Source organism: Glycine max, chromosome 16, assembly GCF_000004515.6.
Source record: "Glycine max cultivar Williams 82 chromosome 16, Glycine_max_v4.0, whole genome shotgun sequence".
In the NCBI taxonomy this organism is placed as follows: Eukaryota; Viridiplantae; Streptophyta; class Magnoliopsida; order Fabales; family Fabaceae; genus Glycine; species Glycine max.
Genome location: NC_038252.2, coordinates 5,743,941 through 5,814,959, shown reverse-complemented (window position 1 = coordinate 5,814,959; position 71,019 = coordinate 5,743,941). Strand labels below are relative to the sequence as shown.

The 71,019-nt window shown below is 31.4% G+C and overlaps 7 protein-coding genes, 2 non-coding genes and 1 pseudogene across 14 annotated transcripts; 6 read left to right on the top strand and 4 right to left on the bottom strand.

Annotated features, from left to right (window-relative positions):
* The first annotated feature begins 3,393 nt into the window (after positions 1-3,393).
* LOC100784640 (probable inactive leucine-rich repeat receptor-like protein kinase At3g03770) lies at positions 3,394-8,815 on the top strand. 5 transcript variants are annotated; one of them, XM_006598981.3, is made up of 8 exons: positions 3,394-3,551; positions 4,192-5,620; positions 5,748-5,881; positions 6,297-6,540; positions 7,095-7,306; positions 7,400-7,425; positions 7,757-7,868; positions 8,248-8,815. In XM_006598981.3, exons 2-8 carry the CDS (start codon positions 4,261-4,263, stop codon positions 8,470-8,472), a joined length of 2,313 nt encoding a protein of 770 aa, XP_006599044.1. In that variant the 5' UTR covers positions 3,394-3,551; positions 4,192-4,260; the 3' UTR covers positions 8,473-8,815. The 5 variants fall into 5 exon arrangements, with proteins under 5 accessions (XP_006599044.1, XP_006599043.1, XP_006599042.1 ...); XM_006598980.4 differs by lacking the exon at positions 3,394-3,551 and adding an exon at positions 3,575-3,763; XM_006598979.4 differs by lacking the exon at positions 3,394-3,551 and adding an exon at positions 3,575-3,817.
* An 8,412-nt stretch (positions 8,816-17,227) lies between these two features.
* LOC100775183 (uncharacterized) lies at positions 17,228-23,953 on the top strand. Of its 2 annotated transcripts, none has more exons than XM_006598976.3 (9): positions 17,228-17,409; positions 17,977-18,789; positions 19,624-20,717; positions 21,177-21,471; positions 21,593-21,805; positions 22,244-22,417; positions 22,759-22,956; positions 23,046-23,159; positions 23,415-23,953. In XM_006598976.3, the coding sequence occupies exons 2-9, from the start codon at positions 18,079-18,081 to the stop codon at positions 23,745-23,747; spliced, it is 3,132 nt and encodes a 1,043-aa protein (XP_006599039.1). In that variant the 5' UTR covers positions 17,228-17,409; positions 17,977-18,078; the 3' UTR covers positions 23,748-23,953. The 2 variants fall into 2 exon arrangements, with proteins under 2 accessions (XP_006599039.1, XP_006599040.1); XM_006598977.4 differs by having other exon boundaries at positions 17,253-17,409; positions 17,992-18,789.
* A 193-nt stretch (positions 23,954-24,146) lies between these two features.
* On the bottom strand, positions 24,147-26,181 carry LOC100784111 (probable adenylate kinase 7, mitochondrial). The gene is made up of 4 exons (XM_003547613.5): positions 25,670-26,181; positions 25,191-25,331; positions 24,913-25,095; positions 24,147-24,698 (listed from the first exon to the last, which is right to left on the bottom strand). The coding sequence occupies exons 1-4, from the start codon at positions 25,997-25,999 to the stop codon at positions 24,546-24,548; spliced, it is 807 nt and encodes a 268-aa protein (XP_003547661.1). The 5' UTR covers positions 26,000-26,181; the 3' UTR covers positions 24,147-24,545.
* A 12,751-nt stretch (positions 26,182-38,932) lies between these two features.
* LOC100783575 (putative calcium-binding protein CML23) lies at positions 38,933-39,728 on the top strand. The gene is made up of 2 exons (XM_006598975.4): positions 38,933-39,015; positions 39,229-39,728. Exon 2 carries the CDS (start codon positions 39,239-39,241, stop codon positions 39,659-39,661), a length of 423 nt encoding a protein of 140 aa, XP_006599038.1. The 5' UTR covers positions 38,933-39,015; positions 39,229-39,238; the 3' UTR covers positions 39,662-39,728.
* A 2,324-nt stretch (positions 39,729-42,052) lies between these two features.
* On the bottom strand, positions 42,053-44,061 carry LOC100820102 (protein LYK2-like; annotated as a pseudogene).
* Positions 44,062-52,812: 8,751 nt separating this feature from the next.
* On the bottom strand, positions 52,813-58,482 carry LOC100527490 (putative ribulose phosphate 3-epimerase). Its single transcript, NM_001249851.2, has 8 exons — positions 58,211-58,482; positions 58,014-58,018; positions 56,413-56,475; positions 56,206-56,312; positions 54,441-54,538; positions 54,181-54,273; positions 54,028-54,069; positions 52,813-53,118 (listed from the first exon to the last, which is right to left on the bottom strand). The coding sequence occupies exons 1-8, from the start codon at positions 58,325-58,327 to the stop codon at positions 52,957-52,959; spliced, it is 687 nt and encodes a 228-aa protein (NP_001236780.1). The 5' UTR covers positions 58,328-58,482; the 3' UTR covers positions 52,813-52,956.
* A 1,125-nt stretch (positions 58,483-59,607) lies between these two features.
* On the top strand, positions 59,608-61,299 carry LOC121173775 (uncharacterized). The gene is made up of 2 exons (XM_041010810.1): positions 59,608-59,752; positions 59,830-61,299. Exons 1-2 carry the CDS (start codon positions 59,637-59,639, stop codon positions 60,044-60,046), a joined length of 333 nt encoding a protein of 110 aa, XP_040866744.1. The 5' UTR covers positions 59,608-59,636; the 3' UTR covers positions 60,047-61,299.
* MIR5372 (microRNA MIR5372) lies at positions 60,074-60,138 on the top strand. Its single transcript, NR_048844.1, has one exon. It is a non-coding gene; the product is annotated as a microRNA MIR5372 (primary transcript).
* On the top strand, positions 60,207-60,267 carry MIR4409 (microRNA MIR4409). The gene has a single exon (NR_048748.1). It is a non-coding gene; the product is annotated as a microRNA MIR4409 (primary transcript).
* Positions 61,300-63,005: 1,706 nt separating the features above from the next.
* Positions 63,006-67,590, bottom strand: LOC100781618 (anthranilate synthase beta subunit 2, chloroplastic). Its single transcript, XM_003547608.5, has 8 exons — positions 67,254-67,590; positions 67,006-67,166; positions 65,724-65,794; positions 65,543-65,580; positions 65,279-65,389; positions 64,938-65,037; positions 64,622-64,757; positions 63,006-63,298 (listed from the first exon to the last, which is right to left on the bottom strand). The coding sequence occupies exons 1-8, from the start codon at positions 67,369-67,371 to the stop codon at positions 63,197-63,199; spliced, it is 837 nt and encodes a 278-aa protein (XP_003547656.1). The 5' UTR covers positions 67,372-67,590; the 3' UTR covers positions 63,006-63,196.
* Between the last annotated feature and the right edge of the window lie 3,429 nt (positions 67,591-71,019).

Genomic DNA, 71,019 nt, shown 5'->3' with positions numbered 1-71,019 from the left:
TCGAATAAGGTTATCTTTCATGAAGAATACATATTATTTATACCATAGCACGTGATATAACATCTTTAAATATGAGATGTCATTAGCTATATAAACTATTTTAAGTATTTATAAATACTAAATAAAAAATTAACAGGTTATTTTTTTAGAATTCAAAAACATATTTTAAAAAGGTTTAAATATGTTTTAGATTTTTAATAAATGATCAATTTTTATTGAGTCCTTAATAAAAAAAATTTGTTACATTAGATTCATGTATTATCAAAACTTTTATTTGAGTCATCAATTAACTAATGATATGATAACTTGTAAATAAATCTTTCATATATATATATATATATATATATATATATATATATATATATATATATATATATATATATATATATATATATCAATGTTTCATTTTCAAGGATTAAAATGAGTATTAACTATTATTTAAAGACTTAAAAATGTTTTAGGTCCCTAATAAATAATCGAGTTTTGTTTTGGGTCCCTAATAAGAGCAAAAATACATTTGCTTAAAATTTAAAAATATTACAAACTCAAAATTGAAAATAACAAATCAACATTTTTCATCTTTTTCTGAAGAAGTGAAAACAAGGTGACACCTTAGAACATTTTCATCTTTTTTTTTCTTTCTGAAAATGGGTATTAACTCTATTGTTTAAAGACTTAAATATGTTTTAGGTTCTTAATAAATAATCGAGTTTTGTTTTAGGTCCTTAATAAAAGCAAAAATATCTTTGCTTAAAATTTAGAAAATATTAAAGACTCTAAACTAAAAACAACAAATCAACATTTTCATCTTCTCAACACATGTTTTATAAATTTTGAAAATGAAAATTATTTTTTAGAAAATGAACACTTAAACCAAGTGACATCTTAGGAATCCAATGCAACGGAAAATTTTATTAAAGACCCAAAACAAAACTTGATCATAATTGGGGAACTAAAACATATTTAAGCCTTTAAATAATAGAGTCAATACATATTTTAGTCCTTGAAAGTGTGAGACGCCTACAAATTAGTCACCGAAGAAAAAAAAGAATTTATTCCCATATGTTCAAAAAGTGTGACTGCTTGGTCCTATCATTAACGTTCTTTTGTTATCCTTAGATACTTAGCCTGATGCCTTTGGTGATAACATAGGAGTTGATGGTTGTCACATGTCACCCACATAATTGTCATGTGTCTATCATGTGTTTAAAAGTTGGTTTTTTAATTTAGTTTATGAACTTAATAATTTGTTATTATTTTAGTTTCTAAATTTAATTATATACTATCATTTTGATCTCTGAAAACACTTATAAATTTTCAATAAGTATCATGTTGTATGTAAATTATTAACATAGACATTACTATATTTCCTTACTTTTATTCTTTATCCATCATATTTGTTTCTTTTCTCTCACCATTTTTGACATTTAAATTAGATTTAAATATGTTTAAGATCCACAATAAATAATCAAATTTTGTTTTGGGTCCCTAATAATTTTTTTTACTGTTTTGAGTCTATGATATATTAAAACGTTTGTTTTGAGTCTTGGTCGTTAGTTAAGTGATGACGTGATACCATGACAATCGTTGATAATTTTGGAAAGATTAGTTTGTCAGATGACACATAATCACTTAACTGTTGGTAGGAACTTAAAATAAAAGTTTCAATATATCAAGGACTCAAAACAATAAAAAAATTATGAGGAACTCATAACAAAATTTAGTCATTTATGAACTTTAAAAATATTTAAGACTTTCAATTATACTACAAATATGAAACTAATTTATGAGTTATTACATAGAAGTAGTTAGCAGCCAAGTTTAAGATATTGCTAACAAAATTCTATAAGGTTCTAAATCATATCTTCTACCCAAATCTAGTTATTATCTTATATGTTATTAATATGTGTAGAATGTTAAGTTAAATAACTAATTAATTAATCTATTTTATGGAATAACCCATTAACCATGAAAAGACATTTAAAAAAACTTGAGAACCAGGAAAGGAAGAAAAATGAAAGTGTCATAACCATTTCCTTACATACTCTTTAGATGGGACAAGTGTAGTACCCTGAATTTTTTTTTCCGGTCATTTCAATTTTCACATTATTGTTCAAGGGTTGATATTAGAGGACATGACCCTCTAGTAGCACACAAAATATGTTTCATTTTTCATTCTTTTGATCACATTTGGGGTGTAAGAATGAAAAATTTTAAAAATGAAGAATGTGCAAGTGAGAGAGGTGATATACAAGACGGATCCAACCACCATTTGTGTATATATGAAAAAATGTATATTATTAAAGAAAAATATGTTTTTGAGTTGATATTTGCTTAAAAGTTTACTAGTAGTAGACCATTTCTCTAATTTTATCAATAAAATTAATAATAAGTATTTTTTAGAACTTATTATTCATAAGAACTTAAATATTTAAATAATTATGTAAAATAAAAAATAATCCCTCCTTTAATATATTCTTGGATCCATTCCTAGTGGTATATGATCCCTCCATTGGAACATGATCGATGTTCAAAGTAAAAAGATCAAGCATATCAAAAAATGTAAATAATGAAAGTTGTTTTCATGAACTACTACTACAATGTATATATGGACATCAAAGAATTTTAAAATGTAATGGTTATTTGAGAGTGTTGAAGAAGCTATTTGAAAATTTTAATTGAATAAAAAATAACTTCTTACACAAGCTAGACAATGTTCATTAAGAAAAAATTAAATAATTTTTAAAGATATTTTTGTTATTTTTCTATTAGAATTAATGTTTAATATGAATAAATGACAAACTTTACATGCAAGTGATGAATGTGAAAGCCAAGGTAAATTACAAATTTTGGCAGAGGAAGGTGAAAAATATAAGAAATATGGAATGAAAGCAAAGATATATGGTAATAACTATGTTAATAATTTACATGTAGTATGAGATTTAATTAAAAATTTAAAAGTATTTTCAAGAACTAAAATTATATTATATAATTAAGTTCATGAACCAAAATATTAATAAATGATTAAGTTCATAAACTAAAATAACAATAAATTATTCAATTCAAAAATTAAATTAAAAAATCAACTTATGAAATATTTGTCAATAATTAACTCTCACATCATTATCATATTACCTAATTAAGCACTTTAAGAACAAAATAATAGAACTAACAATGTATTCAATATCTCACACTTTTTTATATTTTTGAAAACTAAATTAAATTTTTTATTTTTTAAAGATTATTTTGTCATCATCTCATAATTTTAGGATCAAGGATAAGTATTTACCCTACAAATTATATAAAAAAAAAAAAAACTGAACCATATCCTAACAAAGGACGATAATATATTAGGGCTGATGATAAGAAACACGCATACCCTTTTGTCAACAACACAAATTCCAGGCTGTTCTTGTTCCCATCTTCCCTTGTTCTTACTCTTCTTCATTCCCACAACACAAACAAAACCTTTCTGTGAGTTTTCCAAAGTCTCCTCAACCATGCCACTGGTCCCCATCATTCTCTCCATTGATGGCAAGTAGTTAGTGACAGTGAGTGAAGCCTCTTCTCAGCATGCATTAATTGCTCTATGCAGTTACTGTGCCTTGTTATGTTACTTACTACTGTTTAGTGTCCATCATACTATGCCATTTTCAACTACCTCTCTTCCATTTACCACTCCTCGTTCAACGCGTGTCCTTCATTGAAGATGCAATTTACACTTTAATGCCCCTCCTTATTGATTTTTTATTCACTTCCCAAAGTATTGTCCCTCACTCTATCCTATGCTACTGCTTCTTATCTTTGCCTCCTTGTGGTGTGTGTCATTCTTAATTTGTTTTCCTTCTTTTATGATCTTTGCTTCATGAGTTACACTGAATGGTCCGTGTTCTCTTTTCTTCTATAAGGCCTTTTTTTAATAAAAAAAAATGGCTAGCTTGAATAATAATGTTGAAATAAGAACAAGCTTTCTCTCATTTTTTCATGAATGAAAAACCATAGCAGCTATTGTATAGGTCTATGGAGTAGAGGATGCATTTTTTTTTTTAAATTTGTAGTTCAATAAAATTTTCTTTTGGAGAGTGGTGTTTTCAGGGTAATTTGATAAATTTGCTTTCTTGTTTCTAAAATTTCTATTGCTCTTTAAAAATATTTGCAGTTTTTTGAGTGTTATGACATGTTTCTTTTCAGGTGTCCTTTCTCCCTTTGAAATTGGTAGCTAAGTTTGATGTTCACATTCACAAAGTTTGGTGCCTAATAATGCTCAGAGTTGGTTCGATGAGATACTTTTACCTCTATCTTGTGGTTCTTACTTGGTTTTTGTCCATCCCCAGTACTCATGAACTACAACTTGCTCAGACCCAAGTTCTGTTACAGTTAAGAAAGTATCTGGAGTACCCTACCTCTCTGCAAATGTGGGAAAATTACAATGTAGACCTTTGTAGCCTTCCTCCATCTGCACATGTGAGCCTCAAGTGTGAGGGTAATTCAGTAACTGAGCTTAAAATTATGGGAGATAGAGCTGTGAAGGTTGACAAGTTCAATGGACATGCAGTTCCCAATCAGACACTGTCACTGAGCTTCTCTATTGATTCTTTTGTCACCACATTGACAAGGCTAACAAACTTAAGGGTCCTTAGATTGGTGTCCTTGGGGATTTGGGGGCCACTTCCTGATAAAATTCATAGGCTTTCTTTGCTTGAAGTTTTGGATATGAGCTTAAACTTCTTATATGGTTCAGTGCCACCAAAAATGTCTGCAATGGTCAAGCTTCATACTCTGACACTAGATGGCAATTATTTCAACAGCACAATGCCTGATTGGTTTGATTCTTTGTCTAATCTAAGTGTCTTGAGTTTGAAGAGTAACCACTTAAAGGGTTCATTCCCTTCTACACTATGCAAAATTAGGAGTCTTGTTGATATTTCCTTGTCCCACAATGAGTTGTCTGGTGGATTGCCTGATCTCGCTGCTCTCTCTGGCCTACATGTACTTGATTTAAGGGAAAATCATTTAGATTCTGAACTGCCACTCATGCCTAAAGCAGTGGTCACAATTCTGCTTAGCAAAAATTCTTTTTCGGGTGAGATACCAAATCACTTTAGTGAATTGAGTCATCTTCAGCATCTAGATCTTTCATCAAATCATCTCAGTAAGATGCCCCCATCTTCCTTGTTCTCTTTGCCAAACATTAGCTATTTGAATTTAGCCAGTAATGAGCTAAGTGGATCCCTTCCACAGAAACTAAACTGTGGCAGCAAACTTGGGTTTGTGGATATCTCTAGTAACAAGTTAAATGGTGGACTTCCTTCTTGCTTGGCCAATACATCGGGTAAAAGAGTTGTTAAATATGGTGGAAACTGTTTAGCTGTTGATTCTCAACCTCAGCGGCGAGGGACTTATTGTAAAGTATCAAGCTCGGGAAGGAAAAACTTCTGGAAATGGAAAATAGCTGCAGCAGTTGCCATGATTATTGTAATTGTTCTTGTACTTTCTGCTTTTGGAGTTTTCTTTTATAGAAAATATCGTTCAAGGAAGATCTATAGGCATCAGATGTTGTCTAAGGCTGTTCAAGATAACTCAATAACAGGAGTTTCTTCTGAAGTCCTTGCCAGTGCTAGTAAGTACTCAACAGGCTATGCAATAATATTCTGCTGTCTTGAATCAACAATTGGCTTTAGATTGCTGAACTGAAATAATAATTGGACACCTAAAATAGTAATGTCTTATTTTATATGTTTTTTCAGGATTCATTTCTCAAGCAGCGAAGCTAGGGACACAAGCTACTCCAATACGTAGACAATTTTCAATTGAAGAGTTGAAAGAAGTCACAAGAAACTTTGATTTGTCAACTTATATTGGTGAAGGCTCCTTAGGAAAGGTATCCTTCAATCACAAAATAGTCTCTGAAAGATATTGGATAGTTTCTAGTGTTTTAAATATTCTTTATAATTCACCATAGATGGTTTTCTTTTTTGTTTATTTCGTTGTTTGAATGCTTTTATGTTACTGGATGTGGATAGCATGCATAACTAGTAAATCTACTCATAAGAAGGGGTCTTTCCTAAGAAATATTCAGAACACCTTCATACTACTTTAGTTTTCTGATAGATTGCAATTTCTGAAGTCCCTCTCAAGAGTGTAATTACTATTTTGGGTCTATAAACCTATGTGAATTGTGAAAGGGTCAAGTGATTTTCTATCCATATTGGTATCAAGTAATAGTATACACAAGGCAATTTTGTCGCTCATTTTGGGTCTATAAGTGGCCTCTTATGTCTTCTGCTTAATTTCAGCTGTACAAAGGTAAACTAGAGAATGGAACCTATGTGGTGATAAGACGTGTGGCTCTGTCAAAGAAATGCTCAATACAAAATCTTAAAGCTGGGTTGGATTTACTCTCAAAGCTTCACCATCCAAATTTGGTTAGCCTTTTTGGTCATTGTATTGATGGTGATGGACAAGATGATTCCAGTGGCCTCAAACTTCATCTTGTATATGAGTATGTGCCGAATGGGAAATATGGTACCCATTTGTCAGGTTCGTATGAGATTGTATTATTATTTTGTATATTAATGAAAGCATCAATTTCACCAAATTCCGTTCTTGTCTCTCTGATACCATAATTGTTTTCCATGATTTCCTCTTTCGAGAATTGGAAATTGTATAGAGAAGACCCTGCTTAGAATGAGACTTTGTATAAATTATTTTAGGTAGAATTTATAGAATCAGTTGCTACCGAAAAAGTAGTGTTATCTCCTAGTGCAATGTGGAGGAATTTTTCTGTTGATTTACCATTTACATTATTGCCAAAGCCAAATTGATTGCATTCAAGTATGCTTTTGAGAAATAATCATGCATCATTAGGATGTAATGAAATCAGATGATTTAACTCTTCTTTTATGCTGTTAGGCTTGACTTGGATATTACCATGTAGAAATGTCTGCCTTGGGGACGTTTAATGGATAACTTTTCTTATTATTACCATTATCATTTTATAACATGTTATATCATGTTTCATAACCTCTAATTTATTACCAATTTGTGACATAGAATGCTTCAACCAACTAATCTTTCTTTATTCAAACATGCAGAATTTTCATCAGACAAGGCACTGAAGTGGTCTGATAGATTAGCAATTTTAATCGGAGTTGCCAAAGCTGTGCACTTTTTACATACCGGAGTTATACCGGGTTGTTTTAGAAACCAATTAAAGACAAACAATATTTTACTTGATGAGCATCACATTCCCAAACTAAGTGACTATGGTATGTCCATCATTGCTGAGGAGATCGAATACCTTGAGGTATGTGTAGTTTGCTATTCAGTCCAGCTACTAAAACATGGTCTATTATGCTTGATCCTAGAATGACTCCATTGCTTTGAATGTGTTGTGCAGGCAAAGGGAGAAAATCTAAAATCATGGTATGTATACTGGTGGTAGCTTATTTTCCTTAAGTGTAACAACTTGCAAGTGGATTCTTTAGTATCTTGTTGCGGTCTTAGACTCTCATGTTATAAGATTCAATAGGACTACCATTAATAGTACTTAATCATACTCTCTCTCTCTCTCTCTCACACACACACACACACACACTACCTCTATGCTAACAAGTTTTGTTCAGTCACCACTTTTTTTCTTCCACATTTACTCTCCTTTTTTGAGTTTATAAAAATGAAATGCCTAATATGCTATACATGGTTATTTTTGTATGGATGAATACCAACATTTGTTATTCTTTTCTTTCACTTGCAGCCAAAGAGCAAAATTAGAAGATGATGTCTATAATTTCGGGTTGATACTGTTTGAATCTCTTGTTGGACCCATAGCAAGCGAGAAAGGAGAGAAATATTTTCTTGATGAAAAGGTAAAACTTTTGAAAACTCCTGCCTTGTTTTTTCTTTGGAGGAGTAACAACTCAAATGTGAGATTAACTAACTCTCAAACCATTATAAATGTTTACTTATAGCTGGTTAAACCACTTTTAAGTGCATCAACAAGTACCTGCTAAAGTGACAGTAGTAGCTGATTAACCATTTGACAAACATATTTAACCGATAATATATACTTGCATATAACCAATGAATTTTTAATATAGATTAGCAGCAAATTCATGATTTAAATTTGGAGTATTCATAGGGGATCCCTGATTGTCTATCCTCAATATTTATTGTTTCAATGAAATATTTATTTTATTTTATTCATTATTGAGTTTTGTTAATGAGACCTGGTCTTGTGAACTACAGACATCCTTTGACAGTCAAGATGGCAGAATTAAAATAGTGGATCCTGTAGTGTTGACCACTTGCTGTCCAGAGTCATTATCAATTGCAATATCCATCACAACCAAATGCATATCCCGTGAATCCTCACCTCCTCCTTCTTTTGAGGATGTCTTATGGAACTTACAGTATGCAGCTCAAGTCCAAGCCACAGCAGATGCAGAACAAAAACCAGATTCTACATCCTAAGTACAAGTTTGTAGAAGGCACAATACTAAATCTTTAAGTTGTTCATTCCTTCTCCAACGATGCAGCAGATAGATAAAGCAGGAATTGTTCAATAGGATCTTCTATAAACTAAAATCACAATCTCTTATGTCAATCTTCATGGCAAATGTATATTTGTTAACATACATTTTTTCCTCATCTATTTTCTTTTTCTAGAATTTTTTATAGGTAGAACAGGGTAGGATTCATGTACCTTGAAAAAGTGGCAATTATGTTAACAATTCTGGTCAATGAAGTAAATCATTAACATGACTAACTTCTGCTACAAAGAACCTACTCTTAAGCTATCGCGTGAGGTTGTCAATTTTGCTTTCAGTTTTGGAGCTTCTAAATTACTGGTTGAATGCCTACGACTAAATGGACACGAAGAACATATTAATTAATTAATATTTTAGTATTGCATTGCATTGCATTAAATAAATATTTATTTTACACAACTAAAATTTATAATAAATAAATTCTTCTAAATAATTATATTTTATTTAAAATCTATAACAAATAAATATTTTTAAACGTACAATTATACTTTAGATTTATATTAAAAATTGACTTAAATATATTTTTATCCTTAATAAATTTTTATTTTGCGTTTAATTTCTAATAAAATAATGCTTTTATTTTTTATTTTTGATATTTTATTTTAGTTAGTCTTTGGTAAATTAAAATATTTGGTGTTTGTTTTTTAATAAATTAGTAAATTTTGTTTTAGTCTGAATTAATAACAAGTGAGAAATATTTATCATGAAATAAATATAAAATTTGCTAATTTATTAGAGGCTAAAAATAAAATTGTTATTTTATTATAAACTCATCGCAAAACAAAAATTTATTAGAGAATAAATTTAAAATCAGATATTCATTAGAAATAAAAAAATATATTTAAACCTTAAAAAATTATATTGTGATATATTATTATTTTTAATTATTGATATTTTCTTGTAAAAAATATTGAATTTCAAGTTAAGACTAAACATATTAAAAATAATATATTAAAAGAGATAACAAGTTAAATCACTCAATTTATATTAATAGTATAAGAAAATATGTCAAATGTATGTGGTGAGTGTATTTGAATTTTGAAGATGGTTATATTAAAAACATAACCAAATGGATTATAATTCTCTAAAGTGTGTTGATCACTTAAAAAAAATGGAAGAAATTATTAGATGATCCTAGATCACCCATTAATCTATAATCTCAATCAATCTCTATATAGTAAGTAATCAAGATTTGTTCTTCATAAATAAAATCTTAAATATATGTCACATAAAAATTAGTCAATAGCATGAATGAACTGGTGGTGGTCCAACTCTCTCAACACCACTTGACTAGTATAAAGTAGTATTTCCTTTGTACTTATATATAATACTATTTCCATTTTATTGTTTATTTTTTTAGAAGACTTCTAATTATTTGGTGCATTAATTATTTTTTTATATGATATTCTTAATTAATTATAATATATTGTCTCCAAATACTAATTACTCGAACGCGAGAAGCAATGAAGTGAAAAGAATAATAAAGGATAATTTATAGGGGTAGATATAGGAATCAAGTTCCCAGGTCGATCCATTGAACTTGCAAACCAGATGGATAACAGATCCTTTTTAAAAATCCACATGGCCATAGGCAATTTGGTGTTGTTCGTACTTGTTGTAAGCCATTTTCGTGAGTCATGTTGTTGTCGTTCCTTGTTTACAGTTAATATTTGCCCTTTGCTTCTGACTGATAATCTTTGTTCCTGTTATTGTTGATGTTGTACCTTTTTTTTTACACAAATGTTGTGCCTTGTTTACAGCTATTTTTTTAATTATTATTTAGGTCCGTGAACCAAGTTTTTATGTGAAGGTTTTGCGGACCAGATCTAAAAAGAAAGATCTTTTGTCTCGTGAACTAAATTTATAAGGTAGAATTTTAAACGGATTAGATCAATCTATATGCTCACCTCTGATAACTTAGGAAGAGTAATATAAATAATTGATAAATTTAACCTAATTAATTAAATTAATTATTTTTTAAAAGAATATGAATTAGTTGAATAAAAAAGAAACAAAGGAAATAATAGTTTGCAAAAGTGGATCTATAACATCAGAGAATGGTTGTTAAGCCTTTTTTTTATCACCAAGATGAATAATTTTTCAAAACTATTTATCAAGTATGAGTATTTTAGAAAATTATTTATCTGCAGGCACGAATAATTTTTACCAATTAGGATTTAGGAAGCGGAAACATGAGTGACTTGTGTTCTTTTCAGGTGTTTTGTGAGTTCTGGGGACATCTATTTGTTTTTTTTTTTGGTGAATTCTTGTAGACATCCATTGCTGTCAAATCTTACCAGAACTTCAGGCCAATGTATAATATTATCAAAAGATAAACCAAATATCCAACGTGGAAGAAAAGGAAAAATATCTTACGTTGATTACTTACTTCAGTCTGCCATGAATCAAGGTCTGGAAATGGACATCTCAACCCACGCCATTATCCTCTTAATTTGGTGAAAATTAAACTAACTTATTAAGTGAACTTACCAGAAAAGAAAACTATAATGAACTTATAATATATACATGCACTCAAAGGGTTTCTAGGGGGTAAGCTCCATAGTCCATGTGGATACCATCTTTATATATAGAGATAGAGAAACAGTTATATATTTAAGGTATAATTTTTTTTATATCATTACCCAATCATAATGTATTGTAATTAATTAATTTCCATAACTCATCATGTGTTGTAATTAATTAATTTCTTAATTTGCATGATAATTATTTAAAAATTTACATTAATGATAATTGTAATTAGACGACATTGTAAACATGTATTTTATATTTTTCGTCTATGATCATTAAATTCTGGTATATATTCAACTAAACTTATATATAATTTTATATGTATTATTTGTGTTATTTTCTAATCAAAATTAGAATTTTATTTTATTAATTTGCAAAATATAAATTTATGGGATTGATACAATTGTGTAAGGTTCTACTACATTTACATGTGGAGAAACCATCTATCTAATGAGAGAATATCTGTTTGATTTTTTTGTATATAAAATTTTCTTAAACTAATAATAATCATGCATTAATAACAAAATTAGCCTTTAATTTAATAGATTGAGACATGTATTCTATGACATAATAAAAAAATATCTGAAATACCAATTACATTAAAAAAAATTATATAGATTCTTTTGATACATCAAAAGATTATATACATTATCGAAGTAAAATTTTAATATTGATTAGAGAACAGTACAAATAATATCTAAAACTCTGTATAAAGTTTTATTCCTGTGTGCATGCTATAATTGTGAAGCAGCTAACTGCACCTTGCATAGGCCCTTGTGCTATTATACTATGGAAGTTATACCAAAACTTGTAGGCCGAGGAGTGTTGAGTGTTTGGTGGTGATTGGTGAAGAACTGATATAGTTTTAAACTTTAGTCATTCGAGCTTCACTTGGTGTGCACACTCATTAGCTTGGAAACTAATTCTCTAATTTCTAGCTTCAACAGTCCTAGTGAATTTTTTGTTAATGAATCAACAAACTTAACCTAAAAACCATGTGATTTATTAAAGTTGCTTGGAAACTAATTCTCTAATTTCTTGCTTCAACAGTCCTAGTGAATTTTTTGTTTATGAATCAACAAACTTAACCTAAAAACCATGGGTTTATTAAAGTTGCTTGGAAACTAATTCACTCTAATTTCTAACTTCAACAGTCCTAGTGAATTTTTTTTAATGAATCAACAAACTTAACCTAAAAACCATGTGACTTATTAAAGTTGCTTTTCTTGAAGATGTGACTTGAAGGTTGAGACAGGTTGAAAAGACAGGTTGAAAACTTGAGAGCGTTAGAGGTTACTTTTAGATTAAACTTTAATTTCTTTTGAAAAATATCATGTTTATTTAGAGTAACAATCATGATATTTTTTTTAATAAATGAGACTGTACATCAACAAGCGTTAGAGTAAAAATAAATTATAAATTTTCCTCTTAATATCATGAAAAATATCAATATCATAATTTAAAACACATAAAATTCCAATAATATTTTTGGAAGTCTCATTTTTAAATAATAAATTCCAATAAAATTTTAAACATATTTATTTAGATATTAAAACAATACCTCTAAATGTTACAAAACACGACTATTCATTTTATGTTATTATTTTTATAAGAAAAAATTTAGATGAATTAAGCCATGATTCATCATGATCAAGACAAGTTTTAAAGCTTATTAAGCATTTAGATATTAAAACTATACCTCTAAATGTTATAATTATAAACATGATTATTTATTTTTTATTATTTTTATAAGAAAAAATTTAAATAAATTAGATCATGAAGACTCACCATAATCTAGACAAATCTTAAAGCTTATTAAATATTTATCGAAATACTTACAAATTATCTATCAAAAATATTCCTGGCGTTAATAACAAAAATATGAATCAATTTCTTAGTAAGGGGACCAATCTTTATTGATTCATTTTACATTTTATAATAATGTGTAAAATGAACACTACATATTGTAGTTGTAATTAAAAGTTCAAAGACGCGTCCACGTACCAAAATGTTTCTTTTTTCCTTTTTTATAGTAAGAAAATTAGGTGAATTGAATGTCTGGATGGAGCCCATCAAGGTGAAGATGCGTCGCAAGAGTTAAAATAACATTCATTGAGATACATACAATTACAATAGCCCACTAAAAATATTTCCAAGTTCTAAATTTCTAATTCTATGTCCTCCACTCCTTGTTTGGCTCCTAATTCTCTTGTTTATTAAGAAAAATTACACGATATGTCTTATTCCCTAGAAAAAGAAAAATGAAACTTAACTGAAGTTTAGATTAAAATGAAAAATGAAAAATTAGATTGAATTTACTTAATTCATTTATGGTTTTAAGCCCACCATCTTAATTTTAACTATAATTGTAATATTTTTTAATTTAATTTTAATACACTATTACAATAAATATTTTTATACTGTTAACTATTTTTTTGGTGAAATATTGTTAATTGATTAACTAATTAAAAATTATTCCATATGTAAATTTTAAAATAATTATTATCAAAATTTTAAAAAAATTCAAATATATGACAGATGATCATATGATTGTCATTGTATTCTAATTAAAAAAAATTATTTTACCCTAAAATTTAAAATAATTTAATGACAAAAGAAAGTTTAGGAGGCAAGTTGAGAAATTATAAAATCATAAGAAAAAAAATGTAATTTACTCATAAATAAAAGAAGTTAATATGTGAAACCTAACCTATTCATCTATGAGCCAATTAAAAAAACTTAAATATGTTAGTGCTCTGTGACATATATTCAAATTTTGTTTTTTAAATTTTTGATAAAAAAAAAATTCTTCGTTTTGGCTCCATGATATTTAAAAAGTTTTATTTTTTATGCTTGCCGTTAAGATTTCTCTATTGACATGACTTGTTAGCGTTTTAAAAATGAGTTGTGATGGTTTTAGAACCGTTAGTATTTGCTTTGAAATTAAAATTAGAATTTTTGACACCCATTTCGTTTTCTCCTTCATGGTGCCATATCAATTCAAATCAAACATAAAACCAAGAAGATCATATGAACACAGAATCAAAACTCTAGAACAACATCAACACAATGCATAATCAAAACAAAAAAGAAGAACATAGAAACATAGGGAGATAGACGAAAAAGAGAAAGAACCTGAATGAGGTGGTGCAAGCAGCATGGCGACATCAGGGTTAGGTGTAGCGGCGTGCAATGGTGCAAGTGTTCGGAGGCAGAAGGGTCACGTGGGATCAAATTTGGCGGTGGAGGCGGTGCGCAATGTCGAAGGAGGGTGGCGGGAATGGTGCGCAGCGGTTTTTCTTTCAGATCTCTCTCTCCAAGATTTGACTTCATATTTCTTTTTTCCTCCTTTAATTGTTTATGAAGGTTTTTAACCGTCATAAATTATAATTTAAAATTTAAAATCAATACTAACAGTTTTAAAACTAGCACAATCAAATTTCTAAAAATTTAATAGCTACATCACCCGTAATTCTAACAATAGGGATAAAAAATAGAAATTTTTAAATATCAAAAAGTAAAAATGAAGAAGCATTCACATATTTAAGTCTTAAAAAATTATTATTGTTCAAGAAAACAAATTATTCACCTTATTTAACAGTACATATTTTCTCTTTACATAAAATTTAAGCACTTAATTTTGAACTCAAATTTTTATGATCACAACTTAAAATATGTTTTTAATCTAATAGTTATGATAAATTTATCTTTTTCATCCAAAAAAATTGTTACGATTTTTGGTCTTCGTAATTTTTTTTTTTAAAAAAATTATGTTACTATTTAGTATTTCTTTAACATACATCTTGAGGTGATATGTGGTGTTATATGATTAGATACATGCTACATTATTAGTAATTAAAAGTAAGAGTTATTTTAAAAAAAATATGAAAATTAAAACTCACTGAACAATTTCTAGAGGACTTACATTGATAAGAAAAGCACATATAGTTATCATCAACGTAGCATGATTTGAATTCCATGAAGTCATATTTGCAAACTTAATTTTGATAAAAACGTTAATTTTTATAGAAATATAAGAATTTTATAAAATTAACTTATTATTATTAGAGAAAACATATTTCCATATTAATGTTGAAAAAATGTTGGGATTACAAGCCATGGTAGGAAGAATTCAACCCTAGCTGTGGTGAAGGTCTCAAAAGGTGTCATGGGTACCACCACATCATCAATGTAGTTATTTACTTGGGACTATATATAATAAAATATGCAAGCTGCTACTAGCTAGTCTTTTAACATATTTTATTTTATTTTTTTATTGTGAAAACATATTAACATTATTGTTGGCAACTATATGTGTCGGTGGGCACTTAGCATAGCCAGCCCAGCTTGAAAACGATGCATGGCACGTTGAGTTAGCGTTGCACGTGTTCACGCGCCTTGTGCCATTTTTAGTAACAATTTTTAACTTTTTAAAGTATTTAATTACTCGTTTAATTTTTTTAAATTAAAAAAATTTATTTATTTTATTAATAGAGAATTATAATAATTATTTTTTTTTATAATTTCATGGTCTATTGTTTTAAGATTGATTAAAATTAATTTTAAATTATTTAACATAATATAGAATTTATAATAAAACATGGACTATAAACTGTAAAGGTATTAACCAACAAAAGTTAATTTAGTTAATAAAAAACAAATTCATATTTTATAAGGATAAGAGTTTAATTTTTATTTTTGATATGAAAATTTTATTAATGTGTAAATAATTTGTAAATATCTCTATAAATATTCATTAAACCTTCAAACTTATCATGAGTTCTAATATTGGTGAGTCTCCAATATTTAATTTATCTAAACTTTTGAATATAAAAAAGTTTCAATATCTTTTTTTTCATATAATTTAGTGTTTTTTTATTTTTATCCTTATAATTTTTTTCAGTTTAGTTCTTACAAAATGTATATTTTATTTTTTGTTCTTAAAGTATTTTAAATAATATTTTTTTACTGTTTAAAATATTTTATTATTATTTAAAACATTATTTAAAATGCTTTAGAAGAAAAAAACACTTTTACATGAATTAAAAGAAAAAAAAATAAAAGAATCAAAATAAAAAAAAATACTAAATTACAAGTAAAAAAATGTATTTAACCCTAAAAAAAGTTAAAAGTGTTATTTTTAGAAAGTGCTTAGAATATATTAGAGGCACGCGCTCCTTTAATGCGCGTGAGGAAACTTTTTTCACTTCCAAATATAGCTTTGTTTTTATTATTTTAAAAATTTAATGAGGTCTACATTTTCAGCCCAGGCATCCCATCATAATTCAGTCACCGAGCATCATGATTTATTTATTTTTGATGGCTTGCACTAAACGACGTCGTTTCTGCTTAACATGAATTATTCTTGTCCAACGATAAGGGGTAACTCCGTACACCCACTTTTTTTTCGAGTATCAATTCTCACAAATAAAATTGATAAGCAGTGAATTAGAATATTAGATAGTAGATAGTTTAATACTAAAATACTAGCTTTTCCCAAAATCATAATATCATTTTATTGGTACAAAATTTGCCACTTTTCCTTTTATCACTAAGATACTATGGTTCTGCATTTTCATATTCCCAATACCCAGAAAGGTACACGCATAACAAGAACCGCACAAAGTATTAAATCAAATAAAAAAGAAAATGCATATAAAGATCGTAAATTTTGTTCTACTAAACAAAGTACTATATTTTTATTTTATTTCAATTAATTTTTAAACTTTGATTATACTACATATTTTTATTCATTATAAATAAATAATAACTAATTCAAATCAAAAGTGAAAACGCAAAATTTGTAGTAATTGTATTTTTCTAATAAAAATAAAAATAAAAATTAAATTTATCCATTTGTTTACCATTACTAGTTTAACTTCAAATTAAAACGAAAATATATTATAATAAAAGTAATAAAAAATTTAAAAATTAATTTGAATGAATTAAAAAATTTATACTTTTATTTAGAAGGGGAAAAAAGACACTGTTTATTTTAGCTGAGTTTTTTTTTAACCAAATGAACGGTTGAATTTTTTTAGTCGAAATTTTAATGGTTGAATTTTTAAAAAAATAGTAAAGTAATACTAAAATAACTTTATTTATTGTGAATATTCTGCGCTTTTTCTGTTCATACTTCATCTAGTAATGTTCTTCTTCTGGTAATAATAAATAATAAATTCTTTTAACTATCTTTTTAAGACATTCATTCACCATTTTCTCCATCTTCATTCACTTGCAAGACTCCTCCATAGATATGCTGGTGGTGACCCTCTTGCAGTTCGAGTTAGCTGTTGCATCTTTCTGATTTTACCTGCCACTGCTTTTCCCGGTACTCACTCTTCTTACATTTCAAGCATTCTCTCCACTTCAAACTTGTCATCACTTTTGCTTCTGTATTTAACTTGACACCATGTTCTGCATTATCATTTTTCTGCTTGGATTTGCCTTCAAGTTCTGAACTTTATTACTGGGGTTTCTCCTTCACTTGCTTGATCTGAGTCTTTCTGTTTGTGTCCAATGTTTTGTTGTTTTTTTTCTTCTTTTTTGTATTTTTTTTTGTATTTTTTGTTTGGTGTCATGGTTGGTCTCAATTTATCTGCACCAAACTTTCTTTAAGTGAAGATAAATTTTAGTGTCTTAAATAGTTTAACGGTCTTGTCCTTACATTGTGTCCTCAGTGTTGGAAGTTTGTTCTAGATAAACCACCACCAAATCTTGGGTTGGCTGCTTCACTGGCAAAGTTTTACTCTTTTTTCTGTTTCCCCAACTTCCCCTTTTTGTTTTCTTTCCCCTTATTGAGTCAACTATACTTAATAATTAGTTAGTTCAAATACCACTCATTGCTAGCTGACTTGGATTGTTGGTAAATTGCAAATCTCAATCTGATTTATTGCAGTTTGTTGCACTTCAGAGGGCTTGTGATTGTTCAACTACATATTCAATTGCATTTAAGTAAGGAGTTTTGTCTTGAAAGGACCTTATCTTCGCCGCAGCAGCCATGAAAGGAAAGAACAGGAGAAGTGGTGGTGCTATCCATATGGAGTACCTCATTCACATTCAGGAGATTAAGCCTTGGCCCCCATCACAGTCTCTCAGATCACTTCGTTCTGTGTTGATACAATGGGAGAATGGTGAACGCTCTTCGGGGTCTACCGGTGTAGTTTCACCTTCGCTTGGTCCTAATTCTGCTGCCGGTGAGGGAAAACTCGAGTTTAACGAGTCGTTTAGGCTTCCTGTAACTCTGTCAAGGGATATGTCTATTCGAAATAGTACTGCTGCTGTGTTCCAGAAGAATTGCTTGGAGTTTCACTTGCATGAAACTCGAAGAGATAAGACCACTAAAGGGCAGTTACTGGGGACTGCCATCATAGACTTGGCAGATTGTGGCGTGCTTAGAGAGACCTTGAGCATTCGTACGCCATTGAACTGCCAGAGGAACTACAGAAACACAGATCAGCCACTTTTGTTCATTCAAATTGAGCCTGTTGAAAAGAGCTGCCCTAAGTCCTCCTTGAAGGACAGCTTGTCAAAGGAGGTGACAAAGGGAAATAATGGCAGTGAATCTATATCAGAATTGATGAATGGAGAGTATGCTGAGGAAGCTGAGATTGCCTCATCTACTGATGATGATGTTTCATCTCATTCATCTGCGGCCGCAGTCACTACTTCCTCTGAGTCTAGCGCGTGTATGCCCCCCGAACATGAAGAGGTATTCACCTACATTCCATTCTCTTATTTATAGCAATATACATTTCTTTTGCTCTAACCATGTTAGTGTCTGTAACAATTTGTATTGTCCTCTAGCCTTATTCCATGGATATACTTTTTGAAATAGGAGAATATGCAGTCATCACAATGTTTAGATGGTTTGCACTTGTTGAGCAGGGTTTTAGAACTTGCCATCAAATGCTTGAATAGGATTATTTTTCCCAAGTACCCAAGTATAGGATAGGAAGAAAGCTCAAGAGCAAGGAAAAAAAGCGTGGGAAAAGGGATGAGCAAGAATAGGGATTATTTTTCATTTGTTATAACAGATTGTGCAAATAGAAAGAAGATAAGGGAGTGTATTATGAGTGAGTTGGTTAAATGAACAGGAAGGAAACTGTTGGGGGCATGAATTGAGTGATTTAGGTGGTAGGGAGGTTGCAGCCCCTGGGGCAGTGGTGCATGTTCAGTCTTTACTATTTTTCTGTTTATCATTTCATTTTACTGAGCATCTTCTTCCATAGTTGGTCGGTACGTACTATGGAAGTAAGGGGATCTCTAGTGTGATTCCAATAAAATCCCTGTTTCCTATCCATATCTAATTACATGTTTCCTTACACATTTCTATTTGCTATAAGGGGCATGGTAATGCTTGCTCGGTACATCTAAATATGATAGTACAATAAGAAAATTCTTGTCAAGCCATTTAGTAATTGCTATTTTTCTTTTCTGTAAGGGGCATGATTATGCTTGCTTTTTGCTTGGTGGGTGTATCTAAATATAATAGTATATAAGAAAATTCTCATGAAGCCATGTATTAATTGCTACTGAATTGCAGAATGCACCAAATGGACCAGCTCAAAACAGTGGTAGGAATGACAAGGAGCATGAGCATCCCTTGGCCTCAGAGACAAGAGTTGAGAAGTTGAATGAGATGGAACAAGATGCATATGAGAGACTGGAGAGGAGTTCATCCTATGTGTCCTCCAAAATTGGGAGTCCAGTAAATGGTCATACCTCTATTACAAGTACTCCAAATCATAGATCAGCAACAACCCCAAAGCAGGCTGCTTCTTTGAATGCTGATTCTTCGTCCCCAATCTTGGAGGAAAATTCTAAGAGCAGGTCCATAAGCAGTGATGATGAAAATTTGGATCAGGAGGGTTGTGAAAAAGTTTCCAATGGTAGAAATATGAGTACAGGTGTTCAAATAAACAATGACGAAAGTGATTTTGACATCTATTCTAGCAACACTACATCTCTAGACAGTAATTACCTCGTGGACAAGAATCCAAGCTTTGGTTTGGGAACCAAAGACAACTTAAGTGAAATGTTTCATTCTGATAAGCAATATCATGTAGAAGATGAATCGGTGGCACAAGGTGTGAAAGATCAAGTTAATTTGAGTAGCAATTCATATTCTTTAGGTGGGTTAGATAATGGTATGAAAGGCAATGTTCTGAAAAATGAAAGATTAAAGCATGTGAGGTCTGTAAGATCATCAGCCGACTCAGTTAGGTCTATTGGGTCACTTGGTAACAATCATCTCGCTGAGGTAAAGGAAAATGGTGTTAATGGAGATACCCAAAATAATGGAGGGAACATTAGAAGCAGTGACAGAAAAGATGCCAAGGTTTATCCAAGGGAAGCCAGAAATGCCATTTTAGATCGCAAGATTGAGCACTTGGAAAACAAGATAAAGATGCTTGAAGGAGAGTTAAGAGAAGCTGCTGGTATTGAGGCTGCTTTATATTCAGTAGTTGCTGAGCATGGAAGCTCCACGAGTAAGGTTCATGCCCCAGCTCGACGCCTTTCGAGGCTGTACCTTCATGCTTGTAAAGAAAATCTTCAAGCAAGAAGGGCTGGGGCAGCTAAAAGTGCTGTTTCAGGATTAGCCCTTGTTGCAAAGGCATGTGGAAATGATGTCCCAAGGTAAGCTTGAGTTATATTGGTTACTGCCTTTTTTTTGGGTACAATGGTTACTTCATTTTATTCCAAGTATATGTATCCATTTTTCTATTACTAGTCAACATAATATTTTAAACACAAGTTGCTGCATCATGAGAAGTTTGGGATTAATTTCTAATAAAAAAATGTATTTAATTAATTAACTCAGAAAACAATAAGCTTGTTTGGCATGAGGAAAACTTTACACATACACTGATCTGTTTCAAATGGAACAAACTAATTCTAGTCGATGCAAAAAAATAAAAAGATAATACAAGATTACATGGCAGATAAGGTGGATATCCTGCATGAAACTCTCAGCCGAACAGATCAGATTAGATATTAGAGGTTGCTGGTTATTACTGGGTAAATTGGAAGTTACAGTTTCATCATAAACTGTGCTAATTGCCAGGGTGATTAACCTCTTCTTGGATTTGGATTCAGGTTAACATTTTGGTTGTCTAATTCTATTGTGCTGAGAACAATTATAAGCAAAACTACCAAAGGCATGACACCATCTAATCCTTCTGGATCTAGTACAAGTAGGAGGAATGGAGAAGGGAATGACAAGGTAACACAACCATTACTATGGAGGGGGTTCTCTCATAGAAAAACTGAAAATACAGCTTTTGAATATGGAGGTATAGGTAACTGGGATGACCCAAATGTGTTCACATCAGCATTGGAAAAGGTTGAAGCTTGGATCTTCTCTCGCATTGTGGAATCTATTTGGTGGCAGGTAACACTTTCATCCCATATTCCCTTTCAACAATCCTAAAGTTCCCATACAAGCTCATTTATTATTAATATCAAATAATTCCATTGGTATCTAACATGGATCATTCTTTCTCTATATGCAGTCTTTGACTCCACATATGCAGCTTGCTGATGCAAAGATCACTCATAAGGATTCAGCAAAAAACTATACAAATATGTCTAGTTCATGCGATCAAGAGTGGGGAAATTTATCACTAGATATTTGGAAGAATGCTTTTAGAGAAGCCTGTGAAAGGCTTTGCCCTATCCGAGCTGGAGGGCACGAGTGTGGCTGTTTGTCTGTGCTACCTAAATTGGTTGGTCTATCCAGTTCCTTCATCCTTTCCTTCTATTTTTTTAGGCTAGAAAGCACTCAAGCTTTTCATTGTAGTACCTTTTTGTATTGTCCCTTTTCAATTGTCATTTATCTGTAGGTTTATTTAGAATGGGTAGCCGAAGAGCTTTGAAATGGATGATTGTCTAAACAAAGAACAATAAGGAGTGTATGTATTTTTCACTGGAGCTTAGTGCTCCTACTGAATCCTCATAGGAGGAATAGGGCGAGAAAAGTATGATTTCTGCAAATTGCTTCAGCTGAAGCCAAAAATTTGCAATCCCTGTCCCCTCTGGGATGGGAAACCATAAACTTCCTCAACAAACTGATGTCTTTGAATATATTAATCAATATGATATACATTTTGTCCGATTAGGTGATGAAATTGACATCAGACTGCATTTGACTTTTACTATTATAGATAATGGAGCAGTGTGTGGCTAGATTAGATGTTGCTATGTTCAATGCCATTCTTCGGGAATCTGATGATGATATTCCTACTGATCCTGTATCTGATCCCATTAGTGATCCCAAGGTTCTCCCCATTCCACCTGGTCAATCAAGCTTTGGGGCTGGTGCACAGCTAAAAACTGCGGTAATTTCTATGATCTATAGTTTTTTATGTGAACTATAATATCTGGCTGTCTACTCATGAGTGTAATTCCAACCTACTGGTATAGGTTCAATTTACTCGTGAATGCAATTCCAACTTACAATTATAGATTCAATTTACTCCTTTTATTTCTGCTAATATCCGTTTGTCTAGAATGTACCTTTAAAAGATAAGCCAGGATTATGAGTTTTTGGCCTGGAGTTCGCCACTAATATAATGAAAAATTAGAGGATGATTTGATTTCATATCTTCTATATGATGTCCATGGAGATAAGTTGGACATAACTGATAAGTTGTTTTTATCTGTGTTCTGGATTTCTCAGATTGGTAACTGGTCTAGATGGCTGACTGGTCTATTTGGTATGGATGATGACGACCCACTTGAGGATATAGATGATAATGACCTTGATAGCAATGATGAAAGTCAAAATACCTTCAAGTCCTTCCATCTTCTTAATGCTTTAAGCGACCTCCTGATGCTTCCTAAGGATATGCTCTTAAATGCATCCATCAGGAAAGAGGTTAGCCAATGAACTTGTGTTTTTCATCATAGAATTAACTTGCCATGCATTTCTTCTCCTTATTCATTCTTTCATCCTTGTTTGTGAAGGTGTGTCCAATGTTTAGTGCATCGCTAATCAAGAAGATTCTAGACAATTTTGTCCCGGATGAGTTTTGCCCTGATCCAATTCCCACTGATGTTTTTGAAGCTCTGGACTCACAGGTTAGATAAACAGATGCGCATCTAATTGTCCTTCTGTTCTCATTATTTATTTGTAGGATTTCTAGTTTGATACTTCATACATGCCTAACGAAAACAATGGGTAAATGAAATTGACATGACTCATCTCATCATATGTATAGACTATAGTTGTTTATTTGATGTACAATGTTCTATGTTTATTTGATGTACAATGTTCTATGATTATTTGATGTACAATGCTCTATGATTAATTGATTTGTGTTTAATTTGACGCAGGATGATCTTGAGGATGAAAATGAGTCTATCAGCAACTTCCCCTGCAATGCAGCTCCCACTGCATATTCCCCTCCACCAGCAGCTACCATTACAAACATTACTGGGGAGTTTGGAAGTGAATCTCAGCTAAGAAGAAGCAAATCTTCTGTTGTTAGGAAGTCATACACCAGTGATGATGAGCTCGATGAACTAAACTATCCATTATCTTCCATATTGAATATTGGCTCATCCTCATCAGCATCAACAAACTCCAACCGGAAGGGGAAAGACAGTCGCGATGAATCTGCCATCAGATATGAACTCCTCAGGGATGTTTGGATGAACAGTGAATGACCTTGCACAAATTAGATCTCACCCTTTTCCTGTAGCATTCTTGGGTGTCAATGTAAAAAGAAAGATATATATACTCTAGGTTTAACAGAACAAAAAGTATTGAAAAACGAGATGGTGCAAATGGCATGCATATAAATAATGATGTACGAGTCATTGCGTGTATCGTACAATAAGGTCATGTGAGATTAATATGAGTTGCTTATTTACGTGATTGGTTTTCAGATGCTGATTTTGCTTGGGTTGAATCTCGAGTTTGAAAACCCAAAGAAATTCAAGTACAACTCGCATCTAAAAGAAAGGGAAAGATTTGAAGATTACAATATTTAATAGCACGTGAGAATTGAGATGAAGATATGCAAACAAATTTGGCCTTTTGGCTGTAGTCAAATATGGCACGGCTTCACCAAAAGAAATAATATATGATATTTAAGATAGCCACAGAAACCTGGCAGAAAATTTTTGGTAACTTTTTAATCTTTTACAACATCACATGGTTCCTATAACATGATTCTGAGACCAGGAAAAACTAACTAGAAAAGAGACTATATTGGGGCCATTGAACAAAAAAAGACAATACCTATAGGGATTTAGGACCATACAATACGTATTGATTCATTCATACTTGGACGGTTGTACTACAGAACAAACTAGCATTCTCAAAATTTTGCAAAACAATCAACGATTTAGACACCGACACAATTTCTACGAAATTGTAGCTCTCATATTCACATATACTAGAATGCCGACAATGGATTGATGCCATTGAAGATAAACCCTTCACGCAGTTGTGGCCCTTCTTCACGCAGTTAACTTCTGTGAAGAACTAAGAGCATTAATATGCTGAAGATGTAGTGCTGCCAGAAGTCCCTTCCAGGTTTCTCCATGCCCACCTGCTACTTCAAAGTTAAGAAGCTTCTTCTGCTTCCTGTAGTAATCTTCCAACAGCTTGCACTACAAGAGACAGATACCCCCTCAAAAAATTAGTACACATAATAAGGCACAGAGTGACTACTACACTCTAGAAACAAACAAAGGCGAATAAAGTTTATCTCAAACCAGCATACTCTAAGCACATTTTTTTTTCCAGCAAAATAATCTTTTTTTAACTAAACCAAACACATGCTAAAATGGAAATAAGAAAGAGAGAGAGAGAATATATAGTCACCTCCTCTGCATGACTTTGGTCATGATCATCCTGCAATTGTTTTGTTGACCTGGAGCTAGTCATAAGAATATATTCTTGGTAAGCATTAAATTTTCGAGTTCCTAGATTCTTTTTCATTAACTCCTCTTCTGAACATTTGAAATTCACCACCAGATCAACATGAGCAATGTGGTCAAGAATCTCCTGAGAAACATCACGACATTTTTTGAGTGAATAAAATTGAAAAAATTATGAGCAGTTCGAGTCATGATTTTGAAAGATGAAATGAAACAACTTACAGCTTGAATCCTTGTTCGAGGGAATCCATCAAGAATGAACCCAGTTTCGCCTCTCGAGTATCCATCCTCCAATCTCTTCGATAGTAGCCCAAAAATAATATCCTCAGGGACAAGTTTTCCATGATCCAAGGAATGTGCTATCTGCATTGGAAGAACCCCGTGTAACACTAATATTAGTTAAGAAAATAATTTTGCTTCCCATTACCCTAATGGTATTTTTGGACTTACAGCAGAGGAAAAATTTAGGAAAAAGAGATGAGTAATGATGTACTTTCTTTTGTTTAATAAAAGAGAACGAAAAGAGGGAAAAGAAAAGAGAAAAATTGATTTTTAAACGTAAAAGTTCAATTTTTTCTTCTATTTGGTTATATTTAAATTTCAAAATTTTCTCTCTTACCTTCCTCATCTTTCCTCGGAAAGAGTACGAAGAAATGAAAGTCAATTAGAAACCCTAGAGATCGAAGAATTGATTAATTTACCTGCTGGTAGAGGGAGGAGCGAGGGTTGAGGTCCTGGCTGAGGAGCGTGGCCATGGAAATGTGAGGAACTTCTAGAAGCTTCGAGAGTCTCTGAGCGAAGAGGTGCCTCTTGGCGCCGGGCTCTCCTATCATCACCCACTGCACTCCGCGCTCGGGCGTGCAACCCTGCGCGTCCAGCATGCCACGTGGCGCGCACTCCTCTTCCACGTCGTCGTCGTCGTCGTCGTAGTAGTGGCACTGGACCGCGGCCGCCGATCCGAACCCGCGCTCAGGGCGGAGGAAGGCCTTCAGCGGCGGAACTGCGGACCTCAGTCGTGCGATCGAGGCCATGGCGGCGGTGGCGCTTTTTGTGTTGGGGTTTTGGGAGAGTGAAAATGGGAATGGCTGCGCGAGAGAGAAAGAGAGAAGCCTGAGGTTTTAAGGGGATTTTGCTATTTGGGGTTATTAGATAAATGGCACTGCTTGTGGTGTGTAATTACGGAAGTGCCACTCGCGGGCGCGTGGCGGGAACGAGAGCGATTTGCCACTAGTAGTGATTGGAAATATACTACTACGCGGGAGGGGTGGGATCCGGTGTGTGCGAGAGCACTGTGATCCCTTTAACGTCATTGGACTATTGGAGTATTTTTTTAGCAATGAATAGTAAAAAGGAATAAATGGCACCGTGGCAACGGCTTTAATTTGAGTTTGAATGGATCCGTGTTAACCAGAATTATTTTATGTCGGCTAAAGCGGTTAAAACAAACCATAAGTTTAATTATCCATTTAATTTATATAATTTTTAAATTTATCTTTTTTAATTCTTATAGTTAATAAGTGTATTTATTAGTCTTTGAAGTTGATATTTTAATTCCTCTATTATTAAAATTTTTTAACTAATGGAGTTAAAAAAAATATTTAACAATATAAATTTTTTGAGAATTAAAATATCAATTCAAATGATTAAAAAATTTACTAAATTTCAAGACTAAAAAATCTACTTATTAATTATAAGAACTAAAAAAGATAAGTTTAAAATTAAATAAATAATTAAACCTAAAACATATTTATAAGTTGTAATAGCTTTACTAACTTCAGTCATGTAGAGATCTAATTAAAACTTAAAAATAAAATAAAATTAGGAACATGTATTAAATGATTTGTTTAACATGTCATCCTATGTCAAGATGACGATCTTTTATTACAATATGACCATTCTTCTCTCTTCGATATTTAGGGCTTGAAACCAATTAAGTGTATGACTCGATAGTAGATGATTACTCTCATATCAACATTATAGTGTGCAAAATACTTTAAAGATTATTGGATGGGACTGGCATCCACACCCAGATCGAATTACAAGGGGTGGATAAGCGAGCTTGGGTCCATGGACTGGCGGCTCGTGGGGCTCGCAGTCTGCGTGGACAATAGATCAATTTTTTAAATAATTTATGGTTATATAGTATTTTGGGCCCGTCTCGCTTAACCCGCGGGCTGTGTGGGTTTGGTCCGCGGGTTGGTCTATAAGCTCGCTTATTAAGCCCAAATATACATTTTTAGTTGAAAACTGAAAGTGTCAAACATTACTGTGTATATTAAATAAGATAAAAACTTAGATGAATTTTTTTTATTAAAATAACTTTTAGGTACTATCTCTGTTGTTTTTTTTAAATTATAACTAATAAAGTTTTATCTTGAAAATATGTAATCTTTTAATATTTTTTTTATTACACAAATTACTAAGTACTACTTCGGTTTTAATTGAAGAATAATTCAAACATTACTTAAGGACCTGTACTATAAGACATGTATCAACAATATTTTGTAGCAAACATTAATTGCAATACAAGGGTAACTTCAAGACTCATTCATACATGCAGTATATGCGATACAACATTTACTTCCATTCAATTAAAAAAATATTTATTGTTGGAGATGTTTAAGTTTCATATTTTAGATTTATTGTTTGGATTTTTTTTTTGTTAAGACATTATTTATTTTATTGATGTAACTGACTAATTGTTGAGATTTTATTTTCATTTGTGTTGAACTTAATTTGATTGTGTTGTATTTTTGTTGAAATTGTAATTTTTTAAAATTATGCATGTTTGACTCGTGGGATTTGCAAGGCGAGGGTGAACCAATTTATTAGGCCCGTGTAAGAACGGGAGGCTGACTGACCCAGTTTGTTGCCAATGCTAACTTATGCGGATAGACCTTACGCGGGACGAGCCGGCCCGCTTCTCCATCCCTAATTACAATATGATCAAACAGGTATATTCTTCATTTCCTCTATTATTATTTTAGTCTTTTTGTTGTTTCAAATAAAGAGTAGGGATTAGTTTGGTTTTAAAAAACAATTATCTAATTTTATGAGCTCCTAAAGATTTTTTAATAAAAAATAAATAGTTATTTCTTTATAAATAACCTAATTATGTTTTAGGTTTGGTTTAAGATAAAGAATAGTTTTTAAATTTTTAAAAGAAGATGAAATAAACTATTTCAATTCATACTAAATTCGTTGTTTTTTTATTCAAAAATTTGTTTTTATAATGGTAATAACATTGAAACTAATTTAGTTTATGATATAATTAAATTATATATATATATATATATATTAATATAAAAATTATTTTATAATATATTTTAAAATAGAATATATTATGGATACAGAAATGTTATAAAAATATTTATCTAAATTATTTTAAAAAAAATTAGTACTAGTATATATTATGAATCTCTAAAATCTCCATAAATTATTGAATAATTCAATACTAAACTAAACGAAATCATGCTAGATCCTAGAATTTGAGCCCCTCCGCCGGCTGGGTTATTGTTGAGAGAAGAAAGATACATGTGAAGCTGATGGCTTCTGAATTGGACACGTGGATGGCCATTAGGAATTTAGGAAACGAAATGCTTGAGCCAAGTCGCTGTCAGCCCGCCAAGTAGCGTACGACTTTTCCAGTAACCCTTTGTTTCTTTTTCTAAATTTAAATTCTTCGGAAAGATAGACAAAGGCCAAATTACGAAGCATCCTGGTGGCCTTCAGAACCAACAAAAGGCAAAAGCACAACTAACAAATTCCATGGTGAATAAATAATATGAAAATTAATTCCAAAACAGGGTTCATGGGACGGGAATCGTTGTTTTTTTATGATTTCATTAGAAAGACTAATCTTTGCTTAGAGGATGAACATATACAAATTGAATATTTTTAATTTAACACGATTTATTTTAAAATTATTACCAATTAAAATTCAATCACAGACTAGTCTTACTTGTGTCAATCATTATTAATTATGAGATGCTGGGTTAAGCTGTTGTTTTAAGGGTATCATTTTGTTTTTTTGAACAAAAAAAACAAAGGCGCAACCATGCGCATATAAGACACTCCACAAGTGTCACCCAAAATAAGCAAATTCAGATTGAGAAAACATAATATTAATGACAAAAAAACAATCTCAAAATTTAAAAAACGTGACCAATATAAAACGAAATTACAAATTAGATTCAGAAATAAAATCCCAAGAATAATGGAAAGTAGAAAACTAGAAATGGTAGGATCCAATTCACGACTCCAGCTAGCCTGCGAAACCCCTTACAAGGTACGCACCGTGCGAATAAGATGTTTTAAAAGGGTTGCAGCGTGCGTACTAACCTCTACCGTTAAGATTTACTAACATTTAAGTGAAGGGCGCAGATAATTTGGGTGTAGGCTGGACATAAACCACTGAATAATAAGATTTTTTTTATTTTCTTTTCTTCATTCTTCTCTCTGCCGCAAACCACCATGCTTCACCGCCGTAAGCCATTCCCGGTTCCGGCGGCAATATTTCTTATTTTTTCCTCCTTTCATTTGACAAACAGTAGTATTGGTCTATTATGATGTAGTTTCCAACGTTCTCCATTTGGATGTTCTTGAATCTCAGGCTTGAAACTGATCCCTTTCCACCTTGCATGTCTTGATTCTGAACCCGTAGTCTATTTCCCTTGTGATGTTGTCACAAACGGTTAAGTTAGACACACATGTCTGGGAATTGTACACTCCAAGACTTCGAATGTTGTAGAAAGAAAACAAGGTACTAAGATTAGTGAGTAGCATCAGGGGAAAAGTTCGTGTTACAATTGTTTCAGAATTGATTGGTGTGTTGTGTATGTTTGACTATGATGGAAAAAACTTGTAGCCTTTGGACTCGTGGAAATAAAAAACTAGAAAAAATCATGGAAACTAAAATTTATTTCCGACGGCCTTATTCTCTCCGGCCACCAATAATCTCCAACCGCCGCCACACCATCCTTCTTCCTCCACCGTCCCAAAAAAGGGGTAACACAAAGGTTGCAACTTTACACAAACCCTTCGAAAGGGTACCTCAGAAAAACACAGAAACCGTAAAAGGGGTTAGAGAGTGGGTCGGGTGTGCCTCAAATCTGGTTTTGAAGTGGCTCACATTGGCGATAGTAGGGGGTGTCGACAATATCGTAAAGGGAGAGGGGTTTGTTGAACCGGCTGGCAGCACAGAGAACCACCACCAACTCGGTGCCATAGACACCACCAGCTCCGTGCCATAGGATGGGTCATGTGTTCATTAACATCCATGTGAACACCCATCACCCATCCTATTCACACAAATGAACCTGATAAAAGTTGGTGAAAACTATATTTTAATTCCTAAAATCCTCAATCTTCAAGTGAATTGTGAAATCTCACCGCTTGAAATGAAATAAAATAGATAGGCAATTAATATACAAGCCTCCCTATTTTGTTAATGTACCTCCCTTTTAATTTTTTTCCCACAAAATGTCCTTAATTCAAAATTAAAGACCGGGCCGAAAACTCAATTTCAAATACATGCTTTGACAGGCAACACCTTCACTTTCAAGAAGTAGTCCCCAAGAATGGAATCATGATTATTTTGCAACCAAAAGCATGGGAAGTGGGGGGAAATTAGAGAGGGACATGGATGTCTTTTCATCCCATCCCATTTTCAAAAAGTGATACGAGAAAATAGCAATTCCCTCCCCATGTCCATATAGTCCAATGCCATATGGGATGACCGGATTAGAAGACACTTATGAACCAGACCAAATCAGGAGGAATTAACACAAATGAAATGTGGAATTATCTAGGGTGTTGCTTGGGGGACCCTGCATTTTTGCTGGGGCACCCAACAACCGGGGTGAAAGGGCTAAAATGCCCTTCACCCTTTGATTTAAAGCCAAATAGTGACTCGTCCGTACGAGTCATTATTCCCACAATGCAACCGTTCAACTTTCTCCCGCAACCGTTCAAGCTTTTTCTTCCTCTCGTTCATCTTCTTCTTTCTCCCGTTGAGCTTCGTCTTTCTCTTTGACCCTTCACCCGCTACTATTCGTTGTTGTTGCTGCTCCATTGGAGTTTCCGTGTTTGTGCTTCGGTGAAGTTGGTGTTGTCTTCGTCCGGTGTGGTTCTGCTTCTTCTACTTGGTGCTTCATCTTGTTGTTCGTGGGTGCTTCATCTTCTTGTTCGTGGGTTTCTCTTCTTCATCTTGTACGCGGGTTCTCCTTCGAGGTAAGTCATTTGTTGAGTTTTTTAATTTGATGTGTTGTTGTTTGAATGATGGCTTTTGAAAATGTATGTTGTTGCTGCTTGTTGTTGTTCGTGATTGCATTTTTGTTCTTCTTCATTGCGTTTTTCGTTCTTCTGGTTGTCGTTGTTCTCTGTGAAAATGGCTCATACAGATTGTCAATCCATATGACCCACACGAATTGGCAATTCGTATGTTATGTTTTTTTAAAAAACAGTAGTAATTAAATTTAATTGAAAAAATTGATATCTGAATTTTTTTTATAAATTGTTTAGTATTTGTTTTATTAGTTTGTGATTTATTTGTTTATTGTTGATTTTATGTATGATTTATTTTTTTATTATTGATTTTTTGTATGATTTATTTGTTTATTATTGAAATTTTGTATGATTTATTTATTTATTGTTTTTATGTATGGAATATTTATGTTACTTATTAGTAACATTAGATTAGATTAGAAAAGAAAAACATTAGATTTGAAAAACAAAAATTAGATTAGAAAATATAAATTTGTTATTATTTATGAAACGAAAACTTTAATTTTAAAAGATGTTAGTTTAAGAAAATGAGTGACAACCAAAAATAATATGTTAGTTATAAGTAACATTAGATTAGATATTAGGAAGTTATGGTTTTATGTATGGAAAAAAATGTTTGTTACCATTACGATTTGATTTTAGATTAGATATTAAATTATAAATATGATAGTATTGAAGTCATAGTTCAAATATTATTTAAAAGACAATTTTAATTATTTAAAAATTGTTCGTGAAATAAAAATTTGAAAGCATATTTATAAAAATTGTAAAATTGGTAGTTATTTTAGAGAATAATTATAATATTTAAAAATGTTAGTCAGTGAAAATAAAGATTGAAAACCTATTTTTAAAAAATTTAGATATTGTTAGTTTATTTTAGTGAATGATTGGTAAAGAAATAAAAATATTTTAAAATGTTAGTTAGTAAAAAAAAAGTTGAATACGTATTTTTTTAAAAATTTAGATATTGTTAGTTATTTTTAGAGAAGGATTGAAAACAAAAAATAAAAATATTTATAAATGTTAGTTAGGCAAAATAAAAATTGAGTACGTATTTTTTAAAATTTAGAAATTATCAGTTATTTTTAGAGAATGTTTGAAAACAATAATTAAAAATGTTAGTTAGTCAAAATAAAGATTGAGAACATATTTTTTTTAAAAAAAATTGAAATTGTTATTTTTAGAGAATGATTGAAAAAAAATTAAAGGCAATCATAAGAAAATTAAACATATGATATGTTACAATATTAGTTATTAAAAAATGATGCAGATAATGGTTAGAATTAGAGGTCTTGGTCAGACTTTAGGCCGAGCAATAGGAAAAGTCTTGGGGAGGAGAGACGCGAGTGACAATGATGCCCCCTAGCGGCGGAGGCCTACTGCATCAGTCCGTAGGCAGCGACAACAACAATGTGTAGTGGAGGACTTTCCTACGACTGCGGAGGAGGAGCAGCCAGAAGCACCTGCAGAAGAACCTTACTGATGTTGAAGGTTTTCCAGGCGAATCCCATGATACATCAGTTCTCAGAGATTTTGAAAATCACATTGCTTTTAGAGTCTGGAATGAAGAGGTATGTAATTTGTAAAAAAACATAAAGAACTTAGTTTAGTAGTTAAAATTTTTTAACAAAGAAATGAAGATGACTAAGTTCAGGAGGCCTGCTCTAGAGATTGAAGGCCTTGTGGTGGCGAGTGGACTAAGTCCTTTGATCGCCTATTCCTTAGATACGGGCGATCGAGGACTAACGTCTGCTTTTGTGGAATGCTGACATAAGGAAACTAGCAATTTCCATTTGCCCGTCAGAGAGGTGACCATCACCTTGGACGATGTCGCGTCGTTGCTACATCTGCCTGTTGTAGGGGCGTTCTATAGCTTTGAACTACTTCATGTCGACGACACTGTCGATATGTTGGCGGAATTACTGGAGGTTAGCGCTGCAGAGGTGAGAGCTAAGACGATTCAGTGCCATGGGTCTTATGTGTGACTATCATGGCTGCGCGACCTCTATGAGCTGAAGATTGAGGCATGTGACTTGATTGTAGCAGCGCGAGCGTATTTGTTGCATCTTCTTGGATGCACACTCTTTGCTAAGAAGAGTACCACACACGTGCACATGGTATTCTTGGATGCATTGTGTGACGTGACACAGAGTGGGGGTTATGCTTGGGGCGCTGCTGCACTTGTACACATGGATGATAATTTAAATGACGCGTCTAAGAGTACGGTGAGGTAGCTTGCAGGATATATTACTCTGTTACAGGTTAGGTTAGTTAAGATGTCACGAAAAGTTATTTCATTGAAGTTTATTCATTGAAGTGTGTTTTTAACAAATATGTATGTAAAATATATTTAGTGTTGGATCTACGAGCATTTTCCGTCCATTGGTTTCGTTGTTCCTACCGAGGATTACGATGAGAGGAGACCGCGTGCATGTCGATGAACGTTTGGCAAGGCATTGCCTGTTTTCACGTATTGGAGGTGTCTGGATAGACTAACCCCTGACGCGGTGTGCTGGATTTTGTATGGTGACCACCGTTTATCTAGAGAATTTGAGGTCATCTCATTATTTTTCAGTCATTTCAGATGGGGCCCCTTAACATTCATTCACCGACCGGAGAGGGTTATACGATCAAGCCCATTCTAAAACTTCATCACGACTAGCAAACAACTATAACACAATTCAAATAAGGTCTGTCATCAGTAAACATGATGTAATATAATTATTGTACCACCACCAACAACAAATTACACAAATACCTGAGAAGTATTAAATGCATAAGAGCAATCAACATGTTCTACTTTGACGTCAACATCTTCCTCATTTTCAACATTCATATCAATTTCTCCAGACATCATACTATCATACATCCACTGCTCTTCATCCATCTTAATAAAACATTAACAAATTCAATTCAATTGACACAAATATAGCTATTTACAAACAAAATTATTTTACTGTACATTTTCATTAAAATGCCATATAAATCTAATACATGTAAATACATCATCATTGACATAAAAATTTCTTTTATTAATATGACTATAAAAATAACTATCACCAAAAAAATTAATATCACTATAAAAATTAATATTACCAAATCAAATTTTCTATAATTACTAAAACTAATACAAAACAAATAAACAAACATAATAATAATTAAATTAACAATTTTTATAAAAAAATAACACAAAATCAATATAAATTAGCAATTATAATTTAATAAATAAAATAAAAAATAGATAAATCCGTATGCACATATGGATTGGCAATCCGTATGGTCATACGGGTTGATAATCCGTATGCACATATCATTTTTTGGCTTACCTCTTTTGACGAAAAATCGATCAAAACTCACCGTATACTCCTCACAAATGCACGTACACCACCAGAGAACAAATACACTTCCAAACCGCCCTTAACAGAAGCAACGTAAACTAAGTTATGGGAAATCTGTGGAAGAAAATGGCGCTGTAGAAATGCAAAAAGGCCGCTGCTATTTATAACCAAAAATACCATAAGAGTATTTTTGGTATTTTTGAAAGTTGTTAGATGCCTCAGCATAAATGTTGGGTGCCCCAAACATGCAACACCCAACTATCTATGAATGTAGTTGAGTTATTTAGGTCTTTAGAAACACATGTAAATCATGACAAAAAAAAACACATGACCAAGGAAAGGGAAAAATTAAATCAATCACGGACGAACATTTATGTGACTCAAGTATGTAAAAAAGGGTCAAATAATATTTCATTCCTATATAATTTTTAAATTGATGAAGTCGAGTGTATAATATTTAGGAATTAAAAACGCATAAAAAGTCCAAAAACAATGAATGGACATAATTTATTACAAGTAATTACCAATAACTATTCTTACTATTTAGATATATTATATGTTCATATTTGACAATTATAATAATTAATTATAATTTTTAAATATAGTATATAAATGTATTACTAATTATTTTTATTCTCTTTGTGATTTTAAAAAAAGTTAAAAGGAAAATAATTACTAAAAAAATAAAAAGCAAAATAATAATAATTTAGAATTCAGTTTTGGGAATACAAATATTCTCTCTACGTTTTGGGAGCACCAAATTCTCAATGAAGGTGCAAAAATAGTTTTAAAAATTAGGTGTGTGAATTCAGGTCTCCATTCCCGAATTCACATTTGCTACAGGATTGGGGGATACTTACGTTACGTATATAATTTTAGGGAAGGAATAATTTGGTAGATAAAAATGTTTAAAGGTACAGTTGCGTAAAAAAATCTCATTTTGTCACCTAATTTAATATCTGAAATACAAAACATTATAGTAGCTATAATAAGTTATTTTAAAGTTTTTTTACAACATAATTTATTATAAGTTAAAGCCTGGATTAAGGGTTTTTAGAAAAGTATAAATTATTTGATAATTTTGCATTTTTTTGTTTTAAAGCTCCTTTCAAATTAATAGTTGTTTGGTGATTTTTAAATCTTTTATAACAAATGCTACCACTCAATAAAAAAATATATTCATAAAAAATTATTATTTAAAATTATTTTAGTCAACACAAAGTTATTTTAATGATAACAAAAGTTTAACATATACATTTTTTATTTAAAAAATATCACATTATTAAAAAAATTTAATTTAAAAATTAACATTAAATATTATTTAATTTTTTATTATATATATTATCAATCAAATAAATTCAAGTGTAGTATCAATTAACAAAAACAATTCCAAGAATTTTTTTTATTAAAATTTCTGTTATTTTTCAATAATATTTTAGAAGATTAAAAATTTACTTAAACAAAATCCAATAGTTTTAATAGATATTCAAAATAACTTAATAATAATTAAAATATATAGGTGTAATTAAGAAATCAAAAGCTTAACTACAAGTTTCAATTTTAAGAAAAAAAATATGAAATATAAAATAAATTAAGGAATAAAAATATAAATCTTTTAAAATATTAAATTTTATTTAACTATATTATTTACTCAATTCAGTAATGTTATTTTATTTCATGTAATAAAAAATAAAAATAATAATTATTTTTAATTTTATTTTTTGAATCAATTATTTTTAATTTTGTGAAATAAGTAATTTTAAAAAATTAATACTTTACAATAAATAAACATAATTTAAAATTAACTAAAGTATATGATAATCATTTAATGGAGATCGAAACGGTGAGGTGCTCAAACCGGAAAATGAGTGAAAATGAAAAGAAAAAAAAACCATTTAAGTTGTGGTGGGATTTGATGAGGAATTTTTTTTTTTCATAGGAATTAAAGAAAAGACATGTATCAAATTATTTATAATAACTCATACTCAATCAACTGAGTTAGATTTTATTAATTTTGAAGAGAAATTATCTAAATAAGATCCTTCTCATAAGCAATAAAAAAACTCTCCTACTATCATATTTTATTAAAGGTTTGGTTCAACTTTAACTACTTTTTACCAATATAAGTTTTTACGACTGATTAAAAATTTAAAATTAATTCTCATATTTTGCGTAAATGTAATTAATGATCTAGATTTAATTATCATATCTGTCCTAAATGTGGGTTTAATTCTCCTTAATGCCAGTAAAATCTTACTTAGATGATATTTTTTTTTTAATTCAAGGACTATCCCTTTTTAGGAAAATCCCATATCATTCAAGAGTTTGTTAAATAGCTACAATGAGATAAATTTACTTGTAATTTTGACTTGTATAAAAATTTTCGAATAGATCTTTATTGACAATCATTTTTTTTAGCGGAACCTTTGTCGACAACCCTAACATCTCATTAGTCACATATTTGATGATATTAGATGTCTTTCCATTGTAACACTTTTTATTCATGAAAAAACAATCAAATGATTGCTCACGTATATGTTAAAAAAGACATGTCACATAAGTTGACACTAAAACAGAATTTGATAATTTATAAAAGAACAAAAACAAAATTCATTAAATTTATTAGAGACTAAAATAAAATATCAAAAATAAAAAATAAAATTATTATTTTATTATAGACTCAATGTAAAACAAAAATTTATTAAAAAATAAATACAAAATTAAATATTTATTAAGAATTAAAAACATAATTAAGTTTTAAATTATCCTTATATTATTGCATTGTTATTCTTTCTTTAACAAACAAATACAAAATATATTACATCTTTTATATATATATATATATATATATATATATATATATATATATATATATATATATATATATATATATGTATGTATGTATATAATGTTTTAAAAAAAATACTAGTTCATAATAACATGAATTTTAAAGCAGTTGTTTATATATTCATATGTATTAATAGTAAATATATATAAATATATCTCTTAATTTATATGCTTAAATATTATGGTAAATAAAATTTCATGAACTACGATAAATTAATTTAATCACATATTTTAAAATATATATTTTAATTATTATTTTAATATAAAAATATTTTTAAAGTAATCAAATTTAGAATAATATAACATTTATGTATATAAGTAAAATAGAATTAAAAACTAGTGTTAAGTTAGTGTTTAATTAATATTAGTATTTATATGTTTATATAAATAAATTGATATTTTATGTAGGATTAATTATTATATTTATTAAATAAATATATATATATAGCTATTAAATTTAATGAACTTAAATGCAAGCTTTTTTTACGTCACGCATACGCACTGGAGCAACAAAGTCTTCGGTGAATAAATAGGCTAAAGTTTAATTCTTGTCCTCTATTCTTTTTAAATATGTAATTTTAGTGTTTTTATTTTTTAATTGAGATATTTGATCATTTATTTTTTAAAAAATTATGATTTTAATTTTTTAATTTTTTTAATTTTTTAACTTCTAGAAAGTTCCACTAAAGTGGGGTAATTGGAAAGAAGAAAGAAAAGTGAGAGTAATTGGACCTCAAGCCAATATGAAATATACAACTATTTATTTTCGTTCTACTTTTTTCCCCGTTTCTTCTTCTCTCGTCAAAATAGCACTAAGGATGATTAATAATGTAAATTAATAAACCTAACTATGACAGTCAATAAAACCAAAAATATAAATATTTTCCTCGCCCCCACAAACATGCGCTTTCAACGTTGACGAAGGCCTTAATTTCTTGTAACACGACGAATTAAGATTTAATTTTTTTGTTAAAAGCTGTTCACGTTTTTGTGGTGGCCTGTGTCATTAATCAAATGCCTAATATTGAATTTTTATTGATTCTTAAGTATAGAATAAATCACGTTTGAAAGAGAAATATTTATCATAGTGTTTATAATATGTGAAAAGTAAAACTGTGTCTCTGAATCCTTAGTGAAAGAGGACTTTTTGGATCTTTCATGAATCGTACTTAGGAGAATAGGCAGGAGGACATAACTTATTTTCCATAGAAACTTCCTCTAAAGTGGGTTATCAACTTTCCCTAATAAATAGACTTTTGGGTTTCTTATGCATGTTGTGTGGTATTAAGAGTCTTAGGCGGCTCCTCATGTCCCACGCAAATGGAAAAGAAGAAGAAGCAAAACAAACATATTCATTAGTATTTCGTAAATGACCAGAATCTTCTATTGTTCTCACTTGGTCGTACAAGTTATATATTACTTGGTCAACTCACGCCACGCGGCATTGACCACTATCAAATATATATACCTTCTCCCATTTCATCTTCCTTTTTCAAGCACCCTTGATTTAATTTCTTTGATGCATGCATGCTCCTTCTTTTCTTCTTATGACATCCAAGTGCATGATTAGAAATCAGGTGAAAAATCTTTTTTGAGACAAAAGTACTTTTATAAAAGTATCAGAACTTTTATTTTTGTTTTTATTCGTTGGATTGCATTGGAATGCGTATCATAATAATTTCAAGTGTAAATTAAACGTATATTTATTTGATTACTAGGGTTACATATTATTATACACATATTTATGTCTATATGTTTTATAAAGTTTGGTTATAAAATTGCATTGTAAGGTTATATATTATGGACAAGCTAAGCCAGTATAAACGTGTGTTCAACCAATTTGATGAGAATGGAGACAGCAAGATATCGCCGTCAGAGCTCCGGCAATGCGTGGAGGCCATTGGCGGGGAGTTGTCAGAGAAGGACGCGGAGGTGGCAGTGACATTGCTCGACAGGGACGGCGATGGACTGGTGGGGTTTGAAGATTTTGTGAGGTTTTTGGAGGAAGGGAAAGAGGAAGAGAAAGAGGATGACTTGAAGGAGGCTTTTAAGAGGTATGAGATGGATGGGAGTGGTTGCATCACACCCAGGAGTCTTAAGAGGATGCTTAGTAGGTTAGGTGAATCTAGAAGCTTAGATGAGTGTAAAGTTATGATTGCTAGATTTGATCTTGATGGAGATGGGGTGCTCACTTTCGATGAATTTAAGGTCATGATGTTGTAATAATGTGTGTATTGATTTGTTAATTTCCCCTGTTCTTTAATTTTACTAGTGATTGATTATTTATTTATTAATTAACTTTTTAGCTCTTGTTGTTTAAGAGGAAATAAAATGAAAAGAGTGGGAGAAATAAATTTAAATTTTGAATTGAAGAGATAATTCTCATACCCATTTTCTTGCTGGCATGGTTATCGAATCATGCATGCTGCTTGCCTAGGCATTAGTCACAGCATGCGATCTTCCTATGCTACTGCACTTTACTCAAAAGGAATTAATGGAATGACTTATAATTTTATGTAAGGAAAAATAATGTGCGAGTTTGTTTAAATTTATAAATAAATATTTTTTAAGAAACAAATAAATTTGTTTCTTAAAATAAAAATACTACTAACAATAAACTGTTATTTTTAAAATGAGATAAATTAAACACATCCTCAATTAAGTTTATTATATCTCAAAATATTATATTTAAGAATTAGTCGTTAACATCAGTATAAGTTTTTCTAACAAAATAAATATATAAGTTTGTATAATCATGGTAACAAACATGACATTCATGTAACCAATAAAGATTGATCTAATTGGTAAGATTATATTCATATCTCACAAGAATATAAGTTCAAATTTTGCTATCGATGTCAGGATCTTAAAATTTTATTGATAAATAAATATTTTTATGAGCGTTTAATGAGTCTTAAGACATGTTTTATTACGGTGAGTCTCGAGATTCAATTAACCTAAATTTTCGTTAAGAAAAGAAAATGATCATGTATAAAATATAATGACAACTCTATTAAGTAAAAGAGTGTATCTATTCCAAACATTAAAGTGTAATTTCTCCGGCTCTTTAAAAATGAGAAGATCTCTTATTTATTATACGGATATTATTAAATTCAAGTGAAATTTAAAAGTATAAATGAAAAGTAACATGTTTGAAATTGAAATTATTTAGTGCTATGCATGATGTATGTAACTGTTGTCCCCTAATAAAAATGTAGATTATTGAGGAAGAATGTGATCCATTTGAAGGCTTTGGGATTTTTGAGGTTATTAGTTTTATGTCGTGTATGGTTTTGATGAATGAAAGAGGGTGAAAGAAGTATGTAATAAAAATAGTTGAAAGATGAAAGAGAAAGGTGTTTGTTAGAGGTGAAACACAAAGTTGGAAGTTTTAAAAAATTATGGAGCCTCACACGAATTTGAGTCACCCCACTTTCATCCCAAAAAAGAGGTGAAAGAGTATGAAAAAACAATAAAAAGTAAGTTTGATACCTCTTATCATGGGTTGCCCAAATTAACCATCACCCCCTCGTTTATATGGCCACTGAAGAATGAAATCGAGTTGCAAATTTGTGCCATAATCAATTATGCTCTATAATTTATTATGCCTTCACTTTGTTTGGAAATTGCTCTTTGATGCCCTTTGCTTAAGGTATATAATTGATTATGCCGTTTACTTAATGGATTATATATGTCTTTAATTAGTAAAAAACAATACTTTTGTATCAAACAGTCACCGAAACATTTTTTTTTTTGTGTTGAGATAAAATGAAAATTTGGTTAATCATTAATTTTTTTTTTACTTACCTAATCACTTTAATTCAAATCTTTCATGGTTACACTCTTTTATTTCAATCAAACAATCCTACTTTCCACTTTTTTTCAACTTTTTTCATTCCTTTTTATTCTTTTTTTATTCCTCACACTTTCATTCTTCTTTATCCCTCTCTACCAAACCCAGTATTACTCTTGATGAGTTTAGATTTTCTTTTCATTCATGATGGGCAAGGCATAATGAAATTGGCATTGCTGGAGTGTGATTCTATAGCATTCATGCTATAACTTTTCCATATATAGAAAGGTCTGACAGATTAGTTACTAGAGGGTCATCAGGCTTTTGGCCAGCATTGCGTGTTCCAAATTCCAATCATATACGACCACTTCAACTTGATTAATTTAATTACTACATAAGTAGATACATGATATCAATAGCAGCTATGTTCATAAGTAGATTTGGTCCCCATGGTCAAGTAAATTATGCCTCCAGAGTTATGCCAAGATCCTGAATAATGACAAAAATGTCAGTATAATTTACATATTAATCAGGTTTTCTCATCTTTCTCGATCTACAATTGCTAATCTTTGGTTGAATCAGTTAAACTAGCTGTGTCTTTGATGGAGCATATATCAACATTGAGATAGAGGAAAATAAAAGATACTTCTCTGACTAAATAATTTTGTTACATAGTATCTCTTTTTATCTCCTGGGAGAGAAAAAGAACACAGTTTTCTATCTTATTCTGATTTGTTATGGTAATTAGATACATAAAAAAAAAGGACCAAGTACATGGCAAGAGCCAAGAGCCAAGAGCAATAGAAGTTTTTAGGTAGGAATTGCCTCTAGGCACTGAAATCAACAAGGATGTAGTATGATGGCCAAAAACTAGGATAGGTGGATTATTCAAGATTGTTTCCCACTGCCATGACCAGAGGTTTGCTAGAGCTTTCACACATTAACACGTCATGTTCCCCTTGTGGTAATTCCTCCACCAATCTTGATATCTTCTCAACAATTTCCCTTGCACTTGGTCTCAAAGAAGAGTCTTCCTCCACACAAGCTCTTGCAATGTTGGCAAGTGTCACAGCTGCATCAAATGAATAGTTCTCCCCTAATGCATTGTCTATCCAATCCCTTAGTTCATTCACATTTTCAGACACCAAAATGGACCTGATTTTATCTGTAAGCCAAATGCATCCTTCTCCCTTCTCATTAGGCCTGCTTATAGGTGTTTGACCAGACAAAACTTCCAACAAAACCACCCCATAAGCAAAGATATCAACACTTGGGGAAATTACACCTTGGTGCACATATTCAGGTGCCAAATAACCAAGACTCCAAGAGGCAGGGTTAGTGGAATAGAATTGAGGGTCCTCAGTGTCATTCTCAACACAACCAGCCATACCAAAATTCCTTATCTTGGCACCAAATTCTTCATCCAAAAAGATGTTCCGGCTCTTTACATTTCTATGCACATAACTTGGATTCATAACATGGTGCATATACTGCAAGGCACTGGCCACATCAAGGCAAATCCTGAGCCTTTGGCTCCAAGTCAGGAAACAGTAGCAGGAAGCAATGAATTGGTTCTTGATGGCTAGTCCACCATGGAGCCAATCTTTCAATGAACCATTTTTGGCATACTCAAAAACCAAAAATGACTCTTCTTGCTGCTCCCCCTCTAACATGCTAGTTCCAAGAAGCCTAAGTATGTTTGGGTGGTGGTGAATTGCATCATGGAAAAGGCCAAGATCTATCTTTGACACTACTACTTCTGCCTTTGTCCTTTTGATTGCCATGTTCTTTCCATTCAGACGACCGTGATACACTGACCCTTCAATGTGATTGCTTGAGCTGAAATCTTCAGTTGCTTTTCTCACATCCTCAATGGTGTATGTATCCAGCAACAACTTCCTCCGCGGCGTGGCGGCGTCGGTGTCCACAATTTTCACATCAAGAGCATCCTGAGACCCTTCAAATGAAATCTTCTTGTCACTAGTTGAGGTGGTTCTCACACTTTGGTTCAGATATTGCAGCTCCAAGTCCCCTTCCTTGCATGAATTCTCTTCCTCCTTCTTGTGCTTCAATCTGATGAAGAAAAAGAATGCAGCAAAAGCAATGCAGACTCCAAGTGCAACACCAGCTAGACCAATGCACAATTCAGTCTTCCACATTGGTGACTTCTTGTGTGGACTTGTTGTCACTGGGATGCTAGTTGTTTGAAAGCCAGTATTGGGTTCCTTGGGCTTAACCAAAGGACCTTCACTTACAGGATAAGAAAGAAGAAGCTTTGGTTGTGGTCTAACTTGAGATGAAAATGGACAGGAACATCTCAATGGAACAACTAATCTCACTTTGTCATCAAGATTCCAAGGTGACACACCAGGGTTGTTGTCCCTAATAGCCTTGCAAGTTGGCAAACCCTCTAGTGATTGAGCAATGCCATAGAAGCTCTCTCCTTTGATGGTGGTTTTGGTTAACTCAGCCTGAGAGAAGCCACCACCTATGCATTTGCAATGAATAGGTATAAGAAGAGGCTGGTCCTGGGAGAAGAACTCAGTGTCTGCAGAGAAACCATTTGCTTGTGCAATCACAAACTTGTTTAGTCCCAAATAAAAGGTGAGGTTGGAGAGAGAGTAGTAAGAGTTTGCGAAAAAGAGTGCAAATGTCTCACACTGGTTCTGTGAAACATTTTCAATGCAATGGTAGTAGCTGCCACTGCCAGAGGAATCAGGTGAAGTTGTCTCATAACTTAGCACGTCTTTGCCCAATGAGGGGACAAAGAGCCAAGGAAAAAAACCAAAGCCTTCATGTGAAATGCAATGATCATTTCTACTGTGCACATGGCCTATTAAAATAGAAGAAGAAGGTCCTTTCTTATTTTTTTAATACTAACTCTCTTGGAGAATGAATATTTATTTAATTTTTTTAATTTTTAAATTTATTTATTTTAGTTCTTATAATTAATAAATGGATTTTTTTAGTCTAAGTTTAATATGTGAAATTTTTAATTTTTGAAGTTTATATTTTAATTTTCAAATTTTTTTTAAACTTTATTGGTTAAAAAATTTTAACGCGAAAATCTTTTGAAAATTAAAATATAAACTTTAAGATTATTAAATTTACTTATTAATTATAAAAACTAAAAAGAATAAATTTAAAAATTATAAAAATAATTAAATCAAAATAATAATAACTAATCACTGAAACAAAAGATAACAGAATAGAGTATTGGGAATCACGAAGTTTATTATTATTATTATTTTTCTATATTTTGGCGCTGCCTCCAGCTGTTCAGGTGACTATAGCAAACACTCTTATAACTGACTGCTTTTAGAGGCTCCTAGGGCTTCAAACCTGCCTTTATTTGCATCTACTTGTGCATGTGAGGATGAGGAATTGGGGTCTCTCTTTAACATGTCATGCATATATGCAGGAGATGAAATTTCTCCATTGCACATTATTTGTCACTTTGAATGTTTTTTTTCAGTTTGTTTTTGTCACTTCAGAGAAATCACCAAGGGATGGTAATTAAAATGGCCTAACTTGCCTCAACATGCTTTCAACAACTTGCATTAAGTGGGGTGGGACAGATTGATTGACCTGTCAAAGAAAGTAAGTTGAAAAATATAACTCATAGGTTCAGCTACTGGTAAAGTTTAAGTAGGATACATGAGGTCATACTAACCACAATACAATCATTGTACACCAACAAAAAAATATAACTCATCTCAAAAACTAAAAAAAAATGAAAGTAAATTATAAAATCGCAGGTTAACTTGCCAAAAAAGAAACTCAGCAAAAAAACTTGCCAAAAAAGTGGGAAAAAAAATTAAGAAGAGTTTAATTTGTCAAAAGTAATGATGATATAAAATAATTTTATATTCTCCTTCAATAACAAATAATTATTGATATGACTTTTAAAATAATTACTATAAAAATCAATAATCTAATAATCTAATCATACATTGTGAGTTGTGATTGAATGATGTAAAAAATTTTATATGGTTAATATATAATTCTTTTTCTTATTAAAAATGAAAATAATATCAAATCATCTTCAATATTTTTTTATGATTGATCATCTAATCAATCTAATATCATGCAAAAAAAAAAAATCATTAAAAGCAATAAAAATGTGAATCAATTTCTAATAAATTATGATTGGTTATAGTCTTAGTCTCAATCTAGTTGGGATCTATGGCTCATACCTGATGTATTAGCATGCTAGCATTCACTTAAAAAAACTCTAATAAATCTTAAGTAACAATTAAGTTTTAAAAACAAGAAGAAAATGTAATTAAACATGTCAACCTCCTGCAGTTAAAAAAAGAAGCATGTCAACCTATCTTGAGTTATCTTTGACCCACCAAATTACCAAGTTAGCAGATTGGTGGACTAAGATGACTCAATTCACCTTATCTTTTTTTATTATCGACAAATATCAATCCACCTTATGATGTTTTGTGTGATAATTACATTCTAAGTTTTTCTATTAACGATTTAAAAAAATCATTATATTATCGTAATTTGTGTAATTAATAGTATTTTTTAAGAAATATATATTACCTTAAAAGATAATTATAATAGGAGACGAAGGAGTACTTACATACAAAGAGGGTAAAGATTAGCTAGCAGATTGACTAATTTATGTATTAAGTCCATGCAGACCATCATTAACTTTAAAATAATGCATAGCCTTTTAAACAAATCCAAGTGCGACAATGTTGGTAAGGTTGAGAACCTAGGGGGAGAATAGGATTAAAGACTTAATTGTCCAAGTTCATGACTTCTGAAAAGTATATTTGCACAAATTAATATTTATTAATCCTCTGGTTGGGATTAGGGTTGGACTCCGGGAAGAAATGGTCCCCATGGTTTCAAAAGCTATTTGATATGAAGCACAAGGTTTCGATCTAACTTTCTATGGCAACCCTATATATTTGCCTCGTTTGGACTTGTAAAATAACTAGACAATAGGTGTCTTTTGAATTGTGTTATGTTTTGTTTGCAAAATTTGCAATGGGACAAGGCGAGTTTTAGATAATAAGAAAAAGCTACTTCCATGAAGAAGAAGAAAACTACTTCCTCCACTTTCAAGACACAACTGGAAATAAGGTGGTGTAAAGTAGTGACTAAAAATTTGACATGTTACATCCGTTTAGATAAACTTCTCCATAAGTTTTTATAGAAAAATATAATAAAAAATGCAATAAACTTTTTTTCATAAAGTAAAATTAGTTTGCGTATAAATTCAAATAAGCTTTTTTAAAAAGAAACAAAAAATTAGAAAAATGAAAGTAAATTATAAAATTGCAGGTTAACTTGCCAAAAAAGTGGGAAAATAATATCAAATCATCTTCAATATTTTTTTATCATTGACCATCAAATAAAATCTAATATCATGCAAAAAAAATGCATTAAAAGTAATAAGATGTAAATCAAACTCTAATAAATTATGATTGATTGTAGTCGTAGGGTTTTTTTTTGGAAGACAAATTATATATCTATTGATATTAATAGAACCATAAATGTTCATCCAAATCATAAAAGTAGGGATACCAAAACCCCTGTGCATGATCCCCCCCCCCCCCCACACACACACACACAAATATTAGACTTGTGAGTCCATCAAACAAACCTTAACCCTAGGATTACTACACCATGTAGAGAAGAAAATCCTAGGTTTAACTCCAATTCCATACAAGACCTAATGTCACGATATCACCTTGATATGTGATATAATCTCCATTGGTTCCACCAGCTAGTTCCTGAAGATATTAGCATTTCTGGAATTCCATATACACCACCAAGTTGCATGCCATAAGATAGATTTAACAGGTTTCACCTTCCTTCCACTCCAGCAGGTTCTTATAAATTCATAATGTTGCAGAATCCACTGTATTGGTTCCACCGAAACTCCCATCCACCAATACACCTCTTGCTAAATGTCATCCATGACTCTGCAAGATGAAAACAAATGATGACAGTCTTCCATAGCTTCATTGCAAAAGACACAAGAATTATCTATATTAATGTTCAAACCCCTTCTTTGTAATTGATCCCGTGTTGAGATTCTTTGTTGAAGAAGCCTCCATGAGAAAGTCAAAACTTTGGAAGGAATTTTATAGGACCAAAAAAGCTTATACCAAGATGCTTGTTGTTGTTGTTGTTGTGGACCCCCATAATATATCATTTCCAGCTTTTTGTATGTTGATGCAACTGGAAATGTATCTACATCATCTAACCAGACCCAAGTATCTTCCATATTCTCTCTAGTCACAAAGTCCTTCACCAACACCTCCATGTGTGATAATAACTCCTCCTTCCACACGAACAAAGCCCTTCTCCATCGCCATGACCACCTCCAGTGCCAAGCCTCCCAACTCCTCATATCTGCAATCAACCTCTCCTTATCCTTTGAGATGGAAAACAAGTGGGGGAAAAAATCCTTCATGGTGTTTTCCCCTAACCATCTATGCGTCCAAAACCTAGTTGTCACCACATTCTCCACTCTAAGCCTTACATTATTATAAAACCACCCTTGTTGTATTGATATCTTAGCATCCAAATTCATGATATCACGCCACCATAAAGACAAAGATGAAGAATGTAGATTTTCATATGGTAAATCATTAAATTGTCCATACTTGGATTTCAGCGAACCACACCATATTGCAGACTTATCATTCAGCAACCTCCATCTCCACTTCGAGAGTAGACTAAGGCTGAACATCTCTAAACACTTCACCCCCGACCCACCTTCATGCTTTGGCTTGCAGATTTGATCCCAGGCTACCCAGGAGATTTTCTTTGGTTGTGTTTCACCTGTCCAGAGGAAATTTCGTTGCAGGTTAATCGGTTTTTTTATCACATTCTTTGGAGCCTTGTAAAATGAGAAGAAATATAGTGGGAGGTTACTTAAAACAAACTTTAGAATAACTAGTCTACCCCCAAAAGACATTTGTCATGTTTTCAAGTTGATAGAGGGTTATCCAAAAGAACATAAGGACTTAGAATCATTTCATAAGTTGAAGGATCCAATAACAAGGTCTAAAGTCAAATTTCTACAAGAGATGATCAAGAGGATAAAGTTTTTTTTAACAATAAATTATTAAAAGTAATATAGTAATTTATTTTTTCTTCTTATTATATTATCTTTGAAGTGTTTATGGTATAAAATTATCTAAACATGATCTTAAACACTTACCACTAGAAAGGTAAATAAAAAACAGATACCTTATTGTTGTCTCATTACTTCAATCAAGGAGTTAAAAATCCAAATCTTGAAATTTTTACTTTTTTATTTTTATTTTTCACCTTAAATACCAACCTAACACCAAAAATCTTAAAGTTCATGTCTTTCTTTAAGAGTGTATTTTATAAGGACCCTCACAAAATATATTCTTAGGGAGGAATAATGAGCTTTAAATATAATTAAATCCTGATCTAGAATTAATCCCATGATTGATAAAAAAGATTGAAATTTGAGAGGATATATTGAGAAATTACTGGGAAGCCTAAGACTCTAATTACGAGGATATCAAATAAAAAACACAAAAAGATTATGAATAAAAATAAAACGGCCAAAGGCATAAACGTCACCAACAAAGGGTCTCCCATCAATGCAAAAGAAGCTTACATGGAGAGCACTATGTCTCCCAAGTACATGCAACTTTTTTATACATAAAAAGGAAAGACATATATAGCTGGACTTTCCAAGAATGAAAGATGAGAAGGGAGTATACAGATTACGGAGAATATAATCTGTGAAACAGTGTGGATAGAAATGATGCAAGTTGTGGAAAGTATATGGGCTAAATGAAGAGCAGACAAAAGAAGATTAACTAAAATGCATGGTAAAGTTAAGGCATGAAAGAAGGGCTAGGGATAGTTAGGTCCGAGGGATAATTTATATCCTAAGTTGACCACTGCCACTACTACCTTCGAAAAAAAAAGATTACCCACCGTCCATGCCAAGCCACATTGCATCCAACAAACCTTATCTCAATAAGTATAACTAATTAAGCATACTTTCTTCATGAACTCATCCTTTTCATTTTATGTGTGTTAATATCAAAATAAGTGCCTTCTTATGAAACCATTTTTCTCCTTTCTCGAGTATATATATATATATACTATCACTCATTAGTTCTTGGATTATGAAAATTACACCCATTATCTCTGACAATACATCTAGGGTGTGTTTGTAAAAAGTTCATCAAATCTCTTCTTGGTTTCTAGGAATGTGTTGAATTGATATTCAAACGTCTAAACAAACACGCTTGGTGCATGTTTGGTTTGCAATTGAAAATATTATAGTGCGTGTTACAATGTAAATACAACAGATAAAGCAAAATAAATACAAAAGTAAGGATCCTAATTTGTTGATAAAATTATTTCTGCCTCAATGTTAACGATGAAAGGCTCTTAATGAATCAAAGATTCTGAAATTTTACTTCTCTCAAAACATGAATGGGAACATATCTTTATTTAACCTAATGTTAAACCAAACACATCTTTAACCTTAATGTCTAGTACTTAAATGTGTATTTCATTGGTCATATACACCATTTCTATCACTCAATGACTAATGCTCCATTTGGTGAATGCAAAAGAGAGTGAAAAATGAGTGCAATTAACAATAAAATTTTGTGAAACTCACGCTTTTTACTTTTTATTTTGATTTAAAAGTTTCATCTCCTTTTTGTCCACTTTACCAAACATACAGTAAGTGTGTTTTTGAAAACACATTTTCCAATGCACAAACGAAGAAGGAACTCCAAGGATAGAGTTGAACTGAATTGGTTTCACACTAATATGACCGAAGCTACACCATTTAAGGACTAATCTCATTATTTACTTTTTATTCCTTTTGATACTTGGAATTGGCTTGAATGATTTAAAGCTATAATTTTAAAATTAACATGGTTGGTTCTCAAAAGTATGATTTATATACTCCTTGGTTGTGATTCTTGTCAAGTATGGAATCTTGGAAACTGGCAACGATACATATACAACATAAATACAGATACTATGATACAGTATTTGGTATGTTTTATTGTGATTTATATTGTCGTGCTGTGTTTGATTCAAGCATTTGATACATCTATCATATCTCTTCTTTTGAAATATCTCGTTACTTCTGGGAATCGGAGACAAAAAATAATGTAAATTTGTGTTGTTGAATAGGTTAAGGAGGTGATGAGGTTGGCATCTGGTCCAGAACCAATACATTTGAGGGCATTCTGAAACAGAAAACTCGATGTGATTGGTACTTTATCATAACGTAACGAAAATCTGATGAATGGCTTGGCTCAGATTCTCTGACCCATGCATTATTTTTGTACCAACTTTTAGCCTAACTTGGATTCAGTGAAGTCAAAAAGTAGTGGGGGTGTTCAAGATTAGAGAAACTAGGATTCTCGGGTATTCTTAAAATATTTTTCCTTGTATTCCCCCTACACACTTTTTCAAGAACTTATAGAATAACGGAAAGAAAAATTTGTGGCTTTTGATTATGCAGCTCAGGAACAAGCTTTTAAACATTTTTTGCCTAGTGGCTATCATCATATACATTTACCCTGGCCCCAAGACTTGACAACACAGCATAATTTTCATTGTGTTATTCACAGCATTAGTACCACCCTCGGTGTTCTCTCTCTCTCTCTCTCTAAATAAACCTTTTGCACAAGATGTTTTTTCATTATTACCTTGATGGTTAGTTAGTTTCAATTTTTTTTTAATCTTTCGATTTTTTAGGAAAAAAAAGAATTTAATTAATCTGAAATTCAATAAGAAGATAAATAAAATTTGATTAAGAATTATTTTTGTCAAAAATCAAATTTAAATAATACTCAAATAATTTAACCTTAACTTTAACCTATTAATCATTTCTGTTTAATCAATTGTTTGTTTGATAGTAGCATTTGAGTAAAGAAAAGGATTAGTTTTTTATTGTAATTTTTTATTCTAAAAAATAATGATTTTGTCCAGAAGTAAAATAGGCATTGTACAAAAAACAAATCATAAAAAAGTATCCATGAATATGGTGTGAGAAGGAAGAGAAAAACAAAACTCCCTTCGTGAACATCAGGTCCTGGAACAGAATTAGAAGCTAAAGATAACTGTTTTTTTTCTCAAAAGAACATTCAATTAAATTGGAAAGTTGAGATACATTTCAATTTGTTATCATTAAGACTATTTTCCCTATTTTGTTTTCAGTAAGGTTTTGGTTTTACATCCATACCAATTTGCTTGATGTTTGCCAAGGCTAAAAAGGCGAAGACAAAAAAAAGCCATGAAAATAGGTCACGCATACCAATATCTGTGGCATTACCCCCAAGATGAATATTACTTATTTTCCCCTCACGTGACGTAGAGAATGACTACAACAAACTTTTTAAAAGCATGTTTTTCCATATGATCAAAGTATGGGGTCTAAATTAATGGCATAATAAAGCGTGCACATGCACGTGAGAACACATGCTGCCCACTGTTCTTGGTAGACATAAATTTATGCTGATTTTGGGAGTAGGAGACAAATCCAATCCTAAAGACACTTCTAATTTGTTGTGTTGAGAATAAAGACAGTCACAAAAAAGGTACTAATAAAAATGGAGAACTTAAAATGTATGAATTCAGTTGACGAGAATGATTTAGCACAAATTGTGCCATAAGAGAAGTCAACAAATGTAGATTTAATTAAACTTCCATTTATCCAAGATTTCAAAGACATTGAAGGAGGGGAGATTGGGAACTGAAGATTGTGATCAACATCCATTTAATCAAGAAAAGCACTTATGCTACAGTGCATGTGTTGATAAAAACAAGTGTAATTGGTGCATCAATCCCAAACAAGAACAAGTACTTTCATGGAGAATTAGTTAATTACACTTGTATTAATGTATGTAGCCAAGGTAAGAGTGAACTTTAAACCCCCACACAATGAGTCCAATATATGAACTACAGTCAAGTGTCTATCAAGAAAATAGATTAGGTAATTATTGTTCTTAATGAATAGGAAACATTGAATTGTCACAAGTGTCTATCAAGAAAATAGATTAGGTAATTATTGTTCTGAATGAATAGGAAACATTGAATTGTCACAAGTGTATATCAAGATACTTATTATGAATTTAATTTTTATATTACTAATTTCACACTACCGTCTACCAGTAATTTGGGTTTGTCTGATAAACTTCTCCAGAAGACTTTTAAGAGAAAAAAATAAGAAGAAAAGATTAAATGAATTTCTCCATGAGCTAAAATTAACTTATACATAAATTAATTTGTAGAAACTTTCTCATAGTAGATTCTCTGAAAGATGGATTTTAACTTATACATAAACTAATTTTAGCTTGGGGAGAAGATTATTTAATTTTTTTTTCTTATTTTCTTCTCCTAGAAGTATTTCCAGAAAAGTTTATCCAAATAGACCCTTCAAGCTAGAGTAAGAGCTTAGTTACTACAACCATGCATGGCACTCTCTTTTCTACTCATAATGTAAAAAAAACTAAGTGGTTCAAAATTTGAAGTTAGACATGTTCTTGAGCAAACAGCAGCATCTGTCATCCCCTTTTTGTGCCTTTATATATTTACGAAATGCATACTTGATATCGAAATATTAAGAAACATTATCAAGTCACTTGATCTTTTATTCAACTTATGAAAATGTTAACATTAAGCATATTGTTTATGTAAAGTTGTGAAGTATACTGCAACTTAAAACGACATTGTTTTACTGTATCGAGGTTTGCTGGGCTTTCTCAACAGAACTCCTCAGTAAGGATATTACTTGAGCTGGCTCAGGTGCACCAAAAACAGAACTTCCAGCAACAATGCAATTTGCCCCTGCTGATGCGGCCACGTCTATGGTTGAAGGCCCTAAACCACCATCAACCTGCAATTGAAATTGAGCACGTTTCAATTGTTGCAAAAAAAATATTACTACTATTGTGCGTGAGGATGCTAACAGTTGCATTTAGGGCCAGTTTGGCTAAACAGTTTAATTAAGAACCTATTTGGATACACTTCTTGATAAGTACCTATAAAAGAAAAGAAAAATAAGAAAAAAAAATTCTGTCATGAGTTAAAATTATCTTATGTATAAGTTAATTTATAGAAACTCTCATTTAGTTTCTCCAAAACACTGATTTTAACTTGTATATAAGCTGATTTTAACTTATGGAAGAAGCATAATTCATATTATCTTTTTATTTTCTTCTCCTACAAGTGCTTATTGAGAAGTTTATCCAAACAAAACATAAGCACTTATGTACAAGTTATATTTATAATCAAAGAGGAAATGATGTTGAACTGTTTCTACATAAGCTATTAGTTGTTTTCATAAGCTATTTTGAAGTTATAGAAATAAGCTGAAAATAACTTATGAACATATCATAAGTTAATTTTATTAGCTTTCCCAAACACTTACATAAGTGTTTATGTGATAAGGTAAGTCCAAATAAACTATGAATAGGCTCTTCCAAATGAGACCTTAATGATCTCCAATCTCCATGAATACGATAATTTAGCACTTAGATATACTGTTGAATGGTAAGTTTTGGTGAGAAACCTATATATAAAGGAAGTTGAAAGTGCTAAGGCAACAGGAAATAAATAAAAGACCACTGTTCTTTGTCTTAAATAAGAGACGAGAACATAAAAGGGTAAAATTTGAAAGCTTTAACAAGTTCAGAATCAACCAAGGAAAAAAATCCCAATTATCTACTGTGTCTACAACCATGAAGAAAATGTGCATCTAACTTAGCAGGCAAGAAGTCACAGACAAATAAATAGGCTGAGATACCTCTATGTCAAGTGATGGATACTTCTTCCTAAGTATACGTACCTGGTTTGAAAATTCAAAATAAGAGGAAAAAAAATGAAAAAATATATACAACTTTCATAATTGATGAGTGTTGTCAACCATTAAGCATAACATAAGAAAGAGTGATGATACTTTATCCATCGTCTCTGCCATAAATTTTTGTCCTCCGAATCCAGGTTCTACAGTCATCACAAGAACCATTTCCACAGGATTTTCGGCTTCCACCTGTGAAAAGAAACACTCTCTCAAGACTAGGAGCCTCCAGTCAGAGATATTGTATCTATTCTCAAGTTTATGCACAATACTCACGGAAAATAAAGGATGATAAAATATCCATCCAGCTATACAGGTATATATGACCATATGAGAACCAGAGGGGGGAAAATACATACCAGAGGATAAACCTCTCCAACGGGGGTCCCAGGCTTTAATGCTACACCAGGAATCATGCCATGTGACTTGATTCTTTGGATAAGTTCTTTCCAGTTATCTATCCACAAGAGCCACTTTTAAGAAAGCATAAAACAAATATTATACTACCTATGGTCCTATATATAAGAAACATAGGACTAAATCATCAAGATCATGGAAAGTGGTTAAATTAGTTACTCCTTCTGTTTCTATTTATAAGATCTAAGTTTGAAATGGTGCATGTTCCTTTTTATAAGACCCAATTTATAATGTTCCTTGCATTAATTATTTTTTAGGCTTAATTGCAAATTTTGTCCCCTTATTTATCTCAGTTCATGAATTTGGTCCCCCTGGAATTTAATTCACCAATTGAGTCCCATTTTTTTGCAATCCCGTTATTTTAGTCTCCAACACCGAAATTGGATATTGACTGTTAATTATTTATGTTGACCACCACGTGTCGTGCTTTTATTGGATCTCAAAACCTTCTCCCTGTCATCACCCTAAATTGAAGAGAAGAGTGAAGATTGAGAGTTAGGATTTAAGCGAAATAAGATCAGAGAAGAAGGCATCATCACGTTTCCAGGAATGTTCATGCGCAAGCCAGACAAAGCTGCAGCACAGAAGCAGCTGAAATCTCACGCGGCCATGTTCGGGGCATGGGTTGTTGTTATTCGAGTCACCCCTTACGTTCTTCATTTTCTCAGCACCAAGAAAGAGGAACTTAAGCTCGATCTTTAGCTTCTCACTCTTCCTCGGCAGAGGTACCTTCCTCGTTTATTCTCAATTGTCTTATTTTGTAGTGAAAAAGTTATGGAAACATCTTTAACAGAGTAAAATTAAAATGTAAATGGGGGAATATTTACTCCCTTAAAATCTATTTCTTTTTCCCTTGATTTGGTAAAAAAAATCCTCCCATAAAAAAAACATTAAGAAGTGAAAATTGTACAGACAGGAGAGTAATATATGTCATGCTAAACCCAGGAATTTACGACCTTAGCTGCAGTAAATTGGATAATAAATAATGAAAAGAACAAATGACAACATTTTGTGGTATTTGCATCCTGAACATTGTGCTGTTTCTAGCAATTGTTGCAAACCATGATAGACATTGCATAGCTGAGATGATTTATACCCAGGAATTTACATCATCGTGCGTCGTCATTGCCATCCGAAGATAAAAGTTATTTGCTTTTACGGAAGAAGGTTTTAGGGTGATGACAGGGAGAAGGTTTTTAGATCCAATAAAAGCGCGACACGTGACAGTCAATGTAAGCAATTAACGGTCAATATCCAATTTCGGGATTGGGGACTAAAATAACAGGACTGCAAAAAAATGGAGGGCTCAATTGGTAAATTAAATTACAAGGGGACCAAATTCGTGAGCTAGGGAGACTAAATTTGCAATTAAACCTATTTTTTATATTAGAAATACTCCTCATTAAAAGAAGAAAGAGAATGTATTGACAAACCATTAGAAGAGAGAGAAGTATTAATGGCAATGATAGTTTTTCAGAAGGTTATAAATTTAAGACAAATTTATTGCTATCAACTAAATTAACCACTTTCTTTAATCTTGATGAATTAGAAAACTGGGTCTTATATATAGGAACGGAGGGAATATTTTTAATTAATACTAAGATTTGTTTCTTATATAAAGGAAAGGATCGGAGGTAGAATAAAGGTAGGCAGAAGAAAACGGCATATAAGGAAGACAAACCAAAAGAAGGAAGTATAAGGACCAACCTTTTGATGTCTCTACGTGAAATGTAAAACCAGAAGCACCAGCTTTTGCCAAGGGTTCAACATAATCAAGAGGATTTGTAACCATAAGGTGACAATCCAAATATGCCCTGCAAGGGTGAATGGTTGATGACTAAAAAGCACCATATATTATGCAAATAGGAAAAAAGAAATCTGCATAAAATCATCTAGATCAAGGAAGGTTGTTACTTTGTGTGCTTTCTCAAACTTTCAATAACTGGAGCGCCAATAGTTAAATTGGGGACAAAATGCCTGCACGAAATAGAGGGAAAGGGGAGAAAGGAAAGGAAACAGATCTAGTAATTTAATGGCCCAAAACACGCACTCAAAGATAGTAACATTCGATAATAAACAAAATTAAGCACGCATGAGGTGACTCAAAATCATCCATAGAAAGACCAAGTCAAGTTGACAAACAAAATACCCTACCAATTACTATGAAATCAATCATTAATGCTGTGGATAGAACGAGCACCTTTACAGTTCATATCCTTGCAAGCAGAAGCTTGAAAGATAAATATTGCCAAGCTCTGCCAGAGTTTGTCTCAATTTCCTTCAATTAGATGATCATCCCAGATCCAACTCAGTACGAGTATAGTTAAATGCTCAAACTGCAGTTCCATTCCGTGACACTTTTATAATGAAGGCATTCTGCCTAATGTCAATACAGTACAAGAGAGTTTACTTGTTTCAAAAACAAAGAACTGGAAACAGGTAGAAAATTATGATTCAATTCAGAAATCCGTTGCCAGAAAATAATCTTGAGATCTAAGAGTTTCAGCATCTGCTAAAGCCTACATGTTTATATGACTGATGGCCAAAAACAATTACTGGGTTACAATGCAACATAGGAATGTAGCATAGATTAAACTATTTATTTAGCTAAAGCATTAAAATACTATAAATAACAGGATAAGGTAGGAAAAATTCAGTCATGGTCTCAGTCATGCTAGTAATAGCAAAAAGTATAAGACTATACAGGTAGTTGATATTGGAGAAATTTATAACAGAGAATGCCGCACTGATTAGAAATGAATACCGTAGCAGAATCTACAATGAGAACATGAGGTTGCTTTGATCCTGTTATTGTTATTATTGAACATGACAGAAGATTGTGATTCTCTGTCTACTAATAGGTCAGTCTACTTGGATTAAAAAGTATTCAGTAATAATCATGAATAACTATAGCCCAACACATACAATGAGACCATTCACCATTGAATAACAATTCTTATCTCTAGTGCTATAATAAGACTATTAAGTTAGAGAAAACATTTTTCTTTCATTACCATGTTATAAGTGCAAAGTACCCACCAGTTTTGTCTTTGACTAATCTCTATTAGGGAGACCTTTAATGGGGTATTTCTTCCCAACCACAAGACATGAACTCAAGACCTTACTTAAGGAGTCTTATTTGAATAATATTTAGAGAATACTTATTTTGAATAAAGTAAAGAATATTCTAGTCAATGTTAACCCAAAGCTATAAACAAACAAACTAATTACAACTAACTCAAAATCATTGTTACAAATATAGAAGCAAATCGACAAAAGAATGTGCCGCAAATTGTTAACAGACCATTAAAATTCAAAACTTGAAATGTAATCAGCAAAAAGAACTAGAACCCATTATCCTTGCACACAGATAACATTAACTTGACAAAACAACAAAAAGGGAATGAACTGAAATGCAACTTAAAAACCCATTCAATTTGGAAGTAATGGCAATATGAGGAGTGAGGACAAAGCCAATAGCATAAGCAAAGCAAGAGAGTGAGTGACTTCCTTACCCATCCTGCAAATGAACCCAAAATGAAAAAATAAAAATATAAAAAAAAAAAATCAGTAGCCATGGTTGCTGAAAAATTAAAGTAAGCTCAATGAGAGAAATTAATTAATAGTAACAAACACATAGACAATCATTCAAACTTGGTTAACAAAGGAACAAAATTGTAAGCATGCAATAGAAGAAGAAGAGGAAGAAGACCATGATGTCCATGTGGAGCCAATCGGCGCCGAAGTGGAGCATGCGCTGAGCCTCGGAAGCCAAATTGGCGAAGTCGGAAGAGAGCATCGAAGGAGCTATTTTCGGTGTCATTCCCATCTTTTCTTTCTTTCTCAGAAATAAAGAAAAACAAAACAGAACGAGTTTGATTCTCTTAATATTCGCGATTGGAGGGTCGCTAAGTAGGAAGAAAAGAACTTAACAGTAACGCTACACTTTCACATTTTAGGTTGCAAATTTTTGACACCGCCCCCATTGGATTGGAGACACACCAACGTTAATTAAGAAAAAAAAGTTTTGAATAAACCCCCCATATTTGTTCCTCAAATTAAGGTTGTGTTTGTTCTGAGTGAGAAAATAATTTGTGAAGATGGAAATGACTGAAAGTTGTTTTTTACAAAAGATATAGGTGAGAAATAATTTTAAAATTCATAGGATTTACTTATATTATTTCTCAATTATTTTTAATTTTTGATGATGCGATAAATTAATAAAAATCTCTAAAGAATTAAAATAAAAAATTATATTTTATAAGGATGAAATTATAGGTTATTTAAGTCTTTTTTATTTAGACAACATAAATGTCTTATCACAGAAGTGTGTATTAGTTATTATATTCTCCTTTTATTTCTAATGATAAGGATTTTCAATTAATTCACGTGATTTAAGACCAATAGTCATGGTATTAAATTGATCAATTATTTGGAAAGAGAATAATTAAGAGTATATAGGTAAAAATAATAATATTTTGAGAGAGTGCCTATTTTTTTTACTAGTTTTTATTAAATTTTAAAAAAATATTGTCACATAATATTTATCTGTGTAAAATTTTATTGTATAATAATAAAATTAAATATTAATTATAAAATTAAAATTCATGACTTAGACAATGATAGTCACTATCTTTATTTTCTTAACATTTATAATATTTTTTATTATATCTTTTTTAGATATGCATTTAACACGCCTCACAACTACCTTTTTTTTATCTTTATTTTTATTTTTTATATTTAATTTTTTTAAGTATCTACCATCTCCAATATAATTTTTTATATTTATCTTTAAATTTCATTTCAATAATTTTTTAAAAAATTTATTAATAATTAAAATAACCTTATATGTTAATTTAAATTATTTATTATAATTATAATAATTAATCTATATACTAAAATTATTTATTTATTATAAATTAAAATTATATAAAAATATTTAGCCAATACAAAGTACAGAATAAAATCTTTCAATTTTATGCTCAAGATAGTTTCTAATTGTTTTTTAAGATAATTTTTAATTAGTTAAAAGTATAAAATTAATAATAATATTCATGAACTTGAAAAACAGAAAGATAAAAAATATTGAAATAAACAAAAATTCCCTACTTTGTGTCTGGGCCTATATATATGACCTGATGAGTGAATCATCCAGCAAACCAAAGTACCCTAAGGCGCCGCACAAACATATTCACAAGAAGATGAGGAAAACACTCTTCGTCGCACCAACGTCAGTGCTTGTGTCACGTTTAAGGTACCATGTTTCTGTCCAAACTTTTTTTCCCTTTTCTTGCTTCGTTTCTAATTCTCAATCTCCATTTTCATTCACAGTGTTTTCCATTTGCGTCCAGCCCCACCCATCTTCGAATTTAACACGATTTTTGGGTCCCGTGTGAAGATGAAGCGTGACCTTAATGCTATTACCCTTTTCAAGCACATGCATGTTAAGGGGATTGTTGGAATTGTTGAACCAGGTCTTGGTATTTTCAAGATCTTGGTCAGCTGTTCCTGCCACCTGGGTCATATGAAATTTGCCTTTTTTATGTGACAAAGGTCTCTGTCTTAATGGTGAAAATTGCATGGTTGTTCGATAAAACTGTTGTGATAATGTACAACACAATTATCGATAGCTTATGCAAAAATAATGTTTGTTTCTGAAATGGTTGGTAAGAAAATTTCTTTCCATATCATCACTTACAATTCCTTAATCCATTAGAATAACAAGTGGGTTTGTTGACTGAAATAGTTGAAAAACCTAATGTTATTACTTATCATTCTTAGATATTTTTTAATGGATGGGTATTGTTTAGTTATAATATCATAAGAATAATAAATAAGGTTATGAATCTCTTTAATAAGAGATATATGTTAAAAGTCACTCAATCAATATTCTTTATTAAATGTTTTGTGTAGAAATCTTATTTTGATTAAACAATTGCATTATTCAAAAGCAATTGCATTATTCAAGAAAATTAAAGATTATGCAAAGGTGGAAGACTTGAGAATGCACAAAAGATTTTTCAAGATCTTTTTCATGAAATGATAGCTTGGAAGAATGTTTGGAAGATTTAAATTAGGTGAGTTGCTCTCTTGTTGTACATTATTTTGAATTTTGATTAAGACTTGCCAATTTTTATTTACTTTTTATTCGTACACATAAGAAGATTGGCTATCCATTGGGCTCAGTATCACTCTATTTTTTATTAGAAGTTCATTTTGATGTTTTTATTTATTTATTATGACAACAAATAGCCATTTATTTTGAGTTTTGAAATGACTAATGTAGTGTCAATGTACTCCATTTATTAAGGATATTTTTGTCACTACAAATTGTTGTTTTTCTAGATGAGAGACCAAACTAAAATTGAGAGATTGATTGTCCTAAGGCACATAGGCTGTGACATTTTGGACTTGATAATATTAATAATCTTCATCCATTTATCATTTCATTTTTTTTTCTGGCAGATTTTACTATAATATCTCAATAAATTGGAATGATTCAGCGAAGTCTCCGATGATGACAGATATAATGGAGTCCAAATGAATTCTCTGATGATGGTAGATATAATGGAGTCCAAATGAATGAACTTTATCATATTTATAAATATGATGACTTAAGACAAATAAGTCCAAGTTTTTTGAAGTATTAGGATGTTTATAATTGTTGAGTGACATAATTGCTGAGAAAGATGAAAGAGAAATGATTAAGCTGAAATGTTCATTACAACACAATCATTGATAGCTTATGTAAAGATAAACTTGTAACTAAGACATGTTATTTATTTTTATTACTTTTCTGTAGAACTTCTCTTGATAGCGGTACTCTAATCTTTAGCTTAAGCATTGTGAATCACGTGAACGAAACAACATATTTTAAAAGCAAGAACCCCGATGTTTAAGCTAGCAATAAATTTGATGCACTATGCAAGAAAGGAAAGGTTAAAAAAAAATAACAATGCATTAATGTCGTTACTTTAATATTTTAGTGAATGAGCATTGCTTGGTTTTTGATGAACTGATGAAGGTAAGAGATGTATTCAACACAAGTTTGGCTTCTCTATTATTCATTGCCAAGTTATCCTTAACTCCCTGTACTGTCCCTTCGAATGATACCATTTCATGAGACACTTTAAAAAAAACAACAAAAAAGACAAATTCTTTCAACAACTTCTACAAATGGGTGACTCCTAATGTTGAGGGTCATGTCATCACTAAAAAGGCTATTGTTTATTTTGGAAGTAATTTGTAGACTGCAAGTGATCATGTAAATTTTTTCTTTCAAATAAACATGACACTGACAATTATTCCTGCAAACTGTCTCTCAACCTGCTTGTGTCGTGCACTGACTATCTCACTTTCACTTTTTCCATATGATTTCTCTTCCCAAGGGTAAAAATCAAAACAATGTATATAAAAGAACATGAGCCTCTAGTTTTTTTTAAGGCAAATAAGGTATAATTATACTCCCTCCTTCTATAATTATAATATTTTTTTAATTTTTAGATTTCTTAATTATTTTTTCTATATATTTTTAATTAATTATTTTTTTCTTCAATCATTAATGAAAAACAATTAAATTGATAAAGATAAGAAAAAAACAATTTTAGAATAATAATCAATTAGGATGTACAGTGAGGTACTGTACATGCTATATCCTATCTCGTATACCCCTTTAATAACCCCCAAAAGCCTAAAAAACACCTTCCAAAAGTATAGATTCCAAGAATGCAAAAGCTGAAAAAAAAAAAAAAAAACCATCAGACATCCCAAGGATTGGTCTAATTTTTTGTCTGTGCATTGGTATTTCAAAATTTGTTAACTGTAAAAGAAACATTTTTAATAAATGATTAAAATTTTACTTTTGAGCAAAATTTTAAACGATTAGAATTTTCTTCCATTCTTCATGTCATAATGCTGCATTTCACGATGAAATAAAATTTGCATTCACCGAAGTATTTAAACAAAATTGCATAAAACTAATTCACTAGATCACTAGGTCATCCTACTAGAAAAGGGTTTCAGTTGTTTATATGAAAACCTAGATGTAAGTCTCATTTTTGTATAAATTTGAATCGTAGGAATAGCTGAGTATATTTGTTTTATTCTGCTTCCATTAGGCCCAGTGTTTTTACTAAAAAAGACAGCCTTTATGGGCTATGACTAGGAGATACTATTATAGTCTTTTTTTGCTTTCTGCACTCTGTCTATTTTTTGTATTTTTTTTTATAAAAATATCCTTTTACGTAAACTAATTTCTGTAATGAAATTATGTTCTAATACATTATGAAAACTATTTTTTGTAACGTATAAATTAATATAACAGGAATTATTTTCTGTATTATATTTTTCATATATTACAAAACTAGTTTCTCTAATATATTTTTTTATATTAGGGAAACCAATTTTTGCAGTGTATTAAAAAAATTACATTACAAAAATTCTGTAAACTACTAGAAGTACTTGAATATTTCCCACACAAGAGAAGCTAGACACAGGGAATCCAAGGAGAAACTAAAACCAAACTTTTATATATCTTAGGGAAATCAAATAATAGATCTATCAGGCTAAAGGTTCTTCCCTACCAAGATTTTCTATGATATTCTAAATTGTGGCTGACAAAGGTGCTATTATACCTTTTCTTTATTTTCTAGTATGCTGCGTCAATCCACAATTTTAACTATACACATCAAACATTGTTTCAAGAGCCACCAGCCTCCCTTTTCTCGATAAGCTTGACAAAATTACGGACAATTGTCTTGCCTTCTGGGGTTATGATGCTCTCTGGATGAAACTGAACACCCTATAGTGAAAAAAATAAATAAATTTCTATATGGGAAGAGAGGGAGACAAAGTACAAATTCAAAGATGATGATAATAATAATAAGAAGAATCTATTATTATTTTATCTCTATAATTACCTTCACAAACCAGCCACTAACTTTTATTATCTTGCTTTTTATTTTAAAAAAATATGGAAAAGCGGTTAGGCACCAAGTGCCTTTTCCCCTAATAATAATAATAATAATAATAAAGGCATGAACTTCAAATCAACAGAATCCTTCCCTGCAAATAGGAATATATGGGGTAAAAGGTTTAAATTTGATTGTAAACCACCCTCACAAGTAGCTAAGTTTCCTACTTTTTAAACACAGTATAAAATATTAAGATTTTTCCCTATAAAACTATAAATACTAAAAAGGATAGGAGACAACTGAAAGATATAAGGGTTGCATCAATCCAGGAAAAAAAAATCACTAACGGTAAAATAAAGTACATTTACTGTGTCATGCTATTTGACAAAACAGGAAATTAAGGCCATGTTTGTTTTGGCTTTAAATGTTGGGGAACAATCGAATTTTTAAGCTCTCTCGTGAGGCTGGTTCGAAAGTGATTATTTTCCATAATAAGCTGAATCAAACACTTTCTACAATGGCCAATAGAGAATTTATGTTGATGATTTTACTTGTCAGAGAGGAGTAAATGTTGTATGCAACATGTTCTAGTCCTGAAAATTTAAGGACTTGAAACAGAAGTTATACTGGGAAGGAATTAAGTGATTTGAGGCTAGCTGACAGAAATACTGCAAGTTTTGGCATGAGAGAGTGCATCAATTCATGGCTTATGCAGTCACCTTTCTAAATTTTCTGTATTTGCAAGAGAAAACTGACATTTCTTGAACATGGAAAAAGTAATTAAGTATATGCCAAACATAAGGAATACTAAGGTACCCCTGTGGACGATGTTAACTAAACTCCATATCAAGATTCAAGAGTAAAACCTGATTCCACTAGTTTCTTTATTTCTGGAAAGATTATAGATTCCTCTCCAGATTGAATTAGAAAAATACTAAGTTGTGGATCTATCTTCTCCTAAATGAAGACCAGGAATTAACAGTTACACTTATACCAATTAAGATACAATATGAACACTTCAGTCCCATAAATTAATCATCAAGTTCAATAATCCCAATTTATTTATTCTTCATAACAGGATATCCCTTTTATGAATTATTAGAACACTCAATCATTTTTTACATTGATACAAACAGTGGAAAATAATCATGATAGAATATTGATTTCAATGCTGAATAAGAAAATCTTCTGAAGGAAGATTAAGATGTTACCTGTAGATGCTTATATTTCTTATGACGAGCAGCCATTATAAGACCATCTTCTGTCCATGCTGTTGCCTCAAGTTCATCATGAGGAAAGCTCTCTTTTTCAATTACAAGGCTGTGATATCTACCAGCCAAGAAAGGACTGAAAATGATATGAATTAAATGGAGAAATGCTATGTCAGAGCTCAGAAAAAGTTGGAACTTGAAAGCAACGAGACTGCTGCTGTTGATAACCAATAGTAAAACTGTAGACAGCGGATTAAAAATAATTGGAAGCAGAGAATAAAGCCCCAGATTTCATATAAAAGTAACAAAACCCTACTTTGATAGTCCAGCAAGTAATCCATCTTCTCCTTTCTCATCATAGTAAACCATAGAGCTTTTTCCATGCATAACACCATGAGGAGAACGAACAATCTTCCCTGCACAGGATAACATTAGAAAGTTTTGATCTTATTGTAGTGTTCCAGCCAAAAGGAAGAAATGAAAGTTGAGAGGGAGACTAAATGGTGAAGATCAGAATGCAGGGGATGATTGCCATTTAAATTAAAAGCCAAGTTAATGATGAACAACATACAAATATATCAAGAAATTTTCATACTCATTTCTACGCAGCTAATAGATTTGTGGCTAAGGGGATTACAAGGCACCTAATAGACTCACCTCCAAAAGCCTCTCCAATGCATTGCAAACCCATGCACACACCAAACAATGGCACAGTTGGTCCAAGTTCCAAAACCGTTTGCAAAGATATGCCTGAATCTTGAGGTTCTCCTGTAAGGATGAAAAAAATGTAAATCAGTATTCTTGTGTTTATTCTATTGTTTCTTTTTCTTTATCTATTATCTAAACAGTGATCAAGTATTAGGTTTTTATTAATTCAAAAATTATATAAAAAATGAAAATTCTAAAGAAGCCAAGCCTTACCTGGCCCAGGTGATATCAGCACTCCTCTGGGATTTTTCCTATGCAAAATAGACAAAATAAATAATTATAGTTAGCCCTGCACATCAGGAAACTTCAAAGAACATGCATTATCCCACAAACTGCTTCATCAGCAAGAACCTGTTATACAATATACATACATAACCAGCAAAAACAATTTTACCTTCTTAACTCCTCCACTGTCAACTCATCATTGCGGTAGACCTCAAAGTGAAACCCTAACTCCCCCATATACTTCAAATGTAAATGATACAATGTTAGAATAACACTTTTGTAAAACAAACAGACGTACATGTACAACAGCAGGTTCTATACAAAGATCTCATATCTCATTTGAAAAAAGTTCAGTTAAATTGAAGAAAAGGGGGGAGAGGGAGAGGGGAATTTAAGACTCTTTTGCAAATAAGTTTAGGAAATGCTATTGTTATTAACACTCTATTCATTTTCCAGATTTCCATATCTCCTGAAATAAGCAAACTTGGTATGGAAATCCCTCTACAATATTTCTTTTGACATATTAAATTCAGTGTTAAATTTGCCATTAGCCTCTTCCCCTTCACTGCAAAAGGTTCAAAACTCAAGCAAAAAATCATCTCATCTAAACCTTATCGCATACCAGCCAGCCAATAAATTTGGTTCCTTTAAAGTGTGACACTTTCAGATGGAAAACACAAGTGCCTGAAATTAGCATAAACTCCACTTGCTGCATATTTCCAAATCATGTCAAGAATTTGAATCACTGCCTCAATCTCAACAAGCTTAGCTAATTTGAATCATTTTACAATGACACCCAAGACTTTTACCAAATGGATTTAGGTTTTCTACTATTCTTCAAAATCATCAACTCCCACGATTTTCAGCACAGAAATGAACACACACACACACATACACAACCAAGAATCTTGATAACAAACCAACATTGAGAAGAAATCACACAAATGATAAATAATGGATTTAGATCTTCTACAATTCCTCAAACTCCTTAACTCCCTGGATTTTCAGCACACAAACTAGACACACACACAAAAAAAAGTAGCAGTAAAATACAATAAAAACCCTAAATTTCCTCACACTAAAACAGTGAGTAAAGCACATGACACAATCATCAAGTATTAAAATAATAAAACAGAAACAATCTTCAGAACAAACCAACATCAAGAATGAATCACACAAATGATGAGGAATGAATTTAGGATCCTCAAATCCTTTTAAATCCAGGATTTTCAGCACGCACAAACACACATACACGGATTAAGGCCTTCTGCAATTCCCCAAATCCCTTGACTCTCCTTTCAGCACACAAATAATCACACACACTCAGATCATCAAACCACACACATAAGCGACAAAGAAAAAAGAACCTTGCATAGGTTACAGACAACAAAACCATCACAATCAACATCAAGATGGAATCACAGACAATTATTACATGTGAAAGAACCAACCTGGCAAAGATTATAGGTGAAACTGTCATAGTTGTCAATAACAACAATGGGGTTGTTGTTGGACTTCTTAGCCGAAATGGGGAAACCCGAATTGGCCTCCAAGGCATTCAAATTGGCCTTTGGCACCACTCCACTTACCCTTTTGGCCACAGATACCACACCTGTCATCAAAATCCAAAATTTTGCATCAAAAACTAAACTTTTGAACAAAAAGAGAATAATAACGAAGAAGCAGAAGTACTAGTTACCGAGGGAGGGTTTGACACGGTTGGTGAGAGAATGAGGGAAGCGAGAGGGTGTGTGAGAGAGAGAAGGGTTGTTGTTGGATTGAAGAAGCGACAAGTGAGAGAAGAATGTGGCAGCCATGTTCAAATGTTTCTCTTCGCTCAAACAAGCACAAAGTAAGAACTTGCTTCTGCAGAGTCTTATTTATAACACATAAAGCAACACGTTTTTTACACCGTTTTGGTGCGGTCACAGAAAGAAGAGAACTTGCATCTCAACCATTCATTTTGTTTTGTGATCTTCTCAAAAAAGTTTTCAGTTGTTTGATCGAGACTGCAGAGTTAAAATGTGTGAAACCTAACTGCAGGGCAATTTTTTCTTTGAAGTTTGGTTATGTATGCCACTTTCTTTATGACATATCCGTTTTTTTGTTATAAATGCATTGTTGATCGAAATCTAAAATTTATGCAGCATCTAATAAGTCTATACCAACATATAAAGGCGATAATTGTAACCGTTCTTGGTCTTTATTTTTATTTATTCATTTTACATTCAAATATCTTTCCATGTTAAGATAAAAATAACTGCTTTTTTTTAACACACTTTCTCTCTTCTTTTTGTTTTTTTTTAATTTAAAATATTATAAAATATAAATATTATATTATATAATTTTTTAATTGGTTTTAAAATTATTTCTTTATTATATTAAATTTTATAATTTTGTTTTTTATTTTTTAAAGAAAAAATATACAGATAAAGAAAAATAAAAAAAAATTGGATAAGAATAGAGTACAATTTTTTAATTACTTTGTATGTAATTTTGTAGTTAAATTTATGTACTGATGATATTTTTTTGTTATGTTTGTTAATTAAAAAAATAAGAAAATTAGTTAGTAGTATTAAAATAAGCTAAAAAAACATAGGAAAAAATAATTGACTAGGTAAGTGTCCTCTAAATGTGTTGTTGATATTTTTTTTGAAATGTTGGAGTAAACCAAAAAAATTTAGGTAGAACCAAATTTAAATGTTGATTAGGTAAGTGTCCTCTAATAAGAAGAATAGTTATGAATCTTGTAAACCATCCGCATGCGAGTGGTGAAGGGAGGACCCCAATTGGTAGAAAAAACCCCGCAACTCCTTAGGGTTTTTCTGCACTTGAAAGAAGAAGTAGAAAAAAGAAAAAATATAGTGATAATTTGATTCTTGATTGTCATACTAAATAGTAGAGAAAATAGAAATTATTTTTTCGTCTAATTTGATAAAAAAAAGTTTTTTTATCACAAAGTGCAAAAATGAAAATAATACAATGGGGGAAGAAAAAGAACTAGCAATAGGACGTACCAAAATATGTACCATGTAAAAGTAATTAACTAAAAAAAGGGCAATAGCCTATTCATTATTGCATCTAATGATCTGAAAAACTCAAGTTAGGAAAATGCTTACTGTCTATTAATTTTTTCAATTTGTGTGTTCTAATTTTAGGAAAATTCCTATAAATACTAGGAGCAATTAAGTGCAAAATGACAACATCCATACCTAGGGTGAAAAAAGAAAAGAGTGGCTAACATCCAAAGAGGGAAGAAAAAGCAGAGATTACGGGGTAAGTAGCATGGGAACCGTCGGATACCTTGGGTGAAAAAAAAATGAGTGGCTAAGATTAGGGGATACAAAAGCTACGACTTGTTACTGAATACTAGCCTTGTAGGAGCCTATATCTAATATACTAAAATTAATTTAATAAATATATTTTATTTTTTAAAATCTAATTAGTTAGTATATTTATGACAAAATAATATTTGATTCAATGTCTAATAACTTTATATAAAAAATTTGCTCGTTAATATTTATATAATAATATAATTTTTTATATTAATATAATAAAATATATTTAAATTTATTTATCAAATATTTTTTTACCATATAATAGTTTTAAGTTTATTCATTAATAATATCATAATTTAAATTAACTTTAATTTTTTTATGATAAAGACTATAAGTATTAATCACAAGCAACATTTATGTTTTAGTCCGATAAATATGGACAACAAAATTTTTTTTTTTTTAAATATTTAACACAACTATATATCAAAGAATCAAAAATATTTATTTTTGCTTTACAATCCTATAATATCATTTTCACTTAGAAATCGGTGTGAAGTCTTTGATGATAACAACACTAAAAGAATAAACACAATTTAAATGTGACATCATTGATGATAGTAACAAAGTTAGCAATCATACAAAATACCAAATATTTATTTATGAAATCAATCACTGTTCCATCTCCAAGCATGTCATACTTACTTTTTCTTTCTCCAAAAATAGTAAAAGAAACATATCATGCTGAACATAAATAACAACATAAAACTCACGAATATGACATTTGATCAAATAAAGCATTGTTGAATCTAAAACCAAACTTCATATTGCAAAACACATAAACAACCAAACATGATAGAACACATATTTTAACAAATCAAATTAGGAAAGCAAAGAAGTTGCCTACACCGAATGTTGTTGAGCTCTCAAACAAAATAAATGAGAATGCAAAACCAAACTTCAGAGTGCATAAGACACGAATAACTAACCATATGGATTTTGTATTTTACCAATTAAAATTTGGAAGCAAAGAACTTGCCTACACCTGACCTTTCTAAGTTTTGAAACAAAAAAAAAATAAAAGTCCTTTTAAAATATAATATGCATAGGAGAACATGAAAATACCAAAGGAAAAATAAATGAAACTTACCAACACAATAATGTTGTGAGTCGAGTAAAACAAAACATGAAAATGACAAAAGCGAAGAAAGGAAAGTTACAAACTTTATATGAAAATAGCATGAAACCAATGTGCTTCTAAGAGTTAAAAAAATGGACAAACGGAGAAAACATACCACAGAAGGTGATTCCAGTTACTAAAACAAAGAACATGCAAATGCTTTAAATGTATAATATGAAAAGGAGAACACGAAAATGGGAAAGGAGGACAACATAACTTACCCATAACAGAGTCTACTGTGTTGTTGAAAAGAGAAGATGTAAATGACAAAAAGGAAAAAATGAGAATGGGGAAAGAAGCCAAATGAAAGTTATATCAAGGAAAAGTAGGAGGAAAATGTAAAAGCGCTAAGAAAAAGTAGAGGCAAGAATTGAAATTGAAAATTGGAAAAAATGGAAAGTGAAGTCGTGTATGTTTGATTTGACTTGGGTGATATGGCAAAGTGGAGGGCTTAGAAGGAGGGTGATAGAATAAGAATCACCCTTTATTCTTTTACAAAGAACCATATGTATGACTTTTAGTATAATATAATAATATACTATTAATATAATGATGTTAGAAGTGAAGGGATTTTTTTAGGAAAACAACCATATTTGTCCCTACCTTTTCATACTCTGTCCTGAAACTCTTTCAGATGATCAGTGATGTTGTGGAAAATAATCTTTTTCGTGGTATTAAAATTTTTCCCCGAGCCCCTATGATTTAACCTTTTTTTTTTTTTTTTGCAGATGACAACATCATCTTTTCTAGGGTAACCTTGGAAGAAGCCTCACATCTAACTATCATTCTAAGTATATATGAAGATGTTCGGGTAGAAGGTCAATCTCAACAAATTTGAACTCCTTACTGTCATATGGAGGTCAAAAGCCCATGTCTTTTAATTTGTTATTGGCAGGGTGTGGAAGAAAGTGAAGGGATTGAAGGAGAAGTTCCTAACTCAAGCTAGGAGAGAGACTATATTGGAAGCAGTGTTGGCTATTTCATCCTATGTTATGGGTTGCTTCCATTTA

What these genes read in the sequence shown, in the direction of transcription:
- LOC100784640 (XM_006598978.3), top strand. An exon ending in AGGAGATCGAATACCTTGAG is followed by an intron (nt 7,307 to 7,399) that starts GTATGTGTAGTT and finishes TGTGTTGTGCAG; the next exon opens with GCAAAGGGAGAAAATCTAAA. An exon ending in GGAGAAAATCTAAAATCATG is followed by an intron (nt 7,426 to 7,756) that starts GTATGTATACTG and finishes TTTCACTTGCAG; the next exon opens with CCAAAGAGCAAAATTAGAAG.
- LOC100775183 (XM_006598976.3), top strand. Translation starts at nt 18,079, where the DNA reads ATGAAAGGAAAGAACAGGAGAAGTGGTGGTGCTATCCATATGGAGTAC. An exon ending in TGTGGAAATGATGTCCCAAG is followed by an intron (nt 20,718 to 21,176) that starts GTAAGCTTGAGT and finishes ATTTGGATTCAG; the next exon opens with GTTAACATTTTGGTTGTCTA. An exon ending in GTGCACAGCTAAAAACTGCG is followed by an intron (nt 22,418 to 22,758) that starts GTAATTTCTATG and finishes TGGATTTCTCAG; the next exon opens with ATTGGTAACTGGTCTAGATG.
- LOC100784111 (XM_003547613.5), bottom strand. Translation starts at nt 25,999, where the DNA reads ATGGCCTCGATCGCACGACTGAGGTCCGCAGTTCCGCCGCTGAAGGCC. An exon ending in GCTCCTCCCTCTACCAGCAG is followed by an intron (nt 25,332 to 25,669) that starts GTAAATTAATCA and finishes CTTCCAATGCAG; the next exon opens with ATAGCACATTCCTTGGATCA. An exon ending in CTCGAACAAGGATTCAAGCT is followed by an intron (nt 25,096 to 25,190) that starts GTAAGTTGTTTC and finishes GATGTTTCTCAG; the next exon opens with GAGATTCTTGACCACATTGC.
- LOC100783575 (XM_006598975.4), top strand. Translation starts at nt 39,239, where the DNA reads ATGGACAAGCTAAGCCAGTATAAACGTGTGTTCAACCAATTTGATGAG.
- LOC100527490 (NM_001249851.2), bottom strand. Translation starts at nt 58,327, where the DNA reads ATGGGAATGACACCGAAAATAGCTCCTTCGATGCTCTCTTCCGACTTC. An exon ending in TCACGTAGAGACATCAAAAG is followed by an intron (nt 54,539 to 56,205) that starts GTTGGTCCTTAT and finishes TCTTGTGGATAG; the next exon opens with ATAACTGGAAAGAACTTATC. An exon ending in ATCCATCACTTGACATAGAG is followed by an intron (nt 53,119 to 54,027) that starts GTATCTCAGCCT and finishes TTTCAATTGCAG; the next exon opens with GTTGATGGTGGTTTAGGGCC.
- LOC121173775 (XM_041010810.1), top strand. Translation starts at nt 59,637, where the DNA reads ATGAGTGAATCATCCAGCAAACCAAAGTACCCTAAGGCGCCGCACAAA. An exon ending in GTGCTTGTGTCACGTTTAAG is followed by an intron (nt 59,753 to 59,829) that starts GTACCATGTTTC and finishes TTTCATTCACAG; the next exon opens with TGTTTTCCATTTGCGTCCAG.
- LOC100781618 (XM_003547608.5), bottom strand. Translation starts at nt 67,371, where the DNA reads ATGGCTGCCACATTCTTCTCTCACTTGTCGCTTCTTCAATCCAACAAC. An exon ending in TCACCTATAATCTTTGCCAG is followed by an intron (nt 65,795 to 67,005) that starts GTTGGTTCTTTC and finishes TTACATTTGAAG; the next exon opens with TATATGGGGGAGTTAGGGTT. An exon ending in CATTGGAGAGGCTTTTGGAG is followed by an intron (nt 65,038 to 65,278) that starts GTGAGTCTATTA and finishes TATCCTGTGCAG; the next exon opens with GGAAGATTGTTCGTTCTCCT.